Source organism: Bacillus rossius, chromosome 2, assembly GCF_032445375.1.
Source record: "Bacillus rossius redtenbacheri isolate Brsri chromosome 2, Brsri_v3, whole genome shotgun sequence".
NCBI classification, from domain to species: domain Eukaryota; kingdom Metazoa; phylum Arthropoda; class Insecta; order Phasmatodea; family Bacillidae; genus Bacillus; species Bacillus rossius.
This window is the reverse complement of record NC_086331.1, coordinates 93,199,739-93,271,827: the sequence shown is the minus strand read 5'-3', so window position 1 is coordinate 93,271,827 and position 72,089 is coordinate 93,199,739. Positions and strand designations below refer to the sequence as shown.

At 36.0% G+C, this 72,089-nt stretch overlaps 1 protein-coding gene and 2 long non-coding RNA genes across 3 annotated transcripts in view; 1 reads left to right on the top strand and 2 right to left on the bottom strand.

The window, feature by feature from the left end:
• Positions 1–25,584, bottom strand: part of LOC134529472 (uncharacterized) — a 28,987-nt gene extending 3,403 nt beyond the window's left edge. The window contains exons 1-2 of the long non-coding RNA XR_010074606.1: positions 25,421–25,584; positions 1–5,000 (exon numbers count right to left, since the gene is read on the bottom strand). The exon at positions 1–5,000 is cut by the window's left edge and continues 3,403 nt beyond it. This is a non-coding gene — a long non-coding RNA (uncharacterized LOC134529472). The remainder of the gene's footprint in view (positions 5,001–25,420) is intronic.
• Positions 25,585–37,800: 12,216 nt separating this feature from the next.
• Positions 37,801–44,268, top strand: LOC134528926 (prostatic spermine-binding protein-like). The gene is made up of 3 exons (XM_063362595.1): positions 37,801–37,837; positions 39,010–39,186; positions 42,504–44,268. Exons 1-3 carry the CDS (start codon positions 37,801–37,803, stop codon positions 43,016–43,018), a joined length of 729 nt encoding a protein of 242 aa, XP_063218665.1. The 3' UTR covers positions 43,019–44,268.
• Positions 44,269–48,985: 4,717 nt separating this feature from the next.
• Positions 48,986–64,367, bottom strand: LOC134529471 (uncharacterized). The gene is made up of 2 exons (XR_010074605.1): positions 60,779–64,367; positions 48,986–55,798 (listed from the first exon to the last, which is right to left on the bottom strand). It is a non-coding gene; the product is annotated as an uncharacterized LOC134529471 (long non-coding RNA).
• Positions 64,368–72,089: the final 7,722 nt, after the last annotated feature.

Below are 72,089 nucleotides of genomic sequence, written 5' to 3'. Positions count from 1 at the left end.
GCGCTTTTAACACTGACTAACTAGACAAAGTACAGAACAAAAAACACACGAAACATTAAAAACTGGGGACTTCCCCAAAAAAGCCACCTTCCTATTGGCTACAAAGATTATTTTTACCATTGCTATTCTGTGATTTCCTGGTTAGAGAGGTCTCCCACGGTTCTGGCAAACGTCTCTATCTCGCCTCTACCTTTCTTTCTTTCTTTCTTTCACAGAAACCACTGTCCCACGTCATACACTATACAATACACACACACATAAAAGTATAGTTATAGAAAGAATATTTAAATGAAATAAAATATCGGAAATCTCACATAAATAGTAACCTAGTCAAAAAAGTGAAAACCAGTAAAACTACAGTCAACAGGCTTTATAAATAAAATAATAAAATATAACTATTACAAATATACTCCAAATGATAAAATACAAATACAAAACTAGGTCACTAACACCTTGAACTTTATAATCAGCTGACATTCTGCCTTATTTTAAAAAAATTTTCCTCTCAAAAAATATCCATGAAAGCTGGAGAGGGCAGGGTCCTGCAATGCTACAGGGTCATTTTTCAATTTCAACATAGCAATTTAATGCACTTATAGAAATTAATAGTTTTGTTTGTTTGCTGTAATGGGAGTATAAAAAGTGAAGGGATATAGGCATACCAATTTAGGTTTTTATGTTAACAATGTTTATTCTAACAATCAAATGTTACAATTAAATTAATGTATATAAAGTGATACTTCTTTAGGAATGTTGAGAGTGAAATCTCAGTGTGCAAAGAAAATGTAAAGATCTGAGTGCACACCAAGGACTATCTTGGATTACATTTATTATAAGTGCAAATAGTCACAAAAAGAAATAATCACAACTTAAAAAATATGTTGTTTTCCTGGGATTACACTATTAAGACTTTAATATTCTTTGTAACATCTCACAGTGACTGATAGCTCAATAGGTAAGTGCGAGATAAAGTACCCCAAGTCTTCCGATTCAAATCCCATCATAGGTACACATTTTTTTTTTAAACTTTTTTTTGTATAAATTATTGTTATATACTACAATTTAAGAAAATTATATTATTACTTGATATTTCATTGACTAATTGTTATAACAACATTAAATACAAAGTTCACTCCATTGGTTAAGTTATATTATGCTAGATAGGCATATAATAAAATAAATATTACAAACAGTAAAAGTGAATTCTTGAGAGATACATTTCGCACACCGAGAATAATAGGGCCACATCTCAAAAAAAAAATTTTTTTTTACATTTTTGTATATTTGTAATGTCTATGGCTATATCTATTCGGTATAACAAGGTCATATATGTAGTACAATAAATATTCACCTGAGATGAGATATGTCCTTATTACATTTTAAATTTGTAAAACAGAAATCAGAATCATACAGCCCCACATGTTGACATGCGGCCTTATTATTCGTACAGCTGAGGGTGGGTTGGAATACACCATGGCCAAATTTTGACTTGTGCCATAGAAACAGTGCCTACATTATGCACTTCCTGATTGCTGAGGCTAAGAATAAACTTTCAATTATTCACTCTCCTGTAAAATTTAGTTTTTTTGAGATGTGGCCCTATTATTCTCGGTGTGTGATTTGTTTATGTTTGTAGGTTTATTTGATTTATTGTGTTTTAAACAAATCTACTGTTTTACTCCAAGTTTGATGATATTTGCAAACTTGAATATTGAAACACCCCCTAAAAAAAACTTTGACATTACTTGATGAAATTTTGCTCACTTCTGAGTTAAAAATAAGGTGAAAATTATTGTCTACAACTGATTTATAAAAAAAGAGGCAAGTCACAATCTCTACATGAAATTCCCCTTTTCCAATCCTTAAAGCAGAATTGTGGTACTTCTTAATAAATTTTTGCAAACTTTGCATTTAAACCAATGGGAAAATTACTGTCCTCAACTGATTGATAAAAAAGTGGAAAGTTCACTGTCTAGATGAAATGTCGAAAAACCACTCCCATCCCCCTTTCTAACCCATTAAGGCCGAATTTTTATATGTCTTGATTAAAATTTGCACACAATGACATTCAATATAAGCAGAAAATTAATGTCCACATATGATTTAGAAAAAAGTGTAAGGTCACTGTCTACATGAGATTTTGAAAAACCACTCCAGCCCCCAATTCCACCATCTAAAGCACAATTTTGGTACTTTCTGAATAAATTTGGCACACTTGGCATTAAAAATAAAGAATAAAATTACTGAATGCTTCTGGGCTTTTAAATGAAAAAAAAACTCCCTATTCCTTTTTTTCCACCCCTTAAAGTAAAATTGTGAAATACTAAATAAAATTTTCCATAGGTGAAAACAGGGTAATGGCAATCACCTAAGCAACAATTGCTTTGAAAAAAATGATAATGGTGTTAGTTAGGCTGTACAGTAGAACCTCGTTAACCTGGATCAACTGGGGTCATGGCCGATCTGAGTTAACGAAAATCCAAGCTATTCAGAGATGAGGGGCAAATGATAAAAAAAAAAAAAAAACATGTACTATGCAACTTATCAAAAATATTTTTAATGGAGTTTTAAAAATTATTGGCACACTTTCACCTAAAAACACATAATATGTATTTACACTGTACATAATATAGGTACAAACCAGTCTGTAGTAAAAACGGTAGTTAGTAAAAACGGTAGTGAGTTTTTGCTGCCTCAGTTTTGTGAATTACTTACGAGCAGCGCCATCTTGTATCCGCTTCAGCATTAGAAGCTCGTTTGGCGATGTTTTGGCTTGACTCTCAGAAAAAACCATCAATTTATCAATGTTCCTACTCCAAACTCAGCAATGATGTTCTTTAACAGTTCTCCCTTATCAATTCTTGTAAATGCTTCCAACCTTTTTTCCATACTCACAACAATGTTTTTACTTACGTCACCATCATGAATAACTTGCTAAAAAAACAGCACAATGATACTGTACCTCAACAGTGACAATAGGACAACAGAGATTGCAGTGCAGTGTCTCTAGGTCAATGTCAAGTGCAGGGCAGGAGAGGGTTGAATCACCAGTTTGCTGCATAACAACAGCAGGTAGGATGAGTGCAATGAACTCGCCTGCTGGAAAGTGAATTCAAGTAATGTACTACACTGAAAATAGTGATTTATTGTTTGTAAAAAAATTCATTTACTAACAACATAATTTTTTTCCCCCAAAACTGGTTCAGGTTATCCGGACGTCCGGGTTAAAGAGGTCCGAGTTAACAAGGTTCTACTGTATATTTTTAATTGACACCTCTAAATGTAAACTTTTCAATGCCACAGTGTGAAAAGTATGGAAACTATTTTCTGAAAAAGAAACAAGACAAAAAGTAAAAACCTGTGTTTGAGCTGTGTTCTCCTGCCTATCTTAAGCTGTGTTCTTCTGCCTATCAGGTAATAACAGTCCCTGAATAACCCATAAGGGCTCTTTCACACGGAGAGCCGTGCGGCTCGCACTCGCGAGCGGGAGCTTTTTCCGCTCGTACCTTCCACGCTTTCACACGGGGAGCCTTTTTGGCTAAGGCGCTAGCCATTGCGTAGTCGCAAGTAAGCATTGGAATGGATCGTACACGTGCCATGGCCATGTATCTTCTTTACCGTAGGCGACGTCTTCGACGACAAAAACGCCGATGTACCAAAACGTATTGGGTACATCCTATTAATCAAAGGCGCGATGAAACAGGTGTTTTTTCCACGCTTTATCAAGAACTTCGACGAGATGGCAACAAGTTTTACAACTACTTTCGAATGTCATTGGTCTCATTTGATGGGCTCCTTGGGAATACCAAGAATAGTATACAGCTCGAAAATACTAACATGAAGTACTGCATTCAGCCTGAACTGAGTCTGGCTACAACATTAAGGTAAGTAAATCGCACTGTCTAAACAAAAAAGAAAAAAATAATTTTATTTAACAGAAAATTTATGTAAACCATGGCCACTAACTCCTACACAAACTAAAATTCAATTTAATTGAACTAAAAAATCTTGAGAGGGAATAATTATAATAAACTCATATGTTCTTTAATTTGCAGCATTATTTATTGCGAATAAATTTAGCAATGTATATTAAGCTTAAGTAATGTGCACTGAAACCTCAACGTTTGTATAGAGGTAATACAAAAGTTATTTCTAAAAATAATTTTAAAAAAATAGAAAAATTGTAGGTATTGAAAAAAGAAAATAGACAATGATAGAATAATTAGGTAGGCAAACACATACTCATTGAAACAAGACAATTACACTATCGTCCCATATCCTGTGGAAATGGAGTCTGTGTTGGAGACGTGGTTATGGTATTGCTTGGGCTGGGAGAGGGCATACATGAGGTGGGCATTATATGCGAGTAGTTATAGCAACTATGATTGGATTGCTGAGGAGTGCTTGGTTGTCCCCATGCAAAAGGCTGATTTGTCTGGTTTGGATCGATAACAAATGTAACAGCGGAGTGAGGTGGATTATTCCTTGCAGATTTTATTTTCTGAATCAAATTCAGTGCACCAGCTTGGAATTCGAGGACCTCATCATCAGTGAAGGTTTCCAGTGTTGGCACTAGTACTTGCATGAAACAAATGTGTCTGTTTGGGTTTCCAATAAATGCAGTATTTTCTGCTCAAATTCGTCAGGGTGGCTTCTGGGGGTTTCTTTTCGTCCCATCTTGTTTGTTGAAAGAACCTCCCTTTGTTGGGTGGTACGACTTTCCGGATTCGAGGGTCCCGCACCTACGGTAAACTGTTGTTGATCCTCAGCTTCACCTTCTACACTTCCGAGGCAACTTTCTGGGTCACTGTTGTCACTGGCAAGAGAATCTTCAGTCACCCTCCGTTCAAAAACTTTCCTTAAGAAATCCATTTGGTCGTGGTAAACATACTTCTTGATTTTTGAAGCGGGGGCTCCTGATTTCCTCGCATTTTTTGCTCTGTCAAGTGCTTTTCTGTATCCATCTCTGATAGTTTTCCATTTAGTTGTTAAGTCCTTTTCTGCAACAAAAAATAAATGAATTATGTGACAACATAGCATTAATGATACTTGTAATACAGTAATGAACTACGTAATATAAATGCGCTTATTATCACTATAAGGGTAGGAGTCTTGAAACATCTAAAGAATTATCACTAGTATTTTCACAATTTCGTTGTTTATTTTCCTGTTAACTTGTTTTAGTTTATTATATTTACAGAATGAAATAATAAAAATGATGTCAAACAAGTAACTCGATAGTAACTGCAATTTATAAATAGGGAATTAGTATTTTGCATAACCGTATGGCAAATTTTCATCCTTATTGTGTTAATATAGTTTTTTACCAATGAACTGATAAATGATCTTGAACTATTACCATCCTTTCAGGTACCTTGCAAGTGGTTGCACATTCACCGAGCTACATTACATGTTCAGAATCGGAATATCTACTGCATCCATGATTGTGACAAGCGTTTGCGAAGCCATTTGGTCAACAATGAAAGCGGAAGTGCTCCCAGTCCCGACAAGAACAGTGGAAAAGCATTGCAGTAGGTTTTGAAACAAAAGCTAACTTCCCACATTGTCTTGGCGCTGTTGATGGGAAGCATATACGTTTGGTATGCCCTTTCAAAAGTGGATCCATGTACTACAGTTACAAGGAATATTTTTCTGTGGTCCTCAAGGCCATAGTGGATTCTGAGTACCGCTTTGTGTACGTGGACATTGGCAGCTACAGGAAGGATTGCGACTCTTCGGTTTTTCAACGTTCGAGACTTTGGAGTTCAATCGAAAACGGAACTCTTGAACTTCCGACTGAGAAATGTCTTCCTGGTGCAATGGGACTTACAATACCTCATGTTTTCATCGCTGATGAAGCTTTCGGGTTGCACAGAAACTTGTTGAGACCCTTTGGAGGACGACAACTACCGTTTAAGTAGGGCAAGACGTTTTTCAGAATGCGGATTTGGAATCTTATCAAACAAATGGTGAATCCTTCATCGGGCAATCAATGTGTAGCCAGATTTCGCTGTAGACATTGTAAAATGTTGTATTGTACTCCATAATTTCGTTCGTGACAGAGATGGTTTTGCATTCAAAGACACTATGACAATTGCAGGATTGGAGGATGTACAACAGCAACAAGGAGTGCGAGGAACTTTGTCCGCCAACAATGTCAGAAATGCGTTCTGCAATTATTTCATGTCACCTGTTGGTGCTGTACCATGGCAGATGAATGCAATTTAATTCTGTAATGCAGCAATGTCAAAAATGTCTTCTGTAATTGTTTTAAGTTAGTTCTTGTTGCTGTAACATTGCAGATTAATTCAATTTAACTCTGTAATGCAACAAATTCAGAAATAATTTCTGTGGTACTTTGCAGCGCCGCGTTTTTATTATTTTTTTATTTTATTTGTAGGTACCTGCCCAGTAACAAGATATGTAAAATGTAAACAGAACCAAACAGTACATTAAATAATAAGAAACACAAAAATTGAAGTAGCTTCATATTTCAGTACTTATTTTACTTGGCTGGTGCACTGCCATGCATTCAGACTCAAAGTTTATTTTATTAATATGTGTATATTAAAATATTTTTACATAAATACGTTAATACAATTTTAATTAATATGTGTTTTCCTTTCAACTTTCCGTATTTCTTTTTCTCAGGCCCGGATAATGTTTCATTCTCCGTTGATTTTTCACACACTTCCCTCCGATTTCTAGCCACTTCATTCCGGTCCTTGTAAAATGCGGTATTTTTGTCCCAAAGGGTGGGCCGGATACCCACTGAATTAATTAAGAACTCGACATCAACATCCATCTTGAAAGCGAGAGACTGAGGAGCGAGAGCTATAGTCGCCCTTCGTGTGAATGCCCCCACTCCTCCCTTTGCATTTCGAGGATGAAGCGCGACCCCCGTCCACAGCGCACGGCTCGCGATGCGCAAATCCGGCTCGAGATGCACGAGCCTTGCCGGCCCTCGCTCGCGCGCCCTGAAGGCCCGCGCTCCCCGTGTGAAAGCTCCAGTTTCACTCTCTGCATTTCAGTCTCGCGCGCCTCGCTCCCGCTCGCGAGTGCGAGCCGCACGGCTCTTTGTGTGAAAGAGGCCTAAGAATATACTATACAAATACTAGTTTCAATAATTTTTGTTCCAGATCATAACAAAATCTCTTTACAAATACTCAGTTCTTGAAATTAAATTATTTTATCCAAATGCGTGCTTTTTATAAACAAATCACATTGTTTGCCATATGCTTTCTAAGGTAAAAAACATTGTTGCTGGAGGTCATAAGAGTAATGTGAGGGCAGCAATAGCAAGGAATTACCATGTTCCTTATTAAATTCAAATGCAACCATGTTCCTTATTAAATTAAAATGCATTCAGAGCGCACTGAGATGTCTGGTTGTCAAAAATCTAGATCATTGTTTTTATCTAAACTCGCATTAGTGAAGTTAGCAAAATGTGATGACCATGCTAGGAATAGTTCCTCTGTAATCCACCCCGACTGCGCCAGTAAGTATATCCACTGAAACGTGGTTAATTCATTTACACTATACCAATTCACATGCAACATGCTGCAAGTGCACTGGAGTCTAACCATAAAATACTTTACAAAGTAATTTTACGTGTTCCGCGAAAGTCTATTTTTTACACGCTTTATATTAGCTTCACCTGTATGTTTGTAACCAACTCCTTTGGGTGCGATTTTGACCCACTTTAAACGGCCAGATTTCATTCAAACTTTGTAGATTTATTGAGGACCGATGACAATACACTAATTTGATAAGATTATTCCATTATTCAATTTGCAAAATAAGATTTTTGTCAATTTATATAATTTCACAATATTTAGTAGGCTTTGTTTATATCGCGCCAAAGACAAATTGAAAGAAAAGAGTTCGCACATTGTAAAGAAAACCATTTCGCTCATGAGCTAACTCTTTTCTTTCAGTTTGTCTTTGGCGCGATATAAACAAAGCCTACTTAATATTGTGACATTTAATGAAATGAAAAGTGAGAGTGGGTTATGATCATTGTGAACGATATACTTTCTTGAAGAGAATATTATCTATATATGTAAAAATATGAAAACAAAAACTCTGAAATAAGGGCTTTAAATGTTGTTTCTTTCATTAAATAGAGAAACACAATTACATCTTTGTTTCATTTTACCAATTAACCAAGAATGAAATATTATTATAAAACAACATTTTCTGCAAATATTTCACGAAACATGGAAAAATTGAGGTTTGATTTTGCTGTGAAACCAACAGCAGATGGGAAATCAAACACCATATGCATAACCTCAATAGCTACACCTGATGGGCAGATTTTTGAAATTCCACTCGAACACCAACCTGCAAATCTACACCAAGCAGTTACAAATACTCCAAACTATGCCAAGGTCAGTAAATCATTAAATAAAAGACATCAAACATGGAAAATATGGATAAGTTTGACAGATGATATATCAAAAACATATTTGGATAGAGAGCAAAACTTACAGTTTAAGTATTTTTACCTGGAAGAAATTGAGGAAAAAACAAAAAGTGCTGAATCTATACCTAGTGGATCAAATAAAAAATTTGAAAAACTGTTAGAAAAATTTCTTGAAGGAAAAAAAAAACTATATCTGAAACTCAAAATTTAGGGAAAATTGCAAAAGATTTCATGATTGAGAAATTCACGGGCAGAAACTCAAATGCTTACCAGTGGATTAAAGATTTCAACAAAGAATGTGAACGTTTCCGTATCAAAGAAGACAAAAAGAAAATAGAAATTTTGAAACATTTCTTAGAATAATCCAGTGTAGTTTGGTACAACTGCATGCAAATGAAACTTACAGTGGAATTGGACTGGAACAAATGGGAGAAAATTTTTTGTGAGACATTTGCAAACAAAGGATGGTCACCCATCAGATATGCTGACTTAGAATAAACATCAATGACTTCCTGAATATATTGATTTTCATAGCAGGATATTGAAATTATTGAGTACTGTTGTTCTTCAACACACTATATTGGATATATATTTTAGAAGCAGCCAATATCTACTCAAATTCACTTTAATAGTAAAGTCATGTAATAAATAAAAAATTGAGCCACATCTAGGGACACTTCTGAGATAAAACAATATTTATCGATTTTATTTTAACTGCAGCCAATATCTATTCAAAATCTACTTTAATAGTAAATTGATGTAATAACTATCAAGTTTTTTTACATTGTTATAAAATTTCTTTCATACGTCGATAAAGAAGTATCACTTTAAATTATAAATAAACCAAACTAAAAAGTAGAAAATAAATAATAGTTTAAAAAAACTAAAAAACATGTTTTATATAGAAAACCAAACTAAAAATAGAAAATAAATTTTAATAAATTTGAATTAAGAGTAGTGTAAACAATTTTAATAAATATAAATTAATAATAGTGTATATAAGAAAAAAATGTATTTTATTTAAAAAAAAAAAACCTGGGTTGCATGGTTTAAATAGTTATAAATATTTTATTGACATATATGAGTAGAAGGATTATCATTTCGATAATATCTTAAAAAGCACCCCACGTTTCGTCAGCATTAAAGATTTTGTCAGATTCGTAACCATGTCACAAATCTTGCAATTCACTTTTCCATTTGTTACAGGTTTCAATGTTGACACTTGCACTTTCCCCACAAACTTTTTTAAAAACAAGCTCATGTCTTCTTTTGAACTTTTCTAGCCATCCATTACTGACCCTGAAATTAGCGAGTCCCAATGATTTAGAGTATGTTTCCGCTTTTTCTTGTAACAGTGGTCCACTAACACTGATATTTTGGTTCCGACACTGCTCAAACCATTTAAATAAGCACTCCTCCAAGCCCGGAAATTCTGCAATTCGTCGTCTTTTGCAGGACAAACTTTGACCGTTTTGTATTTTTCTCATGATGTCTGATTCATTTTTTATTATTGTTGACAGAGTACTCATTGGCAGACCAAATTGTTCAGCAACATCTTTCTTCTTTTGACAGCTCTTCAAAGCTTCAAGCACTTCCAATTTTTCAACGAGACTCAAAATTTTCAGTTTATGTTTCACAGCACTCATGTTTTAACAATTTTATTTGCAAACTGTTGTTCAAATTGATGTGTAGCAGTTGTAACAGTCGACAACAAATGACTTGCTTCGCTAAAGTTGAAATGAAATCAAAAATAATAAAATTAAACACCTGACACCAAGCAAGCAAATACATGAGTCATAAATTCGTGGTAATCCTATTTATTGTATACTCCTAAATTGATTTCTAAGAAATAATGGTGTACTCACATTGTCGACAAATTCTTAAAGTCGGTAACTTATTTTTCTTTGAACTATAGAGGTAATAAGATTCAAGTAATTGAGTTGTAAAGGTTGTAAAATAAAACATTGCTATGTTCGAGATACAGAGGTCCAATTTCATTTTTCGAGTTATGGAGGGAAAATCTGTACCAAAATGGCTTGGAGGGACTTACTGATTATTTCTAGTAATAGAGGGTTGAGATTTCGAGCAACGGAGGTTTTGGGGCTTGAATGGAAGGGAACACAACATTTTTTCGAGTTTGGGAGGTTTTCGACTTATCGAGGTTCAACTTAAAGAGGTTCTACTGTATATTCAGGCAACATACGAAACAATAAATATCTCTCTTACCTAGCTAATATTAGTTTGAAAACTTCACTGACTGATGCCTGTCACTTTTAATGCAACCATCGTTTCCCTATACCGACTGACTGCCATTACCCGAAATGAATGCTTTCACAAAGAAGTCAACCTGAAGCAAACAAACTTTTAAATCTAAAAGGTTTGTGGTAATACTAGCTAGTTTAGTGATAATACTGACAAATCAACAGTAATGAAGCATAAAACAAACTGCTAACTTACTGCTGCAGTATTTATGTGTTACTTACATGAGATAATGATGTGATGCAATTTGCACAATTACAGAACAGCAAAGCCTGATTAGATGGCATCACTTCTGGTGCTAGTTTATTTTTTTTCTACAGAAAGTGCAGCACCTGTCATAATCCAACCAGTGCGATCCATCTCCCAGAAATTACTGTCTATATCTGTTTTAAAAAATATATATATATATCACCATCTCCCTGTTCACATGAGATTTCAAAAAACCAACTTGTAATATGCATACCTAATCATTTTAACTACAGTGGGTGCTCTTTAATTCTGTATTCTTTGATTCAGTACCATCTGTAATCTGGCACATATTGAGCCACTAATGTTCAGAATTGAGAGGAATTCAGGCATTTGAGACCCATAAAAAAAACTGAACAAAGAACAAAACAATTTATTGAACATAATTTGCTAGCTATAATCAGACAAGTTACAAAAGAACCTTGGAAGAGCTGGGGAGGGAGGTGGCAGTCACGTGACCGAAGCTTCTGGCGGGGGTGGGGGCCAGTTGAGCTGTCGCTCGCTTCCGGGAAACAGTGGTCCGGTGCCGTCAGCTCGCGGTCCTAGTTACACGATCCAACGCTATCCATGGCATCAACGTCGGGTCATAAGTCACGGATTTTAAGCGGCACGCCGTTGCGGGGACAGGCACGGGAGATTGTGTGCAATATGGCAACACATTTGAAAGAGCAAAAGCGATTACATAATTTGAAGTACAACATTGTCGAAGCAACAAGTGCTGCAACAAGGGTTTCTCACTCAACTGTAAAAAGAATTTTGGCAGAAGGTAAAGTAAAAAGCAAAAATAGTTTAAGTTTTTCTACTCCCACGGGAAAGAATAAGGAGCGAAAAAAAAGAATCGAAGTAGATGACTTTACGTGCGGCGCTATACGGCGGAAAATTCACGAGTTTTACACCGTTAGAAAATAAATTCCAACATTAAAGAAACTGACCAGGGCATTACGAGAGGACGGAGTTTTAAATTGCAGTAGAGAGTACTTGCGGCATTTGTTAAAACGTATAGGATTTAGGTGGAAGTAATGCCAATCAAAAAGAAAGATTTTGGTAGAAAAACCGGAAATTTCTGCTTGGAGGGGGAGGTATCTACAAACAATTCGTAAATATCGAAATGCAGGTAGAAATATCGTGTATGTTGACGAAACATACCTACATGCAACACATTGCGTTAATTCCTGCTGGCAGTCGAGCACTGAAGTAGGTGTAACAGAATCAATTGGCAAGGGGCCACGTTTGATAATCGTGCATGCTGGTGGAGAAGAAGGCTTCGTTTCTAATGCTTTATTAATTTTCAAATCAAAACAAAAGTCTGGTGATTATCATGATGACATGAACTACCAAAATTTTTCTACCTGGGTAAGACAGAAGCTACTTCCAAATTTACCTGAAAATAGTGTCATAGTTCTAGACAATGCCAGCTACCACAATGTCCAAATAAATAAAAAGCCTACGACCACTACTCTGAAATCTGGCATCCAAGACTGGTTAAAAGCCAACAACATTCAATTCTCCACACACATGACCAAAGCCGATTTGCTACTTTTGGTAAAATCCCACCAAAGCACAAAAAGATTCAAAGTGGATCAAATAATAGAGGAGTGTGGCTATGACACTATTCGTTTGCCTCCTTACCACCCGGATTTGAATCCGATTGAACTAGTGTGGGCAGATTTCAAAGCAAAAGTTTGCGAGGAAATATCTACATCTTTGGACGATAAACGAAAACTGTGTGAGAAATTATTTTGTTCCTATACGGTGGAACAGTGGAAAAAGTGCTGTGATCACGTTAAAAACATTGAAGCCGAATATTTCAAGAACGATGCAATAGTGGACATCGAAATCGACAAGATAATAGTGAATCTTGACTCATCATGTGGCGAAAGTTCTTCGGGTGACACAGGATCTAGCACTACAGAAACGGCCGAATGTCTGAACTTAGACTCGAGCTCGGAATAGGTGAGTCGCGTTCAAATAAATTTTAACCGTACTTCCCTGTTATACATAGTTATAAATGTTTTTGTACTTTTACAAAAATTCCTTTGTAAAACTAATTGCCAACGGGTTCAAATCCCGACTCTGGCGTTCTTGATGGTAACCATGTTTTCCAGAAATTAAACAACAGTTGAACGATGTGATGGTTCCTAAACAAAGAACGACGCAAGACCGCAACATAGCGATTTTTAAACTCTCAACTTTCTAGCGTTTTTGTCTGGAGTGTCCGCCTTCTTAATTCATAACAAATCCTTTCCGATAATGTAAAATGCTCAAAATGTGTATCTCAGGCCCTGGGTTTACTTTTTCGCTGCGTTAATTTTATTTGTGTGTGGGCGTCTGCCTTGTTTGTATTAATTGACAGTAAAGTTTGTTATTCGTGTTTGTAAAATAACTTGTTAAATAACTTACGTTTCCTTTGTAGACGATTGGCGTATTGGAAAAAGCTGACGAAATCCTAGTTCCCAATAATCTCATTCAATATAGTTATTACATTTAAAATAACTTAGTTTTTTTCTTGCCATCCTTTTGTCGTTATGGTTTTTTGTTTATATACTTAGCCTTACTCTTTACATTCTTAACAATAGGCGTACAACTTAGACTGAGCGAGATGAGCTCAGATACATACAAAAAAAAGGTATTAAATACTTGAGTGTTGCCCGCGCAAAGCTGCGGCGAAGAGTTATTTCTTCGTACAGAGTTTACTTTGCTACTGGCCAACTGCGTGGGTACGATACCGTGTTCGTGTAAGTCGGGCCGACGCGACGGACAAGGACAAGGGCGGAGTCACTCCCTTCCCCTACTTCCCCTCGACGGTCCTCGGGAACTCGCGCATGCGCAGTAAAAGGTTCAGCTCTATCTTGTCGGGTTATATCAATGATTAATTTATATGTTATATTGTCGCTACTTTTAGTTTTTATGCCTATTACATGAAAAAAATTAATTGAAAAAATTAATCAATTTAAAAGCTGCAGTCCCTGTGGTTTGGCAGTCCTGAAGGCAGGTCCACGTGCGACACAATGGTTTCTTAAGTGGTTGTTAAATAACTTATAATTTTGGCAAGAAAGCTAGAAATTTATGAAGAGATTTACTGAAAAGCCATTTTTTGACAATGATGCTGACATTAAATATACTGTTTTATCACAAAAATTGAACTTTTGAATTAACCATACTATAAATATTTTTAAAGTTATATTTGGTCTTAATCACCTGTGTTCCAAGTCATTGAAAACTTATTCACTTTTAGTCTTCATTCAAAGTTTAGGTGCAGTAATTGCCCTTTACCTTATTACATTTTTTGTGAATATATACAAAACTTTACCAGTGAGTTCAGAGATCATGCTGTTTGGATACAAAACAGGAACTCCCTTTAAGGCAGTTAGTGATATTTAAGGCCTGAAATGATATTTTTATAATTAATTTTTTTCCAGAGAGTTTATATATCTCCACTTTATTCTTTAAAGACTAAGAAGGAAATAACTCATAAACTAACTACAGCAAAGGCTTGTTAATATGGCATGTTCAGGACCACTGACGTATCAGATTAGCAATTTTGACGGACTATCTAACATCAATATAATTTTAACTATAATACTGAAAAAATATTAATATACAGTACAATAATATATAAAAAAAGTTGTATAAGTTGCTCTAGCGCAAGAAAAAAACACATATGAGTGTTACTGTTTTAAAAGTGTCTGATATCACATTTAATCTATCAGAAAATCCCCAATCGAGCCATTACCCTCCGAGGTTCAAACCACTTGGGTGCTAGGCCTGCACAGAATTTTCGCCCGCCAGCTGACAGGTGATGAAGCTTGATGTGGACCAACTGCCCGGGGGCGAGTTGGGTGGGTGGAGTGGTGGATTGAGGGGTTTGATGAACTTGAAAATGGGCTTGTCGTTGCCGGGCCTCGGCTCGCTGGGTCTCAATTGGGGCTGAGTCCTCGGTCCTTGTGGCACTCAATTCACCTGGTGCCAGGTTACAACCTTGTAGCAGCTCAGCCGGGGAGTGGCCTGTGACCACATTGGTCTTGCGCCGGATACAATACAGGATAGTGGGGAGGTGCATATCGCACTTGTTATGGTCCTCATCTAGGCAGATTCGTAGTTGGGTCTTAATGTACTGATTGCGTCTTTACGTCGGGTTTGCCCGCGGATGGTAGGTGGGGTGGTGCTGTGTTTGACCCCCCACCGCCTACATGACACCCACTAGTGATGGCCCATGAATTGTACGCCATTGTCTGTCAGAAGTACTCTGGGAAATCCATACCTTGAGAACACTTCTCGGTACAACGGGGCAGCTATAGTTCCCACCTTGACGTTCGCCACTGCGAATGCCTCTGTCCATCATGTAAATACATCAGTAATTAACACAATGAACCGCTTTTCCCTGGTGGTATGAGGATAGGGGCCCATGATGTCAAGTGCTTTGGTGTGGAATGGTGTGTCTGGCTGCCTGGGCACCTGCTGCTCCACTCCGTCAGGTCTGTGCGCCTTACACTGCTGGCAGCGCTGGCACTTTCTCACGTAAATTTTGACTTCCGTAGTAATCCCTGGCCGGTGAAAGACTCTGCTGACTTCCCGTAGGGTTTTCTCTGCTCTGGGGTGCCCTGCAAGTTTGTGAGCATGAAGGAAATGCAGTACAGCTGGCCGTGCGGCAGGGGGCACATGAATATGCCACCTGCACCTCCCTCCAGCGCCTCGTGTCTGGAGTAGCTCCTCGTAGCTGCGCTGGTTCGGGACAACTCGAGTGCCACACTCTGCGAGTCGGGCTCGGCTACTTGGGTCACTCTGTTGAGCATCGCGTATGTGCGCAACTAGGTCGGCAATGGTGTCAATAGTGTGGGTGGTTCGGGTGTGTTCGGCCCGCACAAGGCATATAGCATGGCAGGTGGTGGCACTGGAGCCTGAGTGGTAGTGTGGTGGACCAGGGGCAGAATGTCGTCCCACCCCTGGCTGTCATGGAAGGTGGTGTCAGGGTCGGGATTTCTGAAAAGTTCGTCAGCCAGTTGGTTTTCTCAGCCAGGGACATGCTCCACTATGAACAAGAAATTTTGAATCATCAGAACCCATCTGGTAAATTTTGACTTCCCTCCCCGAGCAGAGTCCAGCCACTTGAGGCGCTGTCCGTGCGGAGGGTGAAAGGGCGCCCCTCGAGGTGGTGTCGGTACTGCTTGAGTGCCCACACCACCGCGAGGTACTCCTGCTCGTTGACATGGTATTTTCACTCACCTGACCAAACTTTGCACTAGCATATTCAATGACTCAGCGCTGGCCACTTACATCCAGCTGAAACAGCACAGCGCCCATACGGTCCTGGCTGGCATCAGTCTGCAAGAACAGGGGCTCGTCCGGTACCAGCTGAGAAAGGGTGTGGCAATTGCGGAAATGCTGTTTGACCAGCTCCGGGGCCTGGTCAGCGGCCTGCGTCCACCTGAATTCTTGTTTGGAGGAGAGTAGGTCGGTCATGGGCGCTGCGATCGTGGCGAAATGGGGAATGAAGGGCCTCAACCAGTTCAACAGCCTCATGAGTTTCTGGAGCTGTTTCCGTGTCCAGAGCGCCTGTTTGTCCTCGATGAGGGCCAGCTGGTTAGGCAGTGGGCTGCAACCCTCAGCACAGACTATGTGCCCCAGGAACTCAATTTCTGCATACCGGCACTTGCCAGTACCCCGACTTGAGGTCCAGAGTAGTGAAAATGCAGGCATCTCCAAGCCCAGCTAGGACATCAGTTATATTAATAAGAGGTGGCAGTGATGGAATTGTGAGATTGTTTATGGGCCTGAAATTGACACAAAACCTCAGAGTCCCATCCTTTTTATTAGCCATGACAATGCGACTGTTTTAGGGGGAGGTACTGGGCTTGATGACTCCATTCTCCAGCATCTCCTCGATCTGTAACTGTATGGCCTCCTGCTCTCGGGGCACGAACCCAAGCACTTTTTCAAAAGGGGGGGTGTGTGAACCACAAGGGGGATGCTGTGCTCAGTGATGGTTGTCCTCCGAAGCTGGTCTGCCCATGTAAATACCTGTGGATGATTACTAAGTGTCTCATTTATACGCGACAAATGTTCTGCTGGAACACCATGACGAAGCTCGTCCAAACCTGTGACATGACTGGGTGTGGAAGGAGGTGGCCAATGGAGCCCGTTCACTGTCCAGCAGCCACGGGTACCCAGGTGCATATGCCTGGCCCGGTGGCGTCCACCTGAGCCAGTCAGGGAGCTCTCAGGATTAGCTCCTCTCGCAGGTCGTGCACTTCTAGAGCGTCTGCCTGACTCACATGGTCCCTGATGTTGAGTGTTACCTGTACGCGCCCAGTCGCGGGCACGCTAGCTCCCTTGGTGGCCAGTAGCACAGTCTCCGCATCTGCTGTCATCTCCGCCTCGGGACAAGGTGGGCCGCGATGTAGGTGCAGCTAGCGGCAGTGTTCACCAGTCCTGCCCATTCACCCGGACAGGAATACGTAGAAGCTCGCATGCATCGGGGCCCAAGCGTCTGAGTCGGGGTGGTGCCTCCCATGGTCAGGCAGCTGCGACCGGCATCACCAGGGCTTCGGCGTGAGCAGGGGAACTCGCCAGTGACTCGTGGCCGTGAGGGCTGATCCCCCCAGTGTCAAGTAGGCAGGGCGGCTGGTCACGGGCGCCCACAGCTGCTGGCGGGGTCACCGATGACGTGGTCCAAGCGACTGGGCTCGCCGAAGACTCGGGGCGAGGCCCGTCGTGGCTGTGCGGGCTGGCCCCACCGACGTCAGGTGGGCGGGGCGGCTGGTCACTGGCTGGGGCTGGGCGAGAGTTCAGGGGGTGGTGGCCAGTTCGGCAGTTTCCCGGCGGCGCGGACTCCCACAGGGCAGCCCTGGTCGGACACTCAGCATGCCAGTGATTTGTCTCAGTCCGACAGTACCTGAAACAGTGTGGTCGCTCCTTCCGGGCATCCTGTCTGTCGCCGCGATGCCCTTCTTGTGGTTGTCGCCAGGATCGGCCAGGCAAACTTGGTTGCGCGGCACCACGACCTGGTCGATTGTCGGGGTGACGGGGGCCTGACATATGGTACCACCACCAAGGCGTCCTCTGTTGGTACGATAGCTGGTGGCGCAGCTGCTTGTCGTGCTCAGGAAAGTTCACGCACTAGTTGTGCAGCTAGCACATCCTGCTCTACATCACCAGCCACTCCCAGGAATGTCTCTATGTCATTATAGGCAGTGCCACGCAGAAAAGGCCGCAACTCCGGTCTCAGCAGTTCGACGACGATGGGTACTACGTCGCTCGCAAGTACTCCCATTGCCAGACGTTTGTGTAGCCGCACCTTGTCGTGAATGAATGCCTCCACCCCTTCTCCAGGTGCCTGGGCGCAGCAAAATAATGTTTGTTGACAGCACGCGCGTGCGCATGGTCCATCAAAACGCGCCTCAAATCACGTTGCAAATTCGTCCCATATTACATTATAATCTCCTGACTGTGCCCACCAGGTCTGGTCTTCACCGCGCAGTCGCTTACTGACGCGCTCTACCCTTTCGCCCACTGCTACAGAATGCCGAGTGAGCTTGTCGCGACAGACGCGGATGAATATTCGCGGATTGTCATGAGCTTGATCTGCAAACTCCGGTAAAGTGAATCCGCCGCTCCCAGTGCGGAGAACGACCACAGGTTACTCGACTGCGGCGTTCATTGCTCGTTCATACGCGGTACACAGAAACAATCCATCGCGGAAGCACAGGAACTCGCGTGCAGTCGTGCACGCACGGTGTTTTCTTAGTCCACACTCGTGGCAAACAGCTGTCTCGCCTAACTCTCCCCGACAACGCACTGCCCCGCATACGAGTGTTCCGCGTCCTTCGCCACTGGCTAACTGTTGTTCAGTTTTTATGTCTGGTAGTGACGTGTTCGGCACGCAGGCTTAACTGTCCATTATTGTCCTACCGACACTTAATGCGGCACCTGTACTGCCCGCCTCCTCGATGTCGACGGCTATGTGCGCGCTGCGCCCGGCCATATCCGCGGCTGTCCAGTCCGAGTGGCCGAGACAAGGAGGGGGGGGGGGGGGGTGCACTTACACTCTCCCGCGACCGTGTGCCCCGTGTCCGCTCGCTTATCGCCCCACGGAAGATGCGACATCCGTGCAAAGTTCGGCTCCACTCGGGTTGGGGGGGGGGGGGGGGGGGGGGGGGGAAGAAAAACAATTCTCCCGCGTCGCAATGTTGTAACACGATACTGTTTATCCCGACGTGTCGACGGCGTTAATCTTATCTTCGCTCGGGTGTTATGTGCCCAAAGCTCAGCGAGCCGGCGGCAACTTTATCCCATCCCGGCGTGAGACGCGCTGACACCTTATCATCCTCGCCCGCCTTATCGCGCCTCGGCGCGCCAGTTTCCTGTCCCCGCGCGACACGTGTCTGTCCTTATTGCGTCGCCCTGTTTCGGACTTAGGATTTTAACAAAACTTTGAAAATTTGAATAGACTTGAACGCCACAGGTTGGGCGACAATTTTATGTCGCCAGGGCTGATCTCGTTTGGCGTGGTGACAATCCCGGCTGCTCAGATAGGTGGTATAGGGGTTCGAGCCTCGTGGCCTGAGGGATCTAGCCTGGCGTTTATTCAAATAAAACAGTTCATTAAAGATTGCTGCGTTTAATAACGTAATACATGCTCATACATGGGGCTATCACTGTCCCGCCTGTGACCCTCGAGGGATGAAGCCCGGCTCCACGCATTTCATTCCGCAATCGTCCCTTACCCTGCAATATTATAGGTTCTGGTGACGGAATCTTAACTCGTGACGTGTCTCCCGGAAACAGAGCCAGGATATGCTGCAAAGTCCTATTCCGTGCTGCTACTAACTGGTGTTTCCGGCCTAATCTCGTTGTGTATGGCTTCAGCGCCTAAGCACTGCGTACTTGACTGAAGCTGTAGTGATTACTCACGACCCCCGTGATTAAAGATGGTCGAAACGTGATGGCCACAACTTCTCGGCACTCTGCGCGACACGTCTCTCCGGGCCGGTCCCGCGTCGACTCTCTCCGCGGCGCTATCAGGACTCCCCCCCCCCACTCCCTCCCCCCCCCCCCGCCGGGCTCCGTGCCCCCTCCCCGCGCGACCCGCCGAGCACGTGATGACACGTCACAGGCGGGAATCGCGACATTGTCGTGACCCTTCTAAGTATGTTAGTAAAATATATTACACAGTAATTTTAATTAAACACGAGTCTTGCTGAAAAGAAAATTATGTCACACTTAAAAGAAAACACGCGCCGGTGCATTTGCATCCCTAGTCCTACCGTTCGTTCCCCCCCCCCCCCCCCTCTTCTCTCCTAGGCCAGTATCAACACCACTTAGCCGCACACGCGCACTGGAGGTGCCCTCGAGGCAAAGAGGTGGCAATGTGCAACAAAGGTCTAGGCGACTGGAAGGAGCACTTGAGGCAACGTCATTTGATTATATAGTCGTACCATCATAATCGTTTTGTATGTTTTTATATTTTATAGTTTCTGTGCACTCTCACACATGACTCAATAAAAATGGCTTTCAGAACTGCTGCCTCAAAAAATATTCTTCATTGGTTTTAATTGTTACATTACTATAAATTTTTTGGATATTTATATAAGTTGTTGTGCCTAATGATATTTTTACACATATAGTTCAACAATACAGTGGCATTTAAAATTAAATACCGTACAGAACACAGAAGCCATTATTGGTCAAATAGTTCAGGTGCAGATACAACAATGAGATACTGTAAGTTCAAATACTCACATTGGCAGCTTTACTGCTGTATAAGAAGTTATTCTTTTTTACCTATCTTAAATAAATTTAAAACTTCCTTTGTTCATAACCTGCAATGTACGAATTCTTTGTAACAGTGCTGATAATCATATGCAAAAAATTACAAATATACAACTGTTAAATACATGAGGTTATTATTATAACAAATTAATTAACCTATTTTTAACTAATTTATTCCTCTCAGTTTCATTACATTTCTTCTTTCCTCTAAAAAGAGGGTTCTACGTTTAAAACCGATGACTGTAATTTGAAAAGCTTTGGTAAAATGATTTTTCATTCCTTAAATGGCTATTGTGCTGCTCACTAGAAAGATACAAAACACTTCAAAAATGATTCCATAGTATCTCAAATTCTGCAATTCTGGAATTATATTTCATTATTGTAATTAAAATTAACATAATTATTAATAATTTGGAATTATTTTTGGTTCTCCGTAGATCTAGGTAATTTAATCAACAAAAAGTTTAAATGGGAATGGTTTAATAAAATTATATAATTTATATTGGCAATATTTTAAAAGTATGTAATATATACCTAATATTAATGAATAAATATGAGAACTCAAAAAATATGTAATTTTCGTATACTTAAATACTATTTATTCAAATTATTGGTCAATAACTTCAATTATTCTTTCATAAGTCAAAATTACATAAATTCTATGACATATTGATGCTGTAAATACCTATTCTGTATTATCGCTGATTACGTTTACACAACAAATTTTTAACATTATTTATTCTTTTTTTTTTTGTATATTTCATGTCCTTTCATTACTAACTTAAGAGATTTTTAGGGAAAAATAACCTGTTGTGATGAAAAATGGACTGCCACATCTGATAAACCATTAAAAACTGGTGTTATTTTCATTTTGTCAATGTATTACATCCAGGGTTGGCTGATTTAAACCACAATGTTTTAAACCAAGTTTTAAAATATGGTTTGAACCAAGGTTTAACATATGGTTTAAACCAAATTGATTTTTTTAAATAACTTATTTCTAAATAGAATATTTTAATTATTTTTATGGAAGGTCTAAATACACTCTCATAACTACAAAAGTTTGCTCATTAATGCATCTTGTGATTTACAGGAACAAAAAGTTACATATTAAGCAAGATTTAATCATTTATATTATATGAATAAGTTATAAATCATACCCAGCCTAATACTCCTATAAAATTTAAAAAAAAAAAAAAAAAAAAAATAGATAGTTCCTCTTCTGTGAGGAATCCTCAACTTTATGGTAAACTAGCTGCCCGACCCGGCTTCGCACGGCTATACTAATGGAAAAAAATTAAGCCACATCTCCCATTTACAGTAATAGTAAATAAAAAAAATTCAGTGAAAATTTATTACAATGCTGTATAATGTACCAGAGAGAAAATGAATAGCACCGATGGTTTCCCGACTCGTGCACGCAACGTACAACTGATGTACCCGTACTTCACTAGGGCAGTCTACAGGCAGATCACTCTTGCGCCGCTCTTTATACATGCCCCTCCTTGTGGGTACGCCACTGCCGCACGATGCCCGTTGCCATGGAGACGCAGAAGGCATGAACAATGCAAAATCCTGTTCTCATGCAGACAAAGTACCCACTGTTGCCTGGTTTTAACCACCCATGGGATCTAATTTTCAGAAAATGTAATCCTGCGTAACATAAGGAACATTACTGTGAAGTTTCAAGTCTGTAAAATATATATACTTGAAAAAAAGGGCAATAAAAAAACAAATTAAACACAGAGAGAGGAAAAAAAAAACAATAGTTTACGTTTGCGATTTAAAGTGATAAAAAGTATTTAAATACTAATTGAACTCTTATGAGGGTACTGATTGCTTCATTGTTAATATCACACGGGTGTTTTTTACTTGTATGGGAAAATTAAGAATGATAAGGCATCTAGTGTGTGGCAACAATGTTAATAGGCAATAGGAAATAAACTTCTATGCGCCTGCGGCATTGTCAACAGACACTTCGTACGTGTACTGCATGTTGTATCTAACCCCCTCCAACGCATTTGATTCTAAATTGGACTTTTAGTACGGATCCCTAATGTTATTGAAAATATAATATAGCCTATAGCCTTCCTCGATAAATGTACTATCCAACACTGAAAGAATTTTTCAAATCGGACCAGTGGTTCCTGAGATTAGCACGTTCAAACAAACAAACAAACAAACAAGCAAACAAACTCTTCAGCTTTATAATATTAGTATAGATTCCCATTCTATGGGAAACACCCATTCTATGGAGGATCATGGAGGATCCTCCTCATGTGGTGAAATACCCTCTCTGTGGGGAAGACCCATTCTATGCAGAATCCTATTCCTGTGATGAAATACCCTCTCTGTGGGAAACCCATTCTATGAAGAAACCTTCTACTGTGGGGAAATACCCTTTCTGTGGTTAAATCCCAGTCTGATGTGCAGATTTGCTGGACTTCAGTCCTTTGATGTTTTAACTTTTCTGGTTCAACATGAGTGGCAGAAAGCAGGGTGTTGTATGGCTTTCATTTGAAGAAGTTAAGAAGGGATTAAGAAAAGGTGTGAGAGCTAAATGTACAAACTGTGGCACTGAACTGGAAGGTCAAGTTCTCAGAATCACCTATCTAAATGTGAAATTTCAGCTATGCAAGTTGATGAATATGATGCAGGTTAAGATCAATCAAGTGTAATACTACTATCTTTTGATTTAAACAGAAAACAGGTTGTGTTAAATTTGCTGCATATTGTAATTAATATGAAACCAAGTCATTTAGGAATATATGAAGTTTTTATTCTTATCTTTAAATAAGTCACTTATGAATAATATCAGTATGCTTGCTCATATTTTATTTTACTTTAGACTGTGTTTACATTTCAAGCATTGTTTTCCAGTTTGACTTTTATTAATGATTTTGATAGCCTAAAATAATATTTTAATTATTTTGACAGCTTAAAATAATATTTTAATTATTTTGACAGCTTAAAATAATATTTTAATTATTTTGACAGCTTAAAATAATATTTTATGATTATTAAGGATTTTGTGGGCCTAAAAAAGTTTTTTTAATGTTAAATAATCTGAAATTATTTCTAACGATGATATTGTCATGGTGTATTAAAGACAGTGCAGTATCGACACTTGCTGCATAATTCTAAATTCTTGATTTCCTTGCGTGATCCCAGGTTTGTGCAGTTAGCACTGAAAACCTGGAATAGCAAAGCATGTAACTAAGTTGTCTATAATAGGTTTAGAGTTATTAAGAGAGGTAAACTGTCTTCATTTCTAATTTTTTTTCCACATTTGTAATTTGGAACTAAATTAATAAGATAAACATTTCTTTTTCAAACTGCATTACAGTTTCCACAAGCAAACTCATACATCCATCGTACCATCTGCAACTGAAGGTTCTCGGTCAAAATATACTTTTGCAGAAAGAAAAAAATTTAAAAGTAACATATCAATGGATTCCTACATAGTTTGATCAACACCAATGCAGAAAAAGTCTTTGTATCAGCATGTAGCTTGCTTTATATTTGCAACAAATGCATCCTTTCGTAGTGTTGAACATCCTCAGTTTGTGAAACTTATGCAACAGCTTCGCCCAGGCTATACCCCTCCAAATAGAAAAGAAATTAGTGGTCAGTTACTAGATGTAATTTATGAAGAAAAGAAAATTTGTTCCCTTACTCTGGAAAATGAAAGTGTGTGTCTTGGGTTAGATGACTGGTCAAATGTTCATAATGAACCAATAATATGTCCTACAATTACGACTAAATCGGGTAATGTATATTTAGTGAACACAATTGACACATCTGGTCATGCTCACACTGCCAGTTATCGGACAGAAGTGGCTGTGAACAGCATAAAATAAAAATGTGTGAGGAGGACTTCAGGTGCAAGGTTTGCTCGGTTGTTACTGATAATGCTGCTAACATGTCGAAAATGCGCCAACGTTTGGAAGATGAAGAAGATTTGAATATCATCACTTACGGATGTTCAGCTCACTTGTTAAACTTGTTAGCAAACTACTTGAACATTCCTAGTGTGAAAGAACAAGTTTTACACATCATAAAATATTTCCGAAACAACCACTTTGCTAATGCATGGTCAGACAATACGATGTTCAAAAATTAATCCTCCCAAATGAAGTGCACTGGAATACAATGGTAGATTGTTTTGAGACATACCGCAAAGGTTGGGGAACTCTGTTACAAACTTGTGAGGAACATCATGACACTATTGATATAGTAGTATAAAACCAAATTTCTAACATGGTTTTGAAACGGAATGTAGAGGACTTACTTTCTATTTTGAAGCCCTCGATGAAGTTAATAAAAATACACGCACTATTTCTGAGTCAGTGTTCGTGTGGAAAAATCTTGAAATGAAAATGGAGGCCACAAAGGATAAAAATTCCAAAAAAAAATATCATATAGCACTTACACCTGCTCATTTTTTAGCTTATGTGCTGGATCCAAAAGAAAAGAATCACTTGGTGTTGATTTGACTGAAGAAGAAAAATGCATAGCATCTGAGTTTGCAAAATCAAGGTACTCAACGAGTTCACTGCTTCCATTAATTGTTAAATTTCAATCAAAAAGTTTACCTTTCTAAAATTCTTTTTGAGGATGAAGTAACATCACAGGTTAACCTATGAGTGGTGGAGAAGTCAGAAGAATGACATTGAGAAATTTAATGATAAAAGTTTTTTTTTCTGTTCAACAGTTACTTACAGCACAGCTAATTCAGCAAGTGAAGAGAGAGTCTTCTCATAATATAAATTTGTGCATTCACAAGAACGTAATAAGTTAGGCATAGAGAAAGCATCCAAACTTGTATTTCTTTTCAAAGCATTCAACAAACACAATCAACAGATATGTGCTGTGATGTGATGTGACCTGCAATACAAACAGGAAAGAACTAACATAATATTGTTTTAACTGGTTAATCTTGATATTTTGATTTTAGTAACTGATAATCCAAAAGATTGAAGGGAAATGAATGCTTTATTTTTATTTAGCTTTTATGGCTTCTAGGTTTGATGAGTTTATTCTGTTGTAAAAATTGTAGTACTGTCACCAATTTTTGAAGTTATACTTCTTTAGGCGCGTTATGAAAAAATGATGAGAGTGAAATTTTAAGATGCGCGCGCATCACTGTAACACAAAATTAACAGGTTGAAGCTGTGACGACATTTTCACAGGAAGATGGCGGACCCACGTGTATGAACATAAACCCACATTAGGGGACATACCAAACGTATTGGTGTGTCAAATGAAACTTTATGATAGTGAAATTACCATGGAATTTATTTTGGTAAACTAAAATAGTCATAGTAAAGAGTAAATTCCAAGGTGTAAAAAAACCACATTTTGGTATTACATCAAATATAATACACATTTTCCTCCTAACCTTCTGTCAGAGCAATGGTTATACTGCGCGGTCAATATGCTGAAGGGCCGTGGTTCAAAACTCGGCGGTAGGTTTTTTTTTTTTTTTTTTACTTTTTTTGAAGTTATACTTCGTTAGGCACGTTATGAAAATATGATGAGAGTGAAATTTTAAGATGCGTGCTCATTAAGTCTCGAAAAAAAGCTACCAACAAAATAGAAATAGAACCTCTATTAGTCGCGCATGTTGCCACGCTCGTCGCCTCTGATCACTGTTTTCATATTTATAATATTTATCCACATGTTTCTAGTTTCTACATTCACAACACGTGTTTTAGTTTCATACAATTGCAAATTATATAATATATAACATATTATGTGCTAATAAATTATATTCAGTAGTGATTTAAATTGAATATTTTGATTAATATTATTTACTATTCGTAAATATTAGTTAAAAAAATTGTGCCTTTATACTTTTTCAAGCGCTCCAATATAATTGATGTTAACTATCCGTATGTATTATTTATTGATATAAATTAAAATATTATTATTTAATATTTACAAAATAAATAAATAAATTTAATAAAACATTTAATAAAAAAATTTGTGATAAAAATTAAAATTGAACATCAAATTGAAATATTAATTTTTAATATTTATTATTAAATTGAATAAATAATAAATATTTATAAAAATAAATATGAACAAATTTAATGAAAACTTTTTGATAAAAATGAAAAGTGAATATTAAATTAAGAAAATAATAAATATTAAAAAAAATGAATAAACTTAAGTTTTTGAATTTATTATTAAATTTATTTATTTTATTTTAAAGTATTAAATAATCAATAATAAATATTTAAAATGAAAATCTTATAATATTTAGTACAAATTATGTCATATATATTTATTATTCTCTAAATTTTATTTATTTAATTTTTTAAATTTAAACTGAACTTTATTGACTGTGTTGACTATCTTTTTCCAGCCCTTTTATTATTTTACTGTAATTAATTATTTGCATGCAATTAAAAACTATATTTTTAATGATGCCAAAGAAATTTAACTTCTCACGCGCGTACATAAGTACACGCACCCATTTTTTTCTATTAGTATTTTAACAGTATATTTGACAAAAGCTTATGCAATAGAAACATAATTGGGTATATTGATTTCATAAAATTTACATGTGAGGCATTTGGATGGTCTTAAAATGGAATATGAGTATGTTTTAGTTGCAGTTAGTTATGAATTGGGTATAAAATTATTATCAACTTGAATTAAGATATATTTAGTTTGAATGTGATGAGAACCAATATAAATAATGTAATAAAAAAATCTGGTTTTTTCCAACCCTGATTACAATACAGTAGAACCATGTTCTCGTGCTGTATCAGAGTTGGACTTACGCACATGTTGCACCATGGTGAAGTCTTCATTGTCAACACGCTGCTTGTTGATGTTCAAACTCATGACGTCATGCAATTCTCACTAAGACAGAAGTGGGTAATTGGTTGGACTGTTGTTACCAGCGACGCCTGGATTTTAAATGCGGTCTGCTTTCTTGCTATTAGAATATGTTTTGAGCACTTGACTATAAATTTTTTTTTTATCATTCTTGGTATACAACCTTTGTTTGATTTTGAGAAGCGCTTGCTTAGTCTAGGCTGTTTCAGTTCTTGAATCCATAAGTAATGTTTTTGATACCATATTCTCACTTTTAAGGTCATCTACTATTTGCATAAATGTATTTCACAGTACTAATTAACTTATTCATATTAGAAGCAACCATTTTAAAAACTTCTATCAAAGGTTTTTCTTGATTTCTTGCTGCTTAAGAAACCTTTCTTTAGATGATGACTTCAACACATTGATGTGGACATATTTTGCTAGTTCCAAAGTAATATCATCATTATGGGGTAGTCGAAACCCTGGAAAATCAAGTTGATCAAACAATAAAGAATTAATAATGATTAATACACAATACTAATGATGAAAATCAACAGTGTTATACATAAAGACCAAAGAGCATGCTCAAACACATCCGTCAACTTAGAAAACTGGGCTGCAACTGCTACGAGAACACCTGGCCACCCAGGAATTTTAGTGTTTTACCTGGAAAAAAATAATGTAGTTTTGAAATTTGGCACAGATGTTCCTTTGGGTGTTAAAAATTGATCCTAAAAAGTCCCCATCTCTCAGATGCCGGCTTCATACTTTTTTAAGGCAATAAGGGCGTAAGTGCCGAAATATGCATATCACAACTGTTGCGCGAAAAATATTCATTCTAATATATAAAATTTGGTCATAATATTAAAGTTAAGGGCCCTTAGTCCTTAATCATTCGTTTTTAATACTTTATACACCGCAAAAATTATCTTATAACCTAATTTATAGTCAACTAATGGAAATAAAATGTATCACTGCTCTGTACAATCACCAGTTACATCAAATCCACCACTGATATGCAAAATATACCTTTATAAAAGTTTTCCGTTATTTTATTAGCTTTAAATTGGTGTGTCAAACATGTGTATGCGATAATAATTGACTGACATATTAAGGATTACAAGGAACTACTGCACAACAATGGGTTTTTGAGCAATTTAGGTTAATATTGACTATAGCATTTTACCAGAAATAAAAATAATGTAGGTTTTAAATTTGGCACAGACGTTTCTTTGGGTGTTGAAAATTGATTCTAAAAAGTCCCCATCTCTCAGATGCCGGCTTCATACTTTTTTAAGGCAATAAGGGCGTAAGTGCCGAAATATGCACATCACGACTGTTGCGCGAAAAATATTCATTCAGTTGTATCGTAACTTGCATAAGATGTGAAGTAAAAGGCACTTATTTATTTAACATCCATTATTGTTGCATAATACAGAGCAAAAAAAAAAAATGAAACCTGATCTAAAATCAATTAATGGAAGTACAAAATAAAAAAATTAACTAGTCCATTAAAGGTCCTCTTCATCAGAACCATCATTGATAACAACATTAGTGCATGTTGCCCCATAACATTTGGCACACATAATACCACACTGCAGTCCAGCCCGCACACACTCGCATTTGTAGCTGCATTCATTTTTACAGTTACATGATATCAAATTCAGGAGCTGTTCTGGAGCTGGAGGAAGGGATGTTGTTATAGGAACAAGTGTGCCACTCACCTTTTTTCCATCCCCACTCAACAGGATCTAATGAATGGCCCAGCCACTCTTGCACCTGTAGGTAAACCCGAAGAGAATGCTGTTCACATGCGGCACTGGTTGGTGGAAGAGAGGCTAGCTGGAAAGAAGCACTAACAGGCATCTTTGCTATCTTGCAGGTATACATATATACTCTCATTTCATCCAAAGTGAAATAGTTATCATGTCCCTGATACATTGAAATTGCAAACTTTTCTCCAGCTGCAATAACGATCTTCTTGTCCGCATTTGGACATGTAAAAATATGTACTGTTCTCCGAATGGAAACATTGTTCTTGATGATGTTCCATGCTTGCTTCTTTCCCTTACCGAAGAAAGCACTGGTTGTATCTGATCCGGTCATAGCATTACAAAACAAAATATAGTTTTTCATTTCACCAATGTCCTGCTGAATAGCTGATATACTGTAAATCTTTCCTGTTGTCTTGCTTGAGGGTGGATGGACAATTTCAATGTGTGCATCTTCTTCTGACCTCGCAGTCAACATCGCAAGGATGTGTGTACTTCCATTAATTGATTTTAAATCAGGTTTCATTTTTTTGCTATGTATTATGAAACAATAATGGATGTTAAATAAATAAGTGCCTTTTACTTCACATCTTATACAAGTTACGATAGAACTGAATGAATATTTTTCGCGCAACAGTCATGATGTGCATATTTAGGCACTTACGCCCTTATTGCCTTAAAAAAGTATGAAGCCGGCATCTGAAAGATGGGGACTTTTTAGGATCAATTTTTTATAGCCAAAGGAATGTCTGTGCCAAATTTCAAAACAACATTATTTTTTTTTAGGTTTGCTCGATATTTCCCCTAAAATGCCTGGGCTATAACTGGACCAAAACATAGTAAAGAAAGACTAAGTGCAGATTTCATTTGGTTTCTTTATATAAAAAGTTTATAAATTTTTTTGTTCGTTTTGTGGAAGTGTAACTTGTTGAAAAATTTTCCGGTTTTCCAGAAAATTTTCCTGAAAATACTTTTCCAGAAAACTAACATCTCTACTCCTGCTATTGGCAAACCATTTATGTGGAGGACTCGGTGCTTATGAGAAACCCTCAAGGTACTGAATCACAGGCAGCGCAGTTAAGATGTCTTGCAAGTCAGCAGACAATGAACAGCTGACATTTGTCCAAGTATGCATAGGACTGTGGATTCCTTCCTAGAGGTCACTGAAACCAAAAATCTTTTACATTTCCTACTTTAACATAAGCATCAATTTGACTATATTTTAAATAAGAATTTTGGTATAATTTTAACAGTACAGAAATAATTTTAGCAGTGAAGAAATAATTTTAACTTTAAGACGGCATTAGTAATAATTAGAGAAATGTTACATTTTACAGTCATGAGGCTGGTCATAGATCATCAAGTCTTAAAATATCAAGTAAAATATTATGTTCCATTTATAGCTCTATTTAACTATGTTACTGATTAATAACAATAACAATGTTTTATTCTACGCCCTTGAACAACAGTTAATGATGTGATGGTGGGTTAATCAGTTTTGAAAACATGTGTGCCTGAATGAAATTTTTCTGGTTGCAGTTTGTGTTTTATTGGTGCATATTGAAGCAGCACATCTCCTGAATTACATCAATTACATCACCAAACCATGTCTTCAAACAGGAATACCAGGAGACGTAAATGCCGAGTAACTTTTTGGGACGATACATTGTGTAAGTAAAATACCCCATTGGTTTTTTCAACTTAGGGCGCGGTTACACGGGACCCTGAACTACTTCAGGTGAACATGTTTAAGTAAACACGTTTACAAACGCGAAAGTGTGCGGTTACACGGTAGTTGCTGAAAAGTGTGTTTAGCTCTAAAACCGATTGTCTACTGTCAACGAATGACTGTGTTGTTGATCTCTATTTTTTAATTGCATCCAGAAAACGCGGGATTTTCTCACTTGTTTATACAGCATTATCAGCAGAAATGAAATGTGTTTACATATTGCTCAATATTTTTTTACAAATCGGGAATTCGAACATGCACAGTAAAATTTTTAAACTTATTTTTTATTATTTTCTGAGCGAGAGTACCTATCTCAGTTTTAAGAAAATTAAGGTCACGATAAATTAAAAAATATGTATAATTATCTGTTGGTTTTTTTGTTGCATTCGGTAAAATATTACTCGAACTTGTGCCAGAAACACTTTCCATCTAGAATTTCTGCAAAAGACTGTTTATATTCTAACCAGCCAATCAGAGGCTAATGTAGAAGATATGTCGATCTGAACTACTTTGCCAACCTGTTTAAGTTAAATGAGAAATGGCCTCGAACGAAACATGTTCAGACTGTGTGTAACCGCACTCAACAGCTGAACATGTTCACCTGAAGTAGTTCAGACTCCCGTGTAACCGCGCCCTTACTAACAAAAGGCAATGTGAATGTCATGGAGCAAGCTGGCACAATGGTATAACATTGACTTCTCATTCCAAAGGGTCTGGGTTGGAATTTTAGTCTGGTCATCCTGATTTCCATTTTCTGTGGTTTCTTGAAATCACTCCAGGCTAATGCTGATATGGTTCCTAACTACTATAGGCCACAGCCAATTTATTTCCCAATAACCCTTTTCTAGGTTGTTGTATATTATATTCTCTAATGATCTTGTGGTCCAAAGATTTTAAGCCAAATTTTATACATACATAAATGTTAAATACTCATTATGTACCCTTAAATTAACATGCTATGTTTGCCACCTGATGGATGCTACAGTGGAGTGTGGAGAATGATGCAGTGAGAGAAATGATTTGTGGAGGTGTATTGGTGGAATGCTGAACCTTGGGAAAGAGGGAAAATGGTGCCAGGCACCAGTTTACGTGATAGATGTGGGGCAGTGTACATACTCATGGCAGAGTAGGAGAGATATGAAGGGTCATTACAACACCACATAGCGTAAGGAGACAAAGAATGTGCTTAAAATATCTGTAAAAGCTGACTATCCAATGGCAGAGAAAAACACAAAAGAATAGTATGCACACACTCAGTTCAAAACCATTTATTGAGATAACAGGAGACTAAATAATAGCTGGGTGGTCTTTTATGTGTTTATGTCTGATGCAGACTGCGCAGCAGCGTGATACTGCACAAAATCGTGAAATGCACTGCAGGGACACATGAGGAGAGGTCTAACACAGTGTACTAAATGAAAGCTGTCCATGGTACTAAATGCCAAAGTGGATGGCACACACAAAAAATATTACATGTGAAAATTAGCATTGGAAAAGACAAGTAGATATTTGCACACAACTGAGCATGGCTTAGTCAGCCTAAATACACACAAATATTGGATCTACAGCAATTAAAATGAATATTAAATGACTAGGCAGATGGTCTGCAACTATAATTTAACATTATTGTTACATGAGGCAGATAAAGTTACAAACATAATAATGACAATAACGGAAACTATGTCCGGATGCAACAATTACTAATGCTATTAACCATCCCGCAACTGCATAAAACGATGGCATAGCTGCAGAGGTTTCTGCCCCAGTTCAGCCCTCCAGGCTAACTGCTTAACCTTCGTGCCAACACAGCCATATGGCTGACTAAACGGTGGAACAAATGTATTTTCAACTGAGTTTGAATGTGATCATGATAGAGGCAAAAGATAGCATATAAATCAATAGTCACATAAAATAAATATATTTAATATAAACACATATGTTAGCAGTCTGTCAAAATAAAAACCATTGTAAAATTTATTTTGTGTTAAAGACAAGAGAAGTTTTTACTCCCCAGTTCTTGCACATACGAATATGCATTACCTTTTCCCGACAAACTGCACAATAAACTTAAACAAATAAGGTGCGGCATGCATTGTTCCTTTCCTTGTACTAAATATGGAAAAAGGATATCCAAGATGCTTTACATTAGTACACAATCTCAAATTAATTAGAACACAAGATCATAAATTTAAAAAAATTGGTTGTCTGTAAAGTCGGTTTACGGACGATAGTTTAATGTGACGTCATAACAAAACATTGATGAAATGATTGCATACTTTTATAAATAAAATTGAATCACTTTTATTGAATTATCACTATTTTGTATGGATACAAAGAAGGAGTGAAATGAATTCTACAATTTAATTGATAAATTTACTTTTATTAGCACTCATTAATTCAAGTATGTTTATTACTTTAATGAAGAGATTATTTTAACTATAACTTGTATACATGTTTGCTATTTAACTTCAAGATCGTCGAGAATGTTTTACGCTTTTTCGCAATTACACATTTAACGACGAAGTTTGTTCGTCGTGAAATTAAACGTAGAATTTAATAAAAATTCCCTTGCAGTTAATAAAATAAGTATTAGTAAGTTTAAGAAAGAATTTCGGCTTTAATCTCCTACCCAGACGCTCGTGGTGCGCTGGGGCCGAGATTTAAATTCGTCCTGAATATTTTACGTTTTTATGTCTTCCAGTGCTCAAAATGATATGCAATTGTGGCCCGGGCACAAAATTTTATTTATAATTCATTAATAATAATGCCCCTCGCGATAAACAAAGGAAAATATGTATTAACGAGTGCCTGGTTGCCGCGGAAGCGGATAGATAGCCCGATTCGTTCAGTTCGCGTCCGTCACCGTAGATGGCAGCACCGTAGGGGAATAATATTATTTTGTTTTTATAATACGATTTTATAACAAATACACATCCCAAATACACCAAACTTATTTATAATGTGTTACAATATTTTTTAAAACATTGTGCAAAAGATCCCGGGTGTAATTTGAATTATTATGTGTAACTTTAAAACACCATTGTTCGTACAAAAACGTATTTGAAAATTCAGCATTACTTTTAAATAACCGTACCGATTGTGCTGAAAATCGGTGGACGATCGTTAAATTACATAATATTAATAATTCAATCGAAGAAAACATGATTGAAAAGTCAAATCGATGGTTGTTCCAATCGAGTGGAAGAGAGATGCAGCGCAAGCGTACAATGAGCGTAACGGGACACATCGTAGTGGGACAATGTGCGTTATGAGACACTTTTTCGTGCGTGCAGCAGGCGTTCATAGATTTATTAGACGTTGTCACGTCAAATGTACGTACAAATTTATCACTGAATATAGATTACCAATATGAAAATATACCAGAATACAAATCACAAAACAGTAAGGGACGAAAATAGGCCACCAGAGACCTGGACCACATACAGCATAAATAGAACTATCGAGGAAAATATGCCTGTCAGAAACACAACTTTGATGTAATCATTAAGTTACTGTTTTGCTGCTCAAAATAATTTCAAATAAATTTTGTTTTGTTATTCCAGTGACACAACATTTAGCTAGAACTGAGCCTGTTAAGAAAACTCAAGACACCGGTACTCAGTATCCAGAACCGATTAATGCCTCCACTAACGGTGCAACACCTACACCCCAAGCAAAAAATGATGTACCTTCTTGCCAGCCAATGGAAAGTGATGTGAATGTGTGTGGTGGTAAGTATTATTACTGTCAATGTGTTCACATTTTATAACCATTACATTTTAAATCATATTATGCAAATAATTTTAGCAATTTTTTTAAGAGCCAACATCTAATCATTTACTGTGTTAAAGAAAGTGAATTGAATAAGCAGTTTCTCTTACTTATGTATCAGAAGTTTTACAGCTATGTTTACCACCATTAAGATGTTGCAGTCAGCCCAAGAATGAAGCGAAGCCTTTGTTTAACAATGTAATGTTAATGTGCAGGAGAAAAGTTGTATTTTTTTTTAGCTATAACCAGATGGTCTGTTGTTTCAAGAAAAGCATAAAATAAATTTTAAGGTCCATGCTGGCACTTAATTTCAAAGATTGTGTTGGTATCTAATCAATTAAAGGGTTCTAGATGGCATGTGCAATTTAAATCAAATTTTCTCTAGTTTTAAACTATAATTATCTTATGCTAACTTTTGATTAGTTTCAATATTTCAGACTTTTCATTTTATTTATTGTTGATTTTGGATGCCAGCAAAACAGTCTGGGGATGTCAACTGTCTGACACTATTCAAAGACACAAAATACTATAATATTACAGCTAGTTAACACACACATAAAAGTACAAAAAAAACTTATATACATGTATATAACATGCATACACATAGCCTATATATATTATTTAGTATTAAATAAATTTTCTTTAAAGTGGATTAAACATTCAATTTTGTAATGTAATTTTTTACCTACCACGTGATTTCTTCCTGAGAGTATTTATCCTGCATTTTAGGCTATATTATTTCTTTAGATCTGTTGCTAGATGAATCCACGTCTTCTTCATAGATTAACTTGACTTAGTATAGGCCGCACACATAAAGTAATTTTCCTTGAAGAAAACAGGTTTTTTTATTACATACCGCAGTGTCTTTGTGGCTGACCGGCCTGCACTCGCCTGCAAAGTCCATTAATACACTGTTTTTGCTATCATTGTGAGACTTACAATAACTGTATTTTTTAATAAGAGAGCATTTCAATCCCAGAAAAGTCAAAATTTAAACTATTGTGAAATCTGAAGTTGTTCACAAGTCTTACACACTCGACACACACATCTACAAAAAAAAACAGACTGCGGTGAAAGCACAGTAGCAACTGAATGTTTATGGTAAATTAAGTACAATCGACAATGAAGACCAGCAAGAATTCATATTGTTACGATTTACCGCGTGTTCGTAAAGGATAGCCCAATTAAAGATTTTATTACACTACACAGTTTTATTTATTGCCACTAATTATGTTACTTACAAAAATCTTCTAAAATAGCAAATAATTACACTTAAAGAAAGGTTTATTCCCCAGTCACTCGTTCCACACGCCTCGCTAGGCCGCACCTCTGGCGCAACTCTCGCCGCAGCACACCTCGTGGGTCTCCGCCGCGGGACTCTGCCGCGCCCGCAACCCTATCACCCGGAAACTCCGCCGCGGGAAAACTCCCGACTCCACTGAACTCACTCACTCACTCCCTGACCTGGAACCTTCGTCCAAGGACTTCGCCACTCTGCCGCACCCGCAGCACTATCGCCCGGAAACTCCGCCGCGGGAGAACTCCCGACTGAACACTCCAAACTGACTCCACTCCCCTGACGTCCTCAGGCATATATATAGGCCCCGGCGCAATTCCAGAACTCACGAGAACGGCCGGGGCCAGTCGCGTCATCGCGAGCCGTCCCGACGGCAGAAATCTCTCGAAAACACGTGTCGGCGGCTTGCGTAACTCCGCAGCTGGCAGGTTTCGGATGTCAAACTAACAGTGCCGCACGGGGGAAGCGGAGGGCTGGAGGGAGAGAAAGTGGCAACCCAGGTGCGCACAGCACATCTCATGTTACGGCGGCATGTGATGCAGTCCAGCTAGCTCTGCACCTGCACGTGACGTGGCCTTGCTAACGTTCGTAACAATATGTTTTAAGTGAGAATTAATGTGAGTGCCCTATCACGAAATAAACAAGAAAAAAGACTCAGTGGGATACTCTACCTCAGGGCATAATGTAACCCTTGTGGCATCTCATTAGTACAGAGTGAAAGCCTATCTGAAAGTGAAAACATACATGATATAGTTAAACCTCATGTATAAGAGTCTCTTTAAGGCATATCACACTACTTCTACCTCGCACACGCTACCTTGTGATGAATGAAGTGTGTACACTATAAAGTTAATCTCATTTGTTAGTTATGAGTGTAACCCATACTGAAATATAACTCAATAGTCAATTACTACATAAAAATACCAAAATTAAACATGATATTACATAAGAATGAACTCATTAATAGAATTATAAAACAATAAGTAAGCAACAACTAAAAGGTTATTACAAGAACATAAGGTAATATTATTATAATCAAAAAGAAAGCTTAAACGAAATGTACATAAGATGTTACTACTGAAGCCGCTGCTCTTAAACATGCACTGCTGCCAACCCTCTGGGTGTCTGGTACACTGTTTTAACAACTACTCGTGCACACACACATGCAGAAGTGGTAAATGCACTTTAAGATTAAGGGCAGGGTGTGAGCAATTATACAACACACTAACAAATTATGTATAAATGTATATACACAGAAAAAGAGTGTTTACATTTGGTAGAGAATACTGTACTTTGTATAGCTGAGTATTCTTCATTTTTATATTTGTCAATTTTAATAGTTAAAATTGTTATTCAAAACCGTATTCATTAAATGCTGACATTAATCACATACAGAAACAAATAAAGAATATTAACAACATAAGCAAAAATACCGGCCATGGCATTACCCGTTTTTCTAATGGCCTAACGTGTACACAGTGTAGATGTCCTGTAAATGAACTGTTCATGAGAAAGTATTGCATTTTTTTAAATTAAACACAGTAGACTTCTGATTATTCGGGAGCAGGTTATCCGGTTTGTGAGTTAACCATGCCTTATTTCACTTATATAAACCATAAACACCAAAATTATTCTTTGCTATTTATTATTTTAATTTTTTTTATCTATTGATGTGAAAGAGAATTTTATGCTGTGATTCAAGATGATAAATGCTACCAAACATAAGGCACAAAATGTTGGTAAGTGTTATTATGCATCATGAAATTCAAAACTTCTAGAGCAAATTATAAACGCACCCCTGTAAGCCGTGTGTGCTTGTGTTCCACGCACCCTTGTGAACCGCGGTCAGGTTGGCACCAACACGGTATGGCTGTTCCGTAATTCAACGTGAGCAAAAACTGGGCTGCGTAGTTTAAAGGCAGCAGTCGCAACACAACAGTAATTTTTTCTGTCGTAATCTTAAGACAGACAGTACAGTCTAATTATAAACACAAAAAATTGTGGTACTTGACATTTAACATAAATTAAAAATGAATGACCATGTAGACGTAAATAGGGTTTTTTTTAGTTATATGACTTGCAACTTTTTCTGTAAATTACATCTAACACTTTAGTACCTATTATGTACAACCTTATACCATGTTTGTCAAGATAGTCGAGATGAAAATATTTTAACCTAAGGGTTTTTTTAGTCACTGCTTTAACCATATTTTTTGGTAATCCATGGAACCCATGCCAGTACTTACCCTGGATAATCGGGAGTCTCCTTTAGTAATATTTTAACATCAAAGCAGATCTTCCCATTAACATTATCTTAGAAATGCAGATATACGTACTGATTTACCTAAAAATTAGTAAAATGTTATTTGTGAAACACCAAAATATTAAGATCTGAACACAGAGTGTACTGCTGCATAACTGTCATTTTAATAGTTTTTACTTGCCCGCTGGAGTTTTTGGAGGTTCTCAATCTGGCAGACTACCACTATGTATGTGTCCCTGCATACACATATCTAATACTAAAAGTGCTGTCAGCCAAACCAAGAATTTAAGGAATACATAGAAATAAGTTTGCGACATTCATTGTACATTTCTTGCCATTGAATACGAAAATAAAATATCAAAGATATGTATTAGTAAACAATCTCAAATCAATTAAAATGACAGAATATTCATTATTAATTATATACAGAGTTAACTCTGAAAGTAGATTACAACTATGCAAATATACCAGAATACAGATCACAAAATAGTACTTGACAAAAATAGACCACCAGATAATTAACTGAACCACATACAAATAAACTGTAACAGAAATGTTGCCTCTTTCTATCAAACACAACTTTGATTTAATCATTAAGTTACTGTATCTCTGCTCAAATTAAAATAGTTACGAATAATTTTTGTTTAGTTATTCCAGTGACACGATGTTCAGCTAGAACTGAGCCTGTTAAGAAAACACAAGACACCAGTACTCAGTTTCCAGAACCAATTCATACCTCCACTAATGATGCAACATCTGCACCTCAAGCAAAAATTGATGTAACTTCTTGCCAGCCCAAGGGTAGTGATGCGAATGCAGGTATTGGTATGTATTATTACTGTCATATATGTTCTTTTTTGTGACCATTACACTTCAAATCATATGATTTAAATTATTTTACAAGGCATTACTTATAAACATTAGTCATTTTATTTTGTATTAGAAAGCTAGTTGAACCAGCCGTCTATCTTATGTATCAGAAAGTTAGCAGCACATGTTTACTATTATTAAGAAGTTGAGTTGCAATCGGCCCAAGAATGAAACAAAGCCTTTGTAAAACAACGTAAGTTAATATGCAGCAGAAAACAAACTTTATCTTTAGCTATAACCAGAACCTTTTTGTGGCCTTCTGTCTTTCTAAAAAAAACATTTAATCAATATCAGGTTCTATGTTAGTATTAAAACAATTACAGGGTCTATGTTTGCATCTACTATTTAAATGAATTTTTTTCGTGTTTTAAAATATAATAACTGAATTGCTACTTTTATTAAAAAATTTATAAATTTGAGACTTTTCAGGTTTAACATTAATAGTACTTAAAACATACAATTGACAATGGGGTCCAACAGGAAGCATATGTTTTAAGTGCAAGAAGACTCAGTGGAATGCTCTACATCAGGGTGTAGTGTCACCCTTGTGGCAGCTACATCTGTTCCCTTTGTTAGTAAAGACCAGAAATCTATTTGAGAATGCAAACACACATGATACAGTTATATGTCTTTATATTAGGCTCTTTAAGGCATCCCTCAATTTTTCTACCTTTGATAAATGAGGATAGTATGCAATGAGGTTTGCCTCACTTGTTTGTTATATAACAGAAATCTAACTCAAACATACCATGCTCACGACTGGCTTCTCCAAGAGCCTCGGGTGTCACATGTAGTTGATTTCTAACGAAAGGAACAGCGGTACTGTGCGACACATCTGAATATGATGGCAGGCGAAAGTGTCCATCGGCATCACAGTGCGCTTTAGTTCCAAGATTGCCCTTCACAGTAACTAAAAATAAACAATTACCATTAAAAATTATATAAAACATAAGAAAAGAGAATCTGAAACGCTCCATTTAAAACTAAAATAAGTTAGGGTTTATTGTTACAAGGTATGTTTAGGCCTAGCCAAACTTAGTGGTTGGCTCTATAAACATAAAGGTGAAGGGAAAGTGAAAAATGAGTAATGTGATAGTGAAATGCAAATGGATTATGACTGCTTGAGATCACTCTTCTTCACCAGACACATATGAAAAATAACTGCAAAAAAGTGATAATTTTCACATAGTTTTACTGGCTTCCATTTAAAAAGCAGACTGTTAGGTTTCAATTGTTTTGTACGCCTCAGTTTATCGACAACAGCAGCAGCGTATCTATTTGTTTCAGTTTGCATGTGTTTGATCATTGAATCAGGAAGAAAAATTGAAAAACAATCAAATGCAGTAGAAGATCTGTCAATATTAGCAGTCACTCCTGTATATTCTTGAAACACTGGGAGCTGTGGTTGTGTGTCTTCATGTGTCCAACCAAGAGCAGTGTCACTCTGACAGTCACTTGACTTTTTGGATATTTTGGCGGGCCAGATGCAGACTCACCTAAAGAAAAATTGTCTTGTTCAGTTTCTGATTCACTGTCGTCAGAGTCCTCGCATTCTGCATCTATAACAAAATATAAAAATTATTAGTTACATTTTCAAAGTTACAAAAATGCATTGAAGGAAAATAGTAACAATTTATTTTTATATATTGTAGTAAATATTTAGAAACGTAAACTAAACTTGTAAATATAATTTACAAACCTGTTCTTGGCGATAAAAAATCCTGGTCTAAATCCGAGTCGTCTGCATCACCTTCAGAACCAGAGACGATAAAGTTTTCATTTAGTATTTCGCTTTTACCACTCTTATACATTTTTCCGTTTCTTACAGAAAAAACTTATCATTACATCACATGTGTACCGAAACCCCGCGTGTAAAAACTGCAACAAGTATTTTACACGAAAGTAAATAGATAGTGCACGCTGCGCGCACTGCAAAGTGAATGCTGGCGCAACCTTCTGACAGCGCAATAAAGGAATGTCCAGTTAGTTCTCTAAACAGCAACAAGATAGTAGCACCAGTCTGTAACAAGCCAGCAAGAGTTTAACGGCAATTACCCAGCTACCAAACCCGAGATATACTCGTTGGTTGACTAGCAAAAATCATGTAAATGGCAGCCCGAGTTATGCTCGGGCTTGGTCTAACAGTTATTCATACACTCGGGCATGGTACTCAAAGTGTTAAACCAAAGACTAGTTATTTTGGATTCCCAAGAATTATGTGGTTAAAAATTCAAATTTGGAAGTGATTTCTCTAAAATAACGAAAAAAATTTAACCATTAAAAAATTGTTTGTGATAACTAATGCTTTGTAGTTTTTCAATTTTTTTTTGCATATTTTATGTTTAGAGATAGTTAGCCAATGCTATATTACTAAGGAAAGTGCTATTAACTAGTTTTACTATTACTAAACATTTATATTTAATGATATTACTGAGTGAAATACTATTTAGACACAGTAATAAAAATAACTCACAAAGGGTGTCATAGAGTTTCATGAGAGCATGCATACATGTAAAATTAAATTTAAGAGTTTTGATTTTATATCAATGATTTTTTCAAAATTAGAATATCCATTTGTTATTTTGCACATATTTATTAAAAGTATTTTGTTTAAAAATATTATTGCAACATATTTTTTACTTTATAAATTATGATTATTTAATTTTCCAAATAAAGTAATTGTGTTAGTTGCAGATTCATTGTTATTCTGATGTAGGCTAAAAAAAATATGTAAAGATTATGTGCAATCATTGCTATAACCTAAATATTCAGTTTATGCATGCCAATGATTGACAGTAATGGGTATAAGAAAATGTGTTGGTATTTTCACAAACCAATACATAGTTATTGATTAATTAAACTTAAACAAATATTAATATCACAACAGAATTGAGAAATTTATAAATTTACGCTTACAGCAAAACTAATAATCACATAGTTAGTCTACAGAGCTACTAACATTCCAGCCACAGACTGAGCAGTGTGACATTATTTTATGTCACTATGCTGGCTCACTCAAGTTTGTTACTGGTGTTGCAACATTACTGTACAGCCATAAGTAGAGGATTCCGTTGTTACCTGAATGCCGCGAGACTTCAGTGGGCACGGTTCTCTACAGGAGTGGAGGAAAGGTGTGCAGGCATTTACCTGGTATTTTTTGCAGTATCATAGCTATAACTTATATCTTAATTGTGTTGATGTACCAAGCAGTGTAGCAAATGAATATACCTCAACTGGAATGTTTAAGCTAACATAGTTTTTAAAAATTACAGGTGCTTATAAGAGCAAACAAGTTTTTTATTGCGGCTGCGGTTCCATTAGTGAATTGACTTATTCAAATGATGAAAGTGATGAAGACTCGGATGAGAGTTGGGAAGATTCTGATGAGGACTGGGATGCAGATGGAGAGTATTCTGAGGATGAGGAGGAGTTTTTTGGTAGGAAGGATGGGAAGGGTTATTACAATGGTTGGGTTCGCAATTACAAGAATTTGGATAATTTGGAGGAGGATTACACGGAACAGGAGGAAGAAATTAATGTTGAAGATAGTGGCGACGAGGGGGATAAAAACGACAAGAACGGAGAGGATGAGGACACGGAGAGGAAGGAGGACAAGCATAGGAAGCAAGGGGATGAGGTTGATGAAGACGAGGACGATGAAGACAATGAGGAAGATGATGATGAAGAAGATAAGGATGGAAATGCTGATATGTTTTCTCATGGTAAGTGGCAAAATGAAAGAGATGAGAAAAAGGAGGAAGAAGAAGACTTTAAAGGCAAGTCTTAACTTTAAGCATTTTTTTAATAATAAAAAAATTGTTAATCTGAAAGTCGCTGCTGTTACTACTAGCGAGTGGCTTTCCTCCCCACACCCACACTGGCCTTGCATCTTTCTTTAACAGCATCGTAAAATTTAAATTTAAACGTAATCATGAGGTGCCTAAGCATTAAGGAAGGCTCTGGCAACAAAAGGGTGTGAGCCCATAATGAAACAAACAATTTATTTTCAAATCTCAAAAGGCAAATTATTAGGTCAATGTGATAGTAGTATAGAAGATAAAAAATCATAAAGTAAATTCCTGTGCATTTAATTGTAAATTAAAAAGTAGATAGATACATATAACACAATCAATATTACAAAATATACAAACAGCAATAGTGTTTCTTTTTTTATTTATAAAGGTTCTTAAAAAAAATTTCCCCTTAAAAATGTAATGCTTGTAAGGGGATCTAGAGGTGGATTATTAAAATAAATAAATAAAAAAGAAATAATAAAATATAACATGTATGCACTTGATTATGTATAATACAGTATAAAAGTAAATATAAAAAATTTATATAGTACAAAAAAATTACCATTTATTACAGTTTATTTATGTAAATAAAAAATTACTAAAAACTATAATATTTTTTGACGTGAGTGAGCGTACCGACCTAAATTTTAAGAGTTTTTAAAAGTATTTTTTAACTGCTTGCAGTTTAATGGTCTTTTGCGACATATCACATTTTCAAGCCTGCAGGATTTGTTTCAAACAGCAAAGTTTATGATACTTGCCAAAATAAAAAAAAAGGAGAACGCCCTTGAATTTCTCACTAAATTGAATTAACAGTCGTCGCAGTCCTCCGACAGCATCCAGAATGCCAAATAAGGAATGGGGCGAGACTTACTTTGTTGCACAATCACTGACACATTTTGACACCACTGTAGTAGTAAATGTTACTACGCCTGTTTCTCATTTAGACATAAAACACATACGTCAACTCATGGGCACCTCTCCAAAACACAACTTGAGGTATAGCTGCCGTACTCATTAAAACAGCTCGCTCGCACAGCTTTATGCTCGCGCAAGCCCGGCCTGCGGCAGACTGACTGACATCAAACCTCCTACCCCTCACGCCCCTTCACCGGCGCTCACTAGTCGCACCAACTCGCACTTTCCAGAAGTTTGTGCTCACACATGTAAATCTACACTAATAATAAAACTGTTCCGAGCCAAAAAGTCTTTACATTGGATGAAATTACCAAAAAAAAAAAAACTATTGCAAATAGCTATTTTCATTACTGAGAACACAAAAATACAGTTTTTTTTTAATTTTTGCCTGTTTGTCTGTTTGTGCGAGCATCAATCGAAAACTATTGGACAGATTTTTATGATCCTTTTTTTATTATAAAGGTCTCTGGCCAATTTAAAAACTAGGCTATGTATAATTACATAATTCCACACTTAGAGGGGTGAAAAAGGGGTAAATATTGTTTATCTCTGAAACTAATCAAGCCAAAGAAAAGATATTGGGTACCAATTATTAACACATACAAAAAAACTGCATTCAAAAATTTTTAATTTTCCAAAAAACCACCCTAATGGGTGAAAAAGGGGTAAGAATACTTTAACGATGAATAATAATATCTCCTAATTTAATTAAGTGTACTAAATTATATTAGGGTTCAAATAATAAACACACTAAAACTACAAACCACAATTTTATATTTTGCGAAATTCAAACCCTAAAGGGTGAAAAAGTGGTAGGTATGTTTTTAAGATTAAAAGTTATATCTTCAAATTTAATTAAGCACAATAAATTACATTGGGTACCAATAATAAACATACTAAAACTAAAAAACCACAATTTTTGTATTTTGTGAAATTAAACTCCTAAGAGGTGAAAAAAAGGGTAAATATGTTTTGTATATTAATAATTATATCTCTGAATTTAATGAAGGGTAGTAAATGATTTTAGGTACCAATAAAAACAATACAAAAAATACCAACTATAATTTTTATATTTTGCGAACGTCATTCCCTAAGAATAATAAACGATACTGGGTACCAATAATAAACATACAAATACAAAAAACCACAATTTTTATATTTTTTTTTAAATTCAAGCCCTAAGATGTGAAAAAGAGGTTAGTAGGCTTAAGATGAATAATTATATCTTCAAATTAAATCAAGCATAATGAATTATATTGGGTACCCATAATAAACATAAGAGAACTACTTCTCAAAATTTTTATATTTTGCAAAATTCAACCCCTAAGGGATTTAAAAGGGGTAAGTATATTTTTAAGGTTAATAATTATATCTGAATTCATTTAAGCATAATAAATGATTTTGGGTACCAATAATGAACATACAAAACTACCAACTACAATTTCTATGTTTGGTTTAATTCAGCACCTAAGGGGTGAAAGAGGGTATATATTGTTTTAAATGTATAATTAGATATCCAAATAAAATTAAGGATAGTAAATTTTGTTGGGTATCATAAATAAACATACAAAATCTACCAACCACCATTTTACTATTTTATGAAATTCTACACCAAAGGGGCAAAAAAAAAAAAATATGGTTTGAAAATACTTAATCATAGCTCAGAAACCAACCAAGCATTACAAAATATACTAAGAACCAATAATAAAAACATAAAACTATCAACCACAATTTTCCACCACAAAATTCCAGCCCTAAGGGATAAAAGAGGAATGATTGTGCTTTTAAGGTAAATCATTTTAACTTTTAATTAAATAAAGCATAATAAATTAAATTAGGTTCCAATAATAAACTTACAAATACTAGCAACCAAAATTTTATTATTTTGCCAAATTCTAAACCTTAGGTTGGTAAAAGGGGTAGGTGTGTTTTTAAAACAAAAAGAATTAACACTTCCAATTCCAGTAGAACTAGAAGAAACTAAAAAAACTTGCATCTAGAGTAATGTAGTGCTTATTTTTTGGCAATTATTAAAATTTGTCTTTTAATGAGGGTGGAAACAGGGTAAGTTTTCATTTATTTTTAAAATATCTTATATCCGAAACTACTTAAGTAAGATGTAAAATTAATAGTAAAAATAATAAACTAAAATTATTTTAGTTATTTGCATGATTCTGCTCCTAAAGGGCTTAGGTATGATTTAAAAAAAATTAATATTTCTAACTAAGGGTTAGAAATTAAGAATGAATCACAAGCAAGTTACAAATTATTATTTTTTATTTTTACGGATTTCATCTTTTAAGTGTGTGTAAAGGGATTAAGTTTTGTTTTATCATGAAAAATTCATATCTTCATAGCAGTTAAAGCTGGTTGTACATAACTGTGCATGAATAAGAAATGCTTTTGATATTCGACTCTAAAGGCAGTGAAACGGGGCATGTTAGTTTTTATAATAAATCATACATCCAAGCAAATTAAGACGAATGTAAGAAACTAAACAAGAATAATGTAGAAAATTATGATTTAATAGCATGCATTTACCCTTTAGCATTTTTCTATATTTGGCCACAAAAGGGTGAATAAGCAGTCAATTTTTTCTATTTAAGTTGTATCTCTGAAGCAAATCAAGTGGGATATAAGTTATATGGTGTGATTTATAAAATGCAAATCTACTAATATTTTTTTTACAACTTGCATAAGTTATACTTTTTAAACGATGACATAAATATGTATGGTTTTAACATTAAAAAATAACAGCTTCTGATCAAATCATACTTAATTTGAGATACTGGAAATTAAAAATAAACATAATTTAAGCTACCTTCTCTTATTCAATGTTCTCCGAAATACTACGTCTTAAGTTTTAATAGGGTTGAAATTATTTAAAAAAATAAAAAGTTATGGAATCCATTAAATCAGTATTGGCAAGATTAATTTATACTTTAATATATTTATTTTGAAGTTCACATCTGCAGTAAAAAGAAAAAAATTAAATGTTTGGGGTTTTATTTGGTTCACGGATATTGCCATTATTATAGTGACATTCATGTGGAAAATGACAAGAAGGGTAAAAGTATTGGGATGTTGAAGTAAAACTAAGCAAACTAAGAATAAACTAATATGTTGGATAAGAAATTTAAAATCTGTACTCTACTATTCAAATAAAGATGAGATTGTATCAAACATCCTTAAATAATGGGAGGTATTTGTAAACAGGTGAAATTTAAAAATTTTTCTAAGCATAGATATAACCTAAGTAAATAAAAGTGTTAGTGTAAACAATAGCATAAACTTAATTGAAATGAAATAGGTGCATGTTTAACAATTTTGATTTAAAATTGTGTACCTCATAAAATGAAAAGGAGGTAAAATGTATACTCAAACTCTCTAAATCAAAAAATTTAAAATCATATAATTAATACATTCTAAAAATAAAAAAAGGCTTCACATAACCACTTAAAAAATATAATTCTTAAATGGTTTTTATGACTATTTATTGTGACTATTTATTTAGTATAAATGTTTGGAATTAATCACATTCTTTTTTTCAATAGTAAGATTTTAGCAATACTTTGTAATTGTGCGAGCAAAGCCATGGATTATTAGCTATTATATAAATATAAATAATTTAAAGTGTGTACACTCACACTAAAGATAAAACATAACCATTTAAACTTACATGACAATTTAACTAATTATTAAAACTTTAAACAATCATCTTTAACCTCAGAGTTTCTAGTTCATTCCAGTGTCTTTTCGAAATCGTTGCCATTCTTAAACATTCTGAACCTAATTTACCATATGTATAAAAATAAATTTATACCACTTTAATAAATCAACTAAATTTTAAACATAGTTAAATAAAACTAGAGTTGCTAAAACAACCAAAAAATATGTACAATAATTAGTAAATAAATGGGAGTGGCAGAGCCATGCCACAAAAATTGGTATTTCTATAATCATTAATCATGAACATTCACAAAGATAAATTATTGTTTCTGTTTTACAAAATGTGTGCTTACAAGTGTGTTTTTGGGTAAAACATCATTGAGCTATCATTTAATAATCTATTATTCATTTACATTGTAAAATTTATTTCGCAAAAGCCCACCAACATTAACCTTATGAAATGAGGTACTATCCAAAAAGCTTAGTAAACACTAAATTAATACGTACTAATTAAATAATGAACGGTAACCGACAAAAACATTGAAAGCAAACTCTATAATCCGAAAATTCTCCATGTAACAAAATGTTTGTGGAAATGTTTTTGTTTTCTACCCATTAAGCACTACAACCAGTGCTTAAAAAATTTTCATCTATGACTCATGTGTTTATTTTTTGTTCTGTATATATAACATCACCTGCGTTTTATCAAACATTGCTATAACATTTTTCAATTATATTATTGAAGTTAAATAAAGTATATAATGGCACAGTTTAGTTAAGCACCAAACAGAGTAATCAAATAACATACCTTAAGCTTGTCAACAAAAATGGGAAATAAGACATGATACAGGTCATTAGGAGAGTTGCATGTGATGTGTTAATGTGCCATACTATGTGACATGGCTATATGCCTATCCCAGGGTGTGGCATTATGCATTTGGCAGATAAAAGAGTGTATCTTGTTTAACTGGATGCTATATCTCCGTGCTCAAAGTGCGTTGGACGCTATTAAATCCTAAAAACGTTACAGTTCACAACCTAGTTGGTTCTGCAGGAGTTCCACACACCTCAATAAGCTGCTCTAACTTTGATGTTTTTTACACACTACTTAATTAAAAGTTAACAGCTGTTTATATACACTTTATACGTCTAAAGCTGTTAAAAATGTGTGCTGGCATGTAAATGGCTTAGGGAGGCCTAAACCACGCAATGTGATCAGATTGCAGGTAGTTGAGAGAGATGCAGTAACAAGTCTGCTCTATCTGGCAGGCAAAAGGCGATTGGGTTGGGGATAGTACCAATTGGCACCAACGGTGTGTGCTGGCGCTAGAACCATAACGTTTCCAAAAGACAACTAAGACAAGGCAATCATAATATATAAAATATTTTTAATCAAACATAAGCCTTACATTAATGAAACACAAATATATGTATTTATATACAAATAGTTAACAAAACAAAGAAATTATAGTAAACAGAAAATTTAAGTTTTTGGCAGCTAAAAGCAATTAATAAAAATATTACCATTTACTATTTTCAAAAATTGCCAATTATTACTACACGAAAACTCTTAAAAACATAGCCTACTACTAAAACACACAAAATACATTGCCAATTTAAAACTGTATTTTTAGGAAGAGTGAAAATGGTTAAAAATGTGTTTTTTCAGAGTAAATTTTAGGCATGCAACATCCAGTACACAGTCTTGAAAGCACTCAAAAGGATTACTAATTTGCTGTTACTAAACCTTTGGAGTTTCTGGCACCCTGCTTAAATAGCAATAAATAAGGTACACACATATGCAAACACTGCAAACACAAAGTGGACAACACATCATCCCAGAGACACAATGCATTGAGATTAAGAAAGTGCACGGTTGATGTCAGACCAAATACATTTAATGAGATTTATTTCACATCCACATGAACAGGGTAAATCGAAACTCTGTTCAGAAACTTAAACCACTGCAACAGTGAGCTAAAAGAAAATTAATATCTCCATATAAAAATTAGTAAATAAATCACCTTCGTTATTTAAGTTAAAGTTAGGTGTAACAATATCAGGAGTATGCAATTGATAATAAGTATGTACAAACAAAACAAGTTATATTTCAACAGGCAATGACATCACAACCTACCACTAGCACTCACAACAAAAAGTAAATTTTATTAAATATCCTCATGCCTATTAACAGTAAACACTGGTAAATGTTGCACTTACAGTCGCACTGAAGTGTAAAAGTGTAGTTATATTAATTTGACTGTAGGCTTAATACTAATATAGAATTCTCAAGATACCTATGAGTTTTAAACCCACCACATTAGGGGGCAGCAATAAAAAAAATACAAATACAATTCCTTACAAAAAGAACATTGGTATAAGTATCTACATGTTGATTTATTTATGATAAGCTGCACAGCAGAATTTTAATTGAAGTCACTGCCTAACTGAAACAACCAACCTCTTCTTTTCCATGGTTGACAAATGAATGACTAACATTGTCAACTTAAACCATACATAGCATATAGGCTTACATTTCACAGCTGTTACAAAATATAAATGTCCTTTTAATGATTACTTTGAGGGAATATAATTAAACAATGTATAATGGGCATATTGCATTGTAGATCTTCAGTTTGTTTCCTAAATTTCCTTCACATTAAGAATTAGAATTTAAGTGTAAATATTACATTGTTTAACATCAGTAAAAAAAATTCCACATGCAAACAAAACAACAAAACTAAAATACAAAGAACTAAGAACCAATGAAAACCCTATTAATCACATTGACAAAAGAGCTTCACTACTTCCTAGCTATTCTGAAGAATTAGTCTAAAAATATTTTGTTTACCGTCTTTTGTTTTTGGATAGAAACATGTTTGACACTATAAAATATATATTAAAATTTACATTATATCTACGCAACTCAATTCCCTTTATTATTAAAGGTTTTATTAAAAGATTTCATTTAAAGGTACTAGAAAAAAAATAGTCCAGACCAGCATTGTTTGCGTGTTTATATACTCCTGTCTAAAAATATGTATTTTTGTGGATTTAATTCAGCCCAGTTCCACCTTGCAAATATTGGATGGCCTTTTTACATAAAAATAAAGCATTACACAAAACATTAAATCATATTTAATTGTTGAAATCTCAAGTTTTCCAAATTACTGAATTTCTATTCTTGTGACTGAACTGTCATTGAATATTACAATAGCGTCAAAAACATTACTTTTACTTCAGATAGGAAAAATTTTTTGTATGATAACAGACCAACAAAAACACTAAACTTGTGTGTAATAGAAACACACAAATATGGAACTTCAGACTTATTTATAGCCTGTAATAAGAACTCTTATATGTTTATTTGAAAATACATTTTTTCTAAATATTTAGGTATTGTGATTAGTAAGTAACATAAAATTGTGGGTTTTTTTTTTTTTTTTACATTCAAAAAACCAGCCAACATGTCTCCTATGAAGAGGACCTTGGATACTAAACAGAAGAAATTGATTGATAGTTTGACAAAGAAACTAAAGAGAATATAATGGTAGGTAACACAAATGATTTATCTTAAGTGTATTGTTAGTGGTGGTATCAACCCAGCCATGTTTGTGGTATTCTAGCTTTGAATCATTCCAGAAACATTACCATCTTGCTTCAGCTATTAGCTTATCACTTTGTTCTTCATAATTTTGCTAATTTTTTTCAGCCCCAGATATTTAATTCCCTAATCTGGAAAGAATTCTCCTTCACACAACCTGAGGGAGCACTAGATGGGAGACATAAGAAATCATTTCAGAGTTTACCACGCTACCCTCCTTAACTGTTCACTACTTTCCAAACTTAAAGAAAAAATCTTGACCCAGTTGGGAGTCAATTTACACCACCGTTGAGGTGTCCTGAGTAATGGAATAAACAGTCAGAGTATTTTCATTATAATTTACAGTATTTTGTTGGATTTGGAATCATATAACTTCTAACATCTGGTTTGCACTATAATAATACAGCAGAACCTTGTTAAAATGTTCCTGCCTGTAATGTTTTCCTGCTTATAATGCCATCTTTTTAAATGTCCCAAAATTTTCCCCATATGGATAATGTATTTACATCCTGTATATAACATTTCACAAATTATATATTTCCTGCTTATAACTCATTTTCTAAAAGTCAAGAAATGCAAACAAAAATTTAAGTTGTACAATATTTTAGTTTGCCAATCGTTCCGCTAGAGCAAAAAGTGTTTGATTTCTTTCATTTGTAGATACGAATCCACAAAAAAAATCATGTTCAAGCAGTGAAGGAATTGGACATAGGCATTTCAATTCTAAATGCTATCATTTTGAATTGTAAGACAATTTTACAGAGATGTGGTAGTGTGTGTGTGAAGACAAAGAAGACAGAAGCTGGAAGTACCATGGAGTTGAAGGAAAATTGTTTTATTGGTTTAAGAAAACTCAAGCATTGAGAGTACACATCAGTGGTTTTAACATTAAATTTCCTTCTTATGTTTTCCTGCTTATGTTTTTTTTTCCTTTGGCCCCCTTGAAAAACATTATAACACAGTTCTACTGTAATAATAATTATTTATGTGGTGGTGTTGCGGTAAAAGATGACAGCACTTCAATACTGCATCATTTTAGCAACAGTGATTCAAGAGATTTTATAGTAGTACTGCATTCCAGTTAAGGTTGGACAAAAACAGTCCTATTTTTTACGCAGTTATAGTGAATTGCAGAGTAAATATGTACTGAAAATAACTACAGTAGAGTCCCGCTAATCCAAACTAATTGGGACCGAACCCTGTTCGGATTAGCGAACATTCGGATTAGGCGGAATTTTCTTATATAATGCCATTTATGGTCTTTATGAGGCGTGGGCTATTTAACATCTGATGTGTCAAATATTAAAGATCAGACACAAAACACACCTTTATTATTTAGCGTATTTAGCATAATATAAATACGTAAATATTTAAGTACTACGTACGTAATCATATTTTTTTCTTTTTAGTTGAAGGAGAAATAGATAAATCATAATTTTCTTATGTACATATTAATAAACGTAAGACATTACTTGAAAAAGAACTTGTTTTTCTTTGCTTTTCAAGGTTCATAATTGTTATAAAAATATTTCTTTTTTCGTCCTACCTCTGTTCGGATTAGGCGGATTTTCGGATTAGCGGGGTTCGGATTAGCGGGACTGTACTGTATTCTATTATTCATGTAGAAAATATCTGTCCAGTGTTGTTTAAAGTTTTAGCATGTTGACAGGCCAACCCAGTCTATATATAGAAATATATGTAAAGTTTTAGATTAAAAAACATATATATTTTTAAAAGTTACAATTTGGGCAGAAAATGTTTTGTTGGCTATAAATGAAATCAGCATAGCTGAGCATTTTGTGTTTTTAACCAACAAATATGGTTACAATACAGTTTCAAGTAAACTTAAATATTTTTTATAAAAAAGTGAAAAAGGAAAGAAACTATGTATCTTAAATTTAGAGGCCTATTTTTCACAAGAGTGTAGTAATTTGTAGATTTATTGAGTTATTGTTATCATCTGGCACTATGTTAGGTTTTGGCTCTTATTTTCTGTTGGTGAGACTTCCCTTTGCATTGGCACCACCCAGGGTTGCTACAAGTATTTAAAAAAGGAATAAGCAAGAGAAAAATTAAATTACGTAATATCAGTGAAGATTAGAGAAGGGTTAATCCATTGTCACGGGTGTGACATTTTCAGACCAGTTTTCAGCCTTCAAAATAATTTATTACAACATTATGATTTATTTAGCTTTAAATAATGGTCACACATTTGTAGTACAATGCCAGGTGAACATTTTGAGCTAATTCGTTGTTGTTTTATTTGGTGGTTATTTTGATTCAATAATAGGGAAAGTTATGTCACGGGTGTGACAAAAATAGACAGTTCATTTCACTTCCATTAATATCATTGTAAAATTCTGTGAATTTATCAGAATTAAAAATTTAAAACTATGATACAATAAAAAAGGATTTCAAGACAATTGGGTTCAAGCCCATGAAAATTCAATAACTATTACATCTGATTACTAAAAAAAAAATTATTCTGTCACGGGTGTGACACACTTTTGTCACGGGTGTGACACCAATTCACTCTATGAAAAAATTATTTTCAGAGTTAACACAGTAATTACGTAAACAGGAACTGATAATGTTTAATTCTGGCTTGTTTTCTATGCATGATATGAAATTATAAATGAAACATCAACCTACACTATATTGAGACAAATCTACTGTGAATGACATGGTGGAAGCATCCCTTAATGTGACACCTGAGAATGATGGTTCTGGAAGTTTCATCACAATATCACTGGCTGACACCAGATAAATATCACTTTGTTGTTGAAATAAAAAAATCCAGGAATCACTTTTCTTACGCAGAAATGTTATATGAAAATCACTGAACTCTTTACCCTCAATTTGACCAATAAAGTATTCCTAAGAATTCTTACTTGCAAATTCTACCAGGACAAAGTCATTCACTTGAAGGGTTTCTATATTTTTACCTACACACAAGTCAGATGCAGTTGTCTTGAGCATTTAACTTGCATTCCTCAAATGACTTAGCCTGAACCTTCTTAACGTAAGCATGTACCTTAAATGTCGGCAGTTGTGCATTCAACTCCTTAACAGCATTCTGTAAAGGACCTTTGATATCTACAAGCTTTGGTCAATTGTCTAATTCACTCCATTTTTTCCAAATAATGGTTGAATTAACATCACAGTCATGGGGAAGAAATATTTCATTAGCACAGACCTCACATAAACCAGTTGCACATTGATCATTCATTAAATCACAACATGAGTTTTTTTATCAGTTCGTTTATATTACCTGGAAAGGTTTTAACGTTCTTATTGATGGATTCAACAAGAAAACTGATGTTAGAGTGATATCTGCAAATGCAAACACTGTGAGGCATTTGCAAAGACAAAAGAACATGTTTGGGGCAAAGTTCGTGATTGATATGGCATCTTTGATGCCTGGTGCCTAGCGGCTTACATCGTCACAACAATAAAACTGTTTGACAGTACGTTGACACATTTCATTGCAAGAAGTGGATCTCTTTTGCTCACTTTTCTCTTCTAGTAAATGTTTTGCAACTTCCGGTGTGTCATGTACTAACTTTCTTATAACTGCCATTTTTTTCCCTGGGCTGTGTGGTAATGCTTTTTATATTTGATTTACTGCCTTGCCGAGAGATTGTCGGCAGCGATATGAGCCTAGGTTTGGTTTAACATTTATTCCACTTTTTTCCTTTTTTGCTTTGCCTACACCGCTTTTGCCTTTTGCATCCTGTAAACGCTTTAATTTTAACTTCTGCTTGGACATCAGTTTTTTCGCACGCTCTCTTCTTTTCTTGTCCCTTTCCCGTTCCTTTTGCAAGTGTATTTCTCTCCTTTCTATGTCCTTCTTCAGCTTCTCACGGAGCTTTTTCAATCGATCTGTTGAACTCATTTTATCTTAAAAACAAACAGCGACATTTTGGTGATCTACAGACGTACTCCTAATTAAGTTGTATGTTATTTTATGATATAACAGTCAAGTGCACAACTTCCATCTGACATGTGCAATTTTTACTACATCCTGCTCAAATAAGGCAAACAATTATTTGTATATATCTTTTCTATCATGGGTGTGACAATCAACTAAAGTTTTACTTAATTCCCAAACCATTGAAAAATAAATTACTGTATAAACAGTATTTTAAAGGCTTCCTACAAAATTGTCTTACAAAATGTATGCAATTTCTTGTGTTAAGAAAGCTGAATCAATATTTTTATGTAGTGGTGTCATAAAGTAGTCACGGGTGTGACATAAAAAGAAGCAAATTTTCTTTAAAAAATATAAGTTTTAAAAAATTGGAGCTTTAAGGATATAATTGTCAGCTACATAACATCACTTTTAGAAGAGCAGATTTAACTACTTCTACTGAGATGAGAGAAAATTTACTTTTGTGCCATTTTCTGTCACGGGTATGACAAGACAACATTAAACTATTATGTCAATAATATTACAGATACCACTTACCTCTATCAAAAGTTTTTGCCAGTTTCAATGAGAGTAGACTTGTTGCTTCAATTTGTAAATAGTTCAGCTGAATGATGTTAACATTGTAGCATATATCACTGTTGCTAAAACACCCTAAAAAGGTGTGACACTACTTAAAACAATGAATGCAAACATACAAGCATTAAAAATTACAATAAAATTTAATTTAAAAGTAAAATTATTTGTTTAGGCACATAACATCAATCATAAATGATAAGATGAGAATGTAATATTTAATATTTTATCTATTTTATTTTTTTATGCTGAGGCTCACTTTTACATGGATTCACCCAGAACTAAAAAAAAACACACAAAATGGTTATGAAATTTCTTAATGTGAAAACAAGGTATAACAGGATATGGCATACACACCGATGATATGTGCTAACTGTAAGCTTTATTGTTTTTTAGTTCAGAGTGAATTATTTTCCTTTTTTTACATCCATAAAATAATGTCTTCTATTCTTCCTATCCCTTTCCTATTTTAGAGACTAAATCACCTCAGGGTCCTTCTACACTTATCTTTTAATACCAATTGCACCAATAAAAGTATTAACACCAAACACCACAGTAATTTTGCATCTTGAACATAGTCAACCAGCATCTTCTGGTAAAGAACTCAAAATTGCATACTCCTCATCCCTTTACTCAACAGACCTAGCATTTTCATTCAGAAAGACTGCGCAGTTTACTGCATCTCGCAAGTAACCCATTCTTATCACTAATTCTTCTACAGAAAATTTAATTAGCTGTTTTTTGAAATCTTCTGCATGCACTGGCCACAACCTTATACTCAAATTATCTACAACTATGTATGTCTGCAATACAGGGCAGTCACACAATTGCTAGCTCGCATCCTGCCAGCTAAAACCATGGGATAAAGCTGACCTATCCTAGCACAGCCAACTCATATGACTACCTTCTATACTGGAGGGTTTAACCTATTTTTGCTATAAGAATTTTATTTCTGTAATAGCATGACAAAATGTAAATTACATCATATATCACTCTTAGGACATTACAAAAAAAATTACAGAAATGATTTATGTTTCATACTCATTTTAAACTGCCTTCATAATCTACATCTGTATTCCAAAGGAGAGGTGCAATGTAGAATACAAAAGAAATAAAAAGGAAGAGAAGAAAATTGGGTAGGGGAAGGAGGTTGTTTCAACAGCCAAGATGAACTACAAAAAAGGTATACTGAAATTTCAATCCAGAGAACTTTTTTTGTAAGTTTAAGTAGACATAGCAAAATAACTTTTGAATTTTATTGCAAGTGTAATGTGAACACCTCTCATATGCAGCTCTATACCACAACACAAACAACACATATTCAATGATTATTTATACCTAATGATTAGAGGCCCGTGATTTTCGCAAATGCGAAATAACTGCGATAAAATGCTAAAATCTAATATTTCTGTGATAAAATGCGAAATTCTCCGGTCGAGGGCAGAAACGTGGCCGTTTACCTAGATCCTCGGCAGCGCCACTGGTTACCTAGATCCTCGGCAGCGCTGTCGGGCACATCAGCAGAATTGTGTAAGAACAAGATTATATTTCATTTATTTCGTAATTCTATTTCATGGCAAAATTAAATTAAATCATGGAGTCATTATTGTGAATAGTTTCTTTAATATAATCGCAAAAAAAAATGTACGGACCTGGATCGGGAAATACGGTTCAAGTAACATTTTTGTGCGGACATTTTTTGCTGAAGCGTTGGCAAAGCTGCGCATGCATAACAGAATTGGCTTGCGTGCGTGATTTCTACGTCGGTGCTAGTAATAGAAAAACTATTTTTCTTGGACGGTTTTTTTCTCAGCATTCAAGATGCCACGAATGAAAGTGACTATTTCTGATCTGGCAAAGCATTGCAGACGATAAATTCTATGTGAGTAATTCTATTTTAATGTGTGGAATATGTGATTGTCGCCTCGAGTGGGAAAAAAAAGACGTTCTTGATAAACACATTCAGTCTCAGGGACACAAGAAAAAAAAGCAAAATATGTTAGAAAAGGGAGAGTCATCAAAACGGCAGACAACAGTATTGGGTGCATTTGAAACACAAAAACGTGATAAAATTTAAAAGTGTGTTTTTATTCAAGATACAGTGAAAATGTGCTTGAAAGCTAACATTCAATTAGAAAAAATGGATCATCCTGCAGTTCGGGATTATTTTGAAAAGCATATACCTGGGTCTGGGGATTTACCAAGTGCTGATAGATTGAGACGCGAGTATATGCCAAAAATTGGAGTTGCTGAAAAAGAAAGGCTTACTGAGATTCTTTCACACAAGGAACTCTATGTTGTGGCAGATGAAACTTCAGACTGTAGAGGGCGCTGTGTCTTCGTCATCCTTTTGCGTACTGTTAGTGCCACTGCTGCTCAGGAAGTGCACTTGGCTAGCTGCTGCTTTCTTGATGCAGCTAATGGCACAACTTGCAGCTAGGCTATTGTAGATGCACTGATTCAGTACCAGATTCATTTCCCCAATGTGTTGGGACTAGTATCAGATTCTGCTAGGTATATGGGGACATGTTTTACAGAATTACAGATTCTTCTGGGTGGGCACATCATTTATTTGCAATGCTGGGCCCGCAAAGTAAACCTTGTTGGAGATGTTTTTATGTCGGAACTAGCAGACCTAAATGCACTTGTGGTGGATGTAAAATGGCATTCTTACATGGACGAAAAATAAAAAGTGCCTACCTAAGTTTCTTGCGTGAGACCTTTCCAGAGTATGTCCCTAAGCTGTTTCCAAGCCCAGTTGTAACACGCTGGAATTCCTGGTTTTTGTCAGTGCTTTACCTATCTGAATATCTCGAGCCAATGCAACAATTCCTCTGTAAGTGGCAGCCTCAAAATGCCAGTGTCAAATCAGTTTGCAAGAAATGTTCTGGGGGAACATTTCAAATTCTGAAAATAAAGTGCCAGTTTGTAAGTGATGCTTGCGAAAAGATTGTTAACCTGATCAAAAATCTTGAAGGATCAAGCTATCCTTATGCACACATATTGTGGGATGAACTTGAACAACTGTCAAGCCAGTTGAGGATATACTCTGATGGAGTTTTATCACAGAGGACACAAAAATTACTCCAGGAAATACAAAATGAAAAAGAAAAAGCCAACGTAATCTTTTGTCTGAAGATGTGCAGTACTAAAAGCCATACAAAACTCACAACTCACATGGCTCCATCCCCTGCAAACAATCTGTACAAGGAAGCAGGTGAACTATTTAATCCTGCCAAGGCTGGTCAGCATGTGGTCGTGGACTTCAAGAAACTAGCAACCAGTAAAGATAAACTTCCAGCTTTTCCAAAATGAGCATTGATGAATTCATTGATGGTTACATGTACTTTCATAAACAGCTGAAGGCACATGTGCTTACTAGCAGCAAGATAGACATTGTACAACTTCTTCTGGCAGTTAAACTTTCAAAACCGGATTTTGGAGCTGCTGCACTGAAAACCATTTGGACCCCCGTTACAGTGTCGATGCTGAGCGATGCCTGAGTTCCTACAATGTTGTGTTGAGTGATCGGAGGACTCAGTTAAAAGAAGAAAATATTGAGATGTGTAACATGCTCAAATTTAATATTTAAATAAATTTCCAAACAAAACCTACTTGAGAGGCTTGAGATACATAACGCACATTAGGCCTACATTGTAATATAGACTTAGTTATTATTTCATAAATGGACATAAATCTACATGCATAAATTCAGTGTGATGTATATGTTTTAGAGAGTTTCGTAAAATGTGTGAAAATATGAAAATGCTACAAAATGCAAAATTTCATTTTTATTATGCTATAAAATCAATTTCAAAATGCTATTTTCACGGGCCTCTACTAATGATAGCTTTGTTGGGCAATTATAACCACTCGTGTGCCAAAAACTAGTGTGTAATGTCCATTTAAAGTGGCTCTTGGCAGAAAAATCAGAGGCTTCATTATATAAAGAATAACTTATTTCAATACATCTTGTGAGAAACATGGTACCCTCAAAGATGCATACACAACATTGTAGCAACCCTGCTATCAAAACCACAATGCATTCATTCGATGACAGAAGACAAACAATATTGGAGTTGAACATACTTTATACAACTGCCGTTTAATCGTAAACTTTCGCGTTTCGCTCTAAGCGTATTTACTTTATCCACGTTCCTATACTGAGGTTTGATCACTGATGTGACCCTGGCATAAGTTTCGTATATTTCCTAATTTCTGAACGCATCCTTTCCTAGTTTTACACAGTTGGCATATTTGTTTGTTTTGCTTTGTTGTGTTTACGTTGTGAAACAATAAATTATGATGGTATTTACTAATATAAGTGTAATATTTATTGCTTGACTTAAAATGGGGTCTCAAAAGAGTACCGTAATGTGTGGCAATACTTCACAAGAAAAGATGATAAAACAGCCAGCTGCAAAAAATGCTTCAAGATCATGCAATTTTGTGGGAATATATCTAATCTGAATAAACACTTAAAATCCCACCCGGACTACACTGCACCTAACAATGACAAGATTTAAAATAGAAAAAAAAAAAGAGGCTGAAAGTGATATCGGCACAAGCAGTGGCAGTTTATCTGTTGAAGAAATCTCGAAAAAACAATAAAAAATGAAATACCTTCTGATTCTTCCGAAGCCTCAACATCGACATTGAAGTCTATGCTCAAAACTTCTCACTCGGACCTTCATCCATTGAAAGCTGCATTCGAAAAACTTGCTTCACAAAAATGTGGAATAAAATATACCAATATAAATATGTGGGTAAATATGTAGAGTAGCGGTATTTGCGAAAAAAATGTTAAAAATCTGAAAATACTTTTATTATATGCTCTTTCACTTCCCCTTTTCATTAAACCCGGCGGAGATAAGAAATTACAAATACTTTAGGAGATATCGAATTTTTTAATTTTCATAGTTGGGTGATATTTGTTGAAAAAAAATTAAAAATTCCGAAAATACTTTTATTCTATGCTTTTTAACTTCTTCTTTTCATTAAACCCGGCAGATATAAGAAATTCCAAATACTTTAGGAGATATCAAATTTTTGTCATACCTGTGCATTCATGCAGCATTGACAATTGTTTCTTGTTTACGAGTATGAAATTTTTTTTTCTTGCGGCGTTCACCATTGTTTACCCGCCTCTAACTTATTGAGTTTTTAACGTTTCAAATTTTAATGTTTTATTTGTTATTTTGATATTGTTGCGCAAGTAATAAGTAAAAAAAAATTAAATGAGTTCCTACTGTTCATCCTTTGTCCCGGTTTGTTAGGTCAGGTCAGTTACATTATAAATACCTACTTTAAAACTAAACAACCATTAAAATTAATTCATATTATTTTTAATGTGCGCTTAGTTTGAAAGTAATTATAATGTAACTGACCTGACCTAATTGACCATTTTAATTAATTAAGCATTCACGAACACACTGCAAAATAAAAAAATTGCGATGGCCGAATGATAGCACAGGTCTTGTATTGCAAAATAAAAATGGCGATATATCCTAAAGTATTTGGAATTTCTTATCTCCGCCAGGTTTAATGAAAAGAGGAAGTGAAAGAGCATATAATTAAAGTATTTTCGGAGTTTTAAAAAAAATTTCGCAAATACCGCTACGCTACATATTTACCAATATGTTCATATTATATTTTATATGCAAAGATATGCGACCCTTCAATGTTGTTGAAGAAGAAGGGTTTTTGAAATTAATGAAGGCATTGGCACCGTATTACAAAGTGCATTCATCAACAAATGTCAATAAGTTACTCTGTGACAAATACAAAATTGTAAAGATGGAATTTGCTTCGAGAATATCGAATTCAACTGAGTTATGTGTAACTCTCGATATATGGACCGAAACTATGAACGAGAAATGTTTTTTGGGTATTACAGTACATTTTCTAGAGAAGATAGCTATTACTAGCGTTAATATAGCAACCAAGGAACTCAAATCAAATCACACAGCTGAATATATTGCAAATGTTTTATTGATATTCTAAATGATTGGGATATTCCACTGTCTAAAATCGCTTGTGCAGTTACTGACATTAGTGTTAATATGGTTGCTGCAATGAAAAATACACTTGGTGATTCAAAACATTCGCAATGTTTTGCGCACACAATAAATTTGTTGGTTGATTCTTCAATAAGCAATACTTCTAATCAAGTTAATGCGATTATTAAAAAAGTTAGAGATATTATGAAATGGGTAAAAAAAAACAGTGTAATTTAGTCAGACAAATTAAGAAAAATACAGATTGACAGTGGAGTTTCTGAAGTATGTACTGACGTCGTCCGACCGAAGGCCACCCCAAAGCCCGACCTGTAACAACCAGTATCCGGCCCCGCTAACGGAACGCACCCCTAGCAATGGCCCACCCGAGTCAGGGGAGCCTCTGAGGACCAGGTAGAATCAAGGACCATGTCTAAATTAATCAGCCACCTCGACCCCAGTTCATTAGAAATAAGACACAATTTAATAGTAACGCCACTTTTTATTAAAAACCCCACCCAAGGAATGTGCGACGTAGGAGTGCCTGGGTCACTCACGTGTGAAATTACGTGAATACATTTGTGAGTGACTCTCTTGCGGCCTTCAGCCTAAATTAATTAGAGTATTGTGTAACGTAATTATGACATCCCCATTTTTTGTGTATAACTCGCCACTGGAGCAGTCAACAACTGACGAACAGTCTCTGGTGTGACTCATATTATTTAAACGTAATTTATGTGAACATGTTAAATCTAATTCTTAGAGAGTATCTGCAAATTATGTTAATCTTTATTATTTAATGTATGAATTTAGAGCCACATTCAATCTCTTGTTAATTAAATAATTTCCGAATAACGGAACTTTAGAAACTTTGGCGCGAGAGAACGCTGAGGCCGCCCCTCGCGCCAAGCGCTAACACCAGTAGGTACCGAGCGACTCGCGGACCGGGGCGGACGTGCGTCACACGGGGAGTCATCATCCTTTGTCTCCACTGAAATTAACTACTGGTAACTATAGTCATTAATTCAAATCCCTTTCATTGCTTAAACTCCCTGTGCGTACCCGGTCCTTTTTACGGTGTAGGGCCTAACCCAGCCACTTAAATATAAACTCCCCGCACGAAGTATTACGCGGGGCAGTTTTCAGCATACGGCATGGGCCGACTCCCGCCACCAATGACTTTTTAATATCGTCGAGTGCACAGGCACCGGCAACAACGACGCATAGGACTTGTAACTAATTTCACTGCGAGCCGCTGTCCACACAGGTGGACCCGGGTACCGCCGCTTTTGCAATTCTCGGGATTGGCCGCCTCCAATCGACCTCCCCCTTAACCTCGACTGGCATGAGGGTTTAAGATTAGTGACGGTGCGTCAGAGCGCCCAGTGTCAATTTAATGTAATTTTGTAGGGTAATTCAATGTGCATCGTGTAAATGTAAACTGCAAGTGTAACTGTTCGAACCAATAAAACGTCCACTCCGCACACTCCATGCGCGACGTGTTACCGACAGTGCAAAACCGAATCTGTGTATGTTATTGTGTGAGTCTCCCTAACCCAGCAAGGAATCAGCGTGTTGTGCTGTACAGGGCCTGTAACATGTTAATAGCCAGGGATCCCTCCAACCACAACCACTGCCGACGGTCCTAGCGGGCCACGCAGGTGCATTCGCACCCAACGAACCAACTTTTGGTTAGACACAGAGCTAGCCTGGCGGCCTCCCGGATACACTTTCATTAAAAACCAGCCTCCCCGCTAGGAACCACGCCCGGACTCGAACACGAGAACACAGACGACGGCATTAGAAAAAAAAAATTATTCTAAATGTTAAAACATGCTGGAATACGTTATACCTACTTTATACTTGATAGATTTTTGTAAATGTCAAAAATTGCTTCGCAACTCTTACTCAATGCTACAGATAGTCCTGAATTGGTGACGGGCCAGGAAATTGAAATATTGAAGAAGATAAGTTCAGTTGTTACATCCGTTCGAATTTGCTGTCAGAGAATTTTCCGGCGAGAATCATACCAAAATCATACCCATGATAAATTCCCTCACATCGCAGATAAAGACATTTTCCTCATCAATACACTGTGTCACTCAGTTACAAAACAAACTATTGGCTAAGTATAAAAAAAGGGTAAATATGTAGTGTACGGATTAGCGCCAAGAAAAATCGTACAAATATGAAATAACTTTCATTATATGCTCTTTTACGTCCTCTTTTCAGAACCGCCTGTGGAGATAAAAAATTCCAAATACTTTTGGAGATATCGCCGTTCTTATTTTGCAATACCAGACGTATGTAATCATTTCACCGTCGCCATTTTATATTTTGCCGTGTGCGCGTGAATGCCTAAATAACAGAAATTTTCCATTAGGTAGGGTTAGTTACCATATAAATACTTCAAAATAAACGGAAATTAAAAATAATATCAATTAATTTTACTTGTATAGTTTTAAGTATTTATAATGTAACTGACCTGACCTAACAAAACGGGACAAAGGTAGATTAGGTCAGGTCAGCTACATTATAAATACTTTGAAACTGAACGGACATTAAAAATAATAAAATTAATTTTAATGGTTGTTTAGTTTTAAAGTATTTATAATGTAGCTGACCTGACCTAACAAACCGGGACAAAGGATGAACAGTCGGAACTCACGTAATTTTCTTTTTACATGATGTAGTCGTTCAACTACGTCGCGAAAAAAAAAAATCATACTTGTAAACAGGGCTGCCACTCTGATATTCATGAAAAACCTAGATAACCTACAAAAAAAACCCAGACACATGGGTGAAAAACCCAGATGCGTCTAAAATGCTATCATTGAAAATGTTTGCGTACTAATTCAAAAATATAAACATAACTGGTTTTAATATAAAACAATTAATTACCTTACAAGACTGAAAACGGTTAAATACAACCAATACAAGAAAATTACACTGCAGCATAATGGCTGTATAAATAATTCTTGGACCAGCACATATCATAAAAAAACCTACAAATATATACATGACAAAACAAACACCATCACTGCATTCTTTAAACTGGTAATTGTTTTTATAAAACTGCATCATGTACGTTAGTCTTTATTCAGAGTCTGATTCTACAAGATTGTTTTGAAGGTTAATTGTTGCATTGGTTTTGTGTTCTGCAAGCCTCTTTGAAGAATGTGTCTAATTTAATATTCAACTTAGCTTCTTGAAAACTAGTTTTGTGTTAATATGTATTTTTGTGTGTGAAACACATAGACTTGTTTGCATTTATCAAACAGATATTGCAACAGATACAGTAGCTACTACCTTTATTATTGTTTTAGGTATAAAAATAATTAAAATTATAAAAAACCTAGAATTGTTGGAATTCATTATTTAAAAACCCAGAAACCCAAACACCATTGGAAAAACCCAGATCTGGGTGGAAAAACCCATGAGTGGCAGCCCTGCTTGTAAACAAGCAACAATGGTGAACGCGGGAAGCCTACGATTCACTATCCTTCTGGACATACCCAAATACTCACGTTGGCAAGCCTTCATGCTACAGACGAGAGAGGCAAACGCCCGATCTTGCATCTTCGGTTTTTTTTGTTTATTGTAAATTAATATACATCTCCTGATAACTAATGGTCAATTAGGTTGTTAGCTACATTATAAATAGGTACTTTAAAACATTGTGGACGGTTGATTTGTTTAGGATAGCTACATTAAAAATACTGTGAAATCATGTAAACGGTTTCCTAGCGCTGGATAGCTACATATTAAAAAGTTATTTGCTAAGCAACCATAAAATGATTTTACAGTTTTTTAAATGTAGCTATACTTACCTAATATAACCAACCATCCACAATGTTTTAAAGTATTTAAGTATAATTACTTCTTGCTAATTTTAAGAATGACATCTTATAAGTTAAACCCGCGCATTTGGAGAATAAATGCTCACGAATTTTTTTTTCCCCCAAATAAATATATCTGTTGTGGTACGGGGAAAAAAAGCGAGCATGAACTTGGGGTCGGGTTTGGCTCTCTCGTATGTGAAAAAAAGCTTGCCAACGTGAGTATTCGGGTATGTTCAGAAGGATGAGTGAATCGGAGTAATGCTCGTTGAGTGAATCGTAGGCTTCCCGTTGAGGGAAGCATGAGTGGACAGGATGAAAATTAAAAAATTCCATATCTCCTAAAGTATTTGGAATTTCTTATCTCCGCCGGGTTTAATGAAAATAGGAAGTTAAAGAGCACAGAATAAAAGTATTTTCGGAATTTTAAATTTTTTTTTAACAAATATTGCCCAAATATGAAAATTAAAAAATTTGATATCGCCTAAAGTATTTGGAGTTTATCTCCGCATGCTGTAATGAAAAGAGGACGTAAAAGAGCATATAATGAAAGTTATTTCATATTTGTGCGATTTTTTTTAGGCGCTAATCCGTACACTACATATTTACCAAAAAAAGATGTGGTCACATTGAATTTAATATGATTGTGGCGTTAGCTACAATTTTAGACCCACGCTTCAAAATCATTTCCTAGAGGCAAATGCGTGTGGAAGGGCAATGCAAAAATTAAGAAACGTCGTTTAAGAAGATTCACAGCAAGCAACTTCAACTAGTGGATCTGAAGAAGAAACTTCGCCTGACGATTTTGACTTTTGGTTGCTCCATAAACAAAGAGCAGTGGGCCAAAAGCAGCGACGTACAAACTCAAAAACCGATGAGGTATCAATATATTTAGCTCATCCTGTTTCCTCATTAAAAACCAACCCATTTAAAGAATGGGAAGAATTAAAACCTATGTTTCCAATGCTATACAGACAGGCGGGAATGTATCTGCACATTGTCGTTAACTCTGTACTTTGCAAGACATTGTTTTCCAAAGCTGGTTGCTACAATCACTACAACGAGAAACCGTTTAACAGGAAAACACCTGCAAAAATTATTTTTCTTGTGGAGTAGGGTAGATGGGGGCACAATGAAACAGTGGTTGTTTCCTCCATATTTGAAATAACAGACTGGTGGCACTGGTGGTGGTTGGGATTAGTACTACAACATAGAACATTGGACCAAGTAGAAGATGCTATCATGTATACTATGGTTAGCACGTGACTTTAGTTGTTTTGGTAGCTCAAAAGTAAAAATTTTGGATTTATGTTAATTTTATATTTCAAATATTGTTTTGAAAGCACGTGTTTGTTGAAGAGACTGTTGGAAAGGGTGTAGATCACTTTTTAATCAATGTAAGTATCAGAAGTGTGTGTTTATATTAATTTAGAGGTTAGGTATGTTTAATAGTAGAGTGTTTGGAGGGGCACAATGAAACACTTTATAATTATTTTGTTTCATTGTGCCCCAGTTGCAATATGCTTATTTTTATATTTATAGTAGGTAAATTTGATCGACATATCTTCACAGACGAAGATTTCCTCTGCAGTTTTGTCAGTGACAGAGCCCCACCTGAACAGGAACAACATGAGCAATCTCTACCAACAACTTCTCTGCATTCTACAGAAATGGACCCATCAGCATCCCTTCAGTCTACAGAAATAGTTGAGCTTTCAGTGAATGAAGCTGCAGATAATTCAGTTGTTTCTGAAGCTGCAAAAAAGAAACTTGTAATTCTTCTGAGCAAAGAATCACACCTAGCAAAAATGGCAATTGGACAACTTACAAAAGCCCAAAGTTGTTCAAGGGTTATCCGAAAGCTGGCAACCGGAAACGAAAATGTAATCAACTTAAAAAACAAAGCATGATTGCCACTAGTACTCCAGAGAAAAATAAATTTATAGAAAAGAAGAAGCTGCATGAAAAGAAAAGGAATGTGACAAAAAAGAAAAGTAGAAAAGCTCTGTTCAAGGCACATCCTACTGAGTCCACAGACGAGGATAGTCCAATGGAGGTTCCTTACGCAGACTCTGAAAGTGATGAAGAACTTATTGAAGATCTGAGAGAAGAGTTGTGTCCTAAAAGTTTTGAAGACATTGAGTGTAAACCCATCATTGGAAATTTTGTTCTCGTCGAATATGATATTCCGGGAAAGAAAAGTAATTTCTACATAGGAGAAATGATGAAGGATAAAAATACTGAGAATGATTATGAAGTCAGTTTTCTTCGTAAAAGCAACAAAATGACCAATAAGTTCATAAAACCTTAAATCGAAGATAGAGAGCAGTCAACATCTCTCAAATACGATATGTTTTCTCACAGCCCACATTCTATGGGCAGACAAAGAGATAAAAGGGTTATCTTTCTTTTGATTTTGAGTTTTCACGTTTGAATATTAAGTAGGTGAATTAAAATCGAGGTCTTCTAAGGACAAATATTTAATTTAATTTTGCTGTAATGTGTACATATCTTGTAGTAGTGTCGAAATGTTTGTCTACTGTTTATTGTATTCACAGAAATAATGTTTCATTGTGCCCCTTAATGTGTTTCATTGTGCCCCTATCATGGGGCACAATGGAACAAATGCAATGGGTAAGAAAATATTATTTTGCTAAACTGTTTGTGGCCTTATCTTCAATTTTGTGTTTTCATTTGATAACCTATTAATACACATGTAGTGTAAAAATTTTCTGTTAATATCCATGCATAAAACTTTGCTCTTTTCAGCTTTGTAACTTTATTGTTTCATTGTGCCCCCATCTACCCTATATCTACAGCAGAGTTATTGTTCTACGTATAGTATTGGAATTCATTAATAAACATAATATTAAAACTGCTATTATGATTTTGTTTGAAAAACAGCCGATATTTCTGATACAAGTAAGTATCGATATTTTTCATTCAATATCGAGTAGGTATAGATTCTTTACGACCGATACGTTATAGAATAAAGGTGGGTTTAAGGTGGGTTTACGATTGAAAATTAAGAATTAAGAATTAAGACTTAGTCGTGTACTTACCATATGACTCTATGTAAACTAGTGGAATGGTTTATGATTGTCGTGTGTGAATTTTGACGGGTCGTGTGCGAACCATATGATGACTTAAGACTTAACAGAAATGGTTATATTTTATATTTTTCGTTAAGACTTAAGGGAAGCGACCAATCACAACAAACCGGAACCTTTTAACCGGAAGTTTGTCTTATTATTGGACCGAGTGAGGCAGTATTTTGGGTTAGAATTCGTATATTTGTCATTTGTGATCATCATCCATTTCGAAAAATAGATATCACATTTCTCAATAACCTATTTCAAACCTGCTTCTCCGTTTCGAACAATGGCCGACAATGTGTTTTGTTCTGTGATTGGTTAGAATTAAAGACTTCTATGTCAATCATAAACTGGAAGATGTAGTTTTGCCTAAATCGTGTGCTCCATGTTAAGTTATAATTCTTAAGATTGAAAATTAGACTTAAGACATAGTCGTGTACTTACCAAATGACTCTATGTAAACTAGTGGAATGGTTTATGATTGTAGTGTGTGAATTTTGACGGGTCGTGTGCGAACCATATGATGACTTAAGACTTAACAGAAATGGCTATATTTGATATTTTTCGTTAAAACTTAAGGGTGGAGACCAATCACAACAAACCGGAACCTTTCAACCGGAAGTTTATGTCTTATTATTGGACCGAGCGAGGCAGTATTTTGGGTTAGAATTAGTATATTTGTTATTTGTAATCATCATCCATTTCGAAAAATAGATATCACATTTCTCAATAACCTATTTCAAACCTGCTTCTCCGTTTCGAACAATGGCCGACAATGTGTTTTGTGCTGTGATTGGTTAGAATTAAAGACTTCTATGTCAATCATAAACTGGAAGATGTAGTTTTGCCTAAATCGTGTGCTCGATGTTAAGTTATAATTCTTAAGGAACCACGGCCTTAGAACTACAGGTCTGGACACTTGTCTATCTTGCCATGCATTCAACTTGACCCCCTTATTGACTGATTTAGTTCATGAAACGGCCGCTGGCGCCACAAGACAGTGTTCCGGTTTTAGCGTGTTGACAATAGGAATTATTTTATATAAATCAAAAGTACTCGTTTGTCAAGAAGGGTAGTTGTTTTATATTTTTGACATTTATTATTTATATTAAAAAAGTTATGTATGCGCATAAAACTGAACATTTAGGTGTGCAAGTTTTGAGTAATGTTGATTTTTCTGTTTGGGGCGGGATGGTGGAGAGGTTATTGGACGCAGTTTTTGAAGAAATGTGAACCATCTAATTTTTTTAACCAAGTTCAAATAATTCATCGTGCTGTACAATGCCAAATCGCTGCGTTGCTCCAGGTTGTAAAACAAATTACGACAGTTCATTTGACAAGTGTCATGTTGACGCCGACCGCCAATGCTCCTCTATGTCGCATAGACCGCTATGCCTCATCAACGTCTCGCAAAGGCGTGTGCACCGAACGCGCTCGTGCGCGCAGCAAAGTGTAGTTCGTGCGACGAGGCGAACGCCAGGCAACGAGTGCTATGCCGGCGGAAGGATCCGGCCGGGTGTGGCATATCCCTCCGCCGCACTACACCAAATTAATTTATGTATATTTTCCCACAGGTTTTTATTAAACATTATTGTTCATCAATTACTATTTCAGTCCGTGCAAAATCATGTTTCACTGTGCGATTTATCCCGAACCTGGCCGGTTCAGTTTCCCGCGAAATTCACACGTTTCCGCGGGAGGGCTGGCGGGGGAGGGGGGTCGCGCGCGGCGACACCGGCAGTGTCCTTCAGGAGCTCCGACAGGCCGGCAGCCTGCGCGCAACGCGGTACCATCAACCTTTGATTTCACCGACATGTAGTTTTCAATAGTGTAATATCTTCCTAAACTTTTACGTACAGTTCCGCGGTCGGCCTCAATCTACCATGAGGTATTTAACTTAATTAAATCAGTGCTCCAAGATGAGTGTTCTACGTAATACGTAAGTACTGTGGGAAGTCTACGAGACTTTACGTCGGCGCTTCACGCCCCAACTTAGCTTACCGACTACTTAGTTTTGGCCCGCACGGGGCAGCCAGCAGGCGACACGTGCCACCAAACGTACCAACGAATCAGTCCCTGGGACACATCTAGGTATCACGTAGAGTCACCGGAGACATGGGCCTACGTGCCACTAGCCCAGTTTATTAAGTGTCATGTAGTAGTGAAATGTTTGTTCGTCAAAGTGTAATTGGTCATGTTAGAGTTTAGGTATCGCCGCTGCACGGTAACGTGCCACCAAATGTACTAACGAATCAGTCCCTGGGACACATCTAGGTATCACGTAGAGTCACCGGAGACACGGGCCTACATGCCACTAGCCCAGTTTATTAAGTGTTAGATAATAGTGAAGTGTTTTGTTCGTCCAGATATCTTTCGTCATGTTAGAGTGTATTTTGTAACCGCCGCACCATGTGTACAAGTCCGCCCCTCACGCGCATTAAAATCGTGAGCCGCCACTGAGGAAGTGAGCTGCGCATGTGACTATTCGCGTCGGGAAAACCGTTACGGCCAGAACGGGCAGCACCATGTATAGGGCTGTGCCGTAATAAATTCATCAAATATCTTCCAGGAACTTTGAGTTATTCTTCAGGCATCCCGAGTGGCCATAACAGCTCGGGAGGCCCTACTGCGTTAACCCCTACCTCTAGCCACAAGGCCGAACCCTCCCTGAGATCTCGAACCCAAGCAAAAATCACGTCAAAATAGTAAGATGTAGAGGGGACGGCGTCAATGTGTTCAATGCACCCAAACATGAACAACGCCGATTGTTTGGCAGGCAGCAATTCCGAGGAAGGACTTTATATTAAAAAGCAGTCATTTCGTATGCGAGAAACATTTCATTGAAGCTGCATTGCCACATAAGTATTTTGTAATTATTTCTTGCTGACTTGTGCACATGTAATATATCTATACATATGTATTGTTATGAAAGTTATTTATTTAATTTATTTATTTGGTTGCCTCCTGTTTTCTCCAGTACATACTAGAAGGGAGTTGTCAATATACAAAATACAAACAAAAAATTAAAACATATAGACAAACACAAATCTTAAATACAAAACATAACCACACTCCTGGATACTACAATCTTTGTCTTGGTAATATTATTTAGGTTGCTGATACATCCTAACCACCATACTTGCTGAAATACAAAAACCAACATATTAATATGCTTATACCCTAAGGTATTCTTCAACTGAATAAAAGGATTTTTTTTACCAAATATTTCTTTAGTTCTTGTTTAAACCTATTTAAATGGACAATTTCCTTAATTTCAGTTGGTAATTTATTAATTAGTTTGATACTACTGTAGTAGGGTCCTTGTGAAAATAGTATTGTTCTATGTTTGATTAAATGTAAATCACATCTATTTCTAGTTTGATAACTGTGTATATTACTATTTGATATTACTGTGGAGTTACGCATTGTGTAAAGTATA

Excerpts from the sequence above, each read along its gene's own strand:
- LOC134528926 (XM_063362595.1), top strand. The coding sequence starts at position 37,801 with ATGATAAATGCTACCAAACATAAGGCACAAAATGTTG. Across the intron at positions 37,838-39,009 it reads ACATAAGGCACAAAATGTTG|TTATTCCAGTGACACGATGT; the intron begins GTAAGTGTTATT and ends ATTTTTGTTTAG. Across the intron at positions 39,187-42,503 it reads TGATGCGAATGCAGGTATTG|GTGCTTATAAGAGCAAACAA; the intron begins GTATGTATTATT and ends TAAAAATTACAG.